The sequence below is a fragment of the Convolutriloba macropyga genome, chromosome 2, assembly GCF_964194025.1.
Source record: "Convolutriloba macropyga chromosome 2, txConMacr16.3, whole genome shotgun sequence".
NCBI classification, from domain to species: domain Eukaryota; kingdom Metazoa; phylum Xenacoelomorpha; order Acoela; family Convolutidae; genus Convolutriloba; species Convolutriloba macropyga.
In genome coordinates this window covers 70035417-70105502 of record NC_134469.1, presented here as the reverse complement: position 1 = coordinate 70105502, position 70086 = coordinate 70035417, and the positions used below count along the sequence as shown (strand labels likewise).

The following is a 70086-nucleotide window of genomic DNA, read 5'->3' as shown; positions in this document are numbered from 1 at the left end:
AATGCAATCTCTTGGTAAAAAACAATTCTTAATATATTAATTATTATTTTTACAGATAAGTGCACTTGTCTGTTTACAAAATTAATTTTAAGAAAAAACTACAAAGGTCGACAAATATGATTGCTGTGAAACAGATGATTTTTTTCAGAAAATGATATAGAAAATTATTCTACTGAAAATAAGTGCTAAAACTTTGAGTGCTGGCAAGGTACTTGATGTTGTGGAAAAATATGCTTGAAATTCTGACTAAAACACATATAACAAAAATGAACATATTGGGCTCAAGTTCTTAGTTAGGAGCATGGGGTCCACAAGAACAGCTAAAAAATATATTTATACGGAAGGCTCAAAATATGCGGGAAATTAAGAGCATATGGTGAACGTTCTGAAAATTTAAGCAGAAGCCACGGTCTCTCATTCAAATTTCTCAACAAAACAAGCTTAAAAATTGAATTTTATATTATTTTGGTTGTGGTTGACTTCTGTACAGGTTTTTCAAAGCATAATAAAAAAAACTGAACAAAATTTTTGATCAAGAGCTGTCTCGAAGATTTTGTGAATCAATGCACTACATACTTTACAGAGGACGACTTGCCACTGAAACTTTGGCCCTTAAATGTTCCTATATCTCATTTTTTATAGATTCAAAGATTTTTTATACTGTTTTTTTGTATTTCAACTTTGTGCGTAATTAGAAAACTTTGTAAAATTCAATCTTAGAAAAGTTTTAAACAGGAGCTGACTATAATTCATAAAGGGACAAAATCTACAAAGCAGTTAAAATTAAGACAAAATGTCTGATCGTTAAAAAAATGGATGCAATTAGAATTGAAAACGAGTTAATATCATTCCGCAGTAACCATTGTTGACAAGTTAAACTATTCTCAATCATTATTTTTACTTTGGACATCTAAGGCCCCCTGATTTGACAAATAATATTATGATTAGGATCAGTTTTCAAATTGCGTTCAATTTTAGATAGTTAATTGAGCCTGGCAGCAACTAACTCAGGAAATCCTGCAAACTCCCATTGCTTAGTTTGCAAAACCAGCCAGCCATATCATGAAATCCTTCATAGTTGATATTCAGTCTCGCCGTTAATTAAGCGCACTTTTCACAATTTCTGAGAGCACTGAATGCGATGCCTGAAATATGAATGAAAATCTGATTAAACCGCAATCACTATAAAATAAATCCTCGTTTCGAACTAACCGTGATGAAATCGTAATTACCACGCTACTTTCGATTTCTCCAATCCCCTTATTTTAGTGATTTTATGGTCGAAATGCTGAAATTATGAAAATTTTAAGAAATATATAAGGATGTCGGTAATCAAGTGAAGTCATTAGATTTTGGGAACATTTTAATCAACTTTTTTAAGAATAGGACTTATATAATTTGGCGTAGCAAAAACTCAGGATTGAAATCTATCTCTTGGGAAAAGATAAGCAGCTGATGGGCTGCGCGAAATTGAGCTGAAAATGAATACAGGAAAGCGATGAAAATTAGTATAAAACTCGGCAAAAAGCGGCTTATAGAAACTCAACCCAAATTACAATAAGCGAATGGCAGGGGAAGATAAGAGTAGGTGGGTGGGATATAAAAATGGCACAATTGAAGCTTCATGTATCTCTAATAGCCTCTCCAACCTCACGTCACTCATTATACTAACAAGGGCTGCTAATTAGAGCACTTAAAATGTCTCGCATTTCTCCTCTACCCGGGGACGTGCAAGTGACGTAACAGTTTAGCTTGGAAAAAGCTTAAGCACAGTAAGTCAAGCTTGAAATTGGAACGCTCGAAAAATTGGGAATCGAATTAATGAGATCAACTTGCTAATTTTGGGACCGAAAAAAATTAATAGGTAAACGCTATATTTGCAAAGAATGCACGTGATCTAAGCTTGTGTTTAAAATTTCAGGGAGTAATTTTGTGCTCCTCTCAGTGAAGAAGTATGGCCAGATACAAAAAAAAACTGACGGAAGAAGAAACTGAAAATCTTATCAACAGATTATCAAAAGTAATAGAGAACAGTACAGAGTCTACTAGCACACTAAAATAGGTGCTAAGTTTTCTTAAAAGATTTTGTGGTTGTGGTGCGAAAAATTGGGGTAAAAGATCTAGAGAAATTTCCCGAAAAACTCCTTAACTTTACCGGCCGCCCAATCAAAGCTCTAAAAAAATAGTATTACTAATTCATACAGTTAAAACATTTTGATCAACCACAATTATCAGGTCTTATATAATTTAGATGATGTTGGGTTATGGGTTCTCGCAAGCGGAATAAAAAGTGTTTTCAAATAAGTAGAAAAATTAATTTCTCAAAATGAGAGAATAACAAGAATGGTATTTTACAGTAGAAATTAGATTTACAGGAGAGATCTTATTATTAGATCAAGATGATGATTTGATTTTGGGGATTGAAAAAAGCTCAAAATCAGTTGTATATATACCCATTATCAGTGCGCGAAAGTCATGATACAAAACTAATCGTAGCACTATGATTTACAGTGGGGGTCGCAAGGGTTACCCAATATTGTTTGCTTCTGCAAGTTTCCCAGAAATCAGTCGCAGGGGGTACCATAGAAGGTATGCATTTACACTTTTCTAAGAATTCGTTCAAATTTCCGGTGGTACCATAATCATTCAATAATACATGCAGGGAATATTTTACATTAGATAATCCTAATCTAATTTTGGTTATCTAGATTCACCAATTTCAACCGAATATAGATTCTAAGCAGCATTTCTTGACGATTCATTTATATAAATTCTAAGATTAAACTCTATTTGCTCTTGTCTTTGTAATCTGGTAAGTTAAACTTTCTTTCCAACTCTTACTAAGTTCAAGACTATAGTTTGATGGATATTCTAACAACCCCACTCAGACTTGAGCCGATTTTGTAGAGTCTGTTCCCATCAAAACACTTCTGAATGTTTCTCCCTTCGATACGGGTAAGGATTTTGTGAAGATGTCGGCTGTCATTTTGTCAGTAGGAACGTAATGAATTGAAATAGTCCCATCTTCCGCCTTATCCTGAATGAAGTGAAATTTTGTCTCAATGTATTTGCTTCTCATGTGCATGACTGGATTTTGGCACAATTTGATGCAACACTTGTTGTCCTCTCCAATTGCTATTGGATGTTTTTTTTGGATGGCGAAATCCTCCAGAAGTTGTTACAGATACAATGCTTCTTGAACTGCTGCTGCCATGCCCTGATATTCTACTTCTGGTGAAGAAAGAGCAAATGTGGCTTGCTTCTTGACACCCCAGCTGAAAACTGCGCCACGTACGTTGAGCTTGAAGTAGTAGCCCATCGTTGATTTTCTGTCGTTCACGTCAGCATACCAGTCTGCATCACTTTCCAAGACTAAATCATAAATAGCTTCTTTTGTGTAAGTAAGTTTTAAATATTTTGAACCTTGAAGATATCGCAGAAGTCTTTTTCCGCACATCCAGAGTTGATTGGTATGTGCATTCATGTATCTGGACAGGATGTTGACAATGAACATGATATCTGGCCTCGTCTGTTTGGCCAGGTACAGAAGTGATCCAATCAAGCTTCTGTAGATCCTCTGGATCACTTCTTCATCTCCGCTCTGTGCTGTCTGAAGTCTTAATTTCAAATCAACTGGAGTTCTTGAGGTTTTGCATTAATCCATTTGAAACCATTCAAGCACTGTTTTTATGTAGCGTTCTTAGTCAACTGTGATTTTGCCCTCTTCTCGTCTGATTCTTAGACCTAGAAACCAGTGTAATCTCCCTCTGTCTTCCATGTGAAATGTTGCCTCGAGTGCTTTTTTGACATCGGAAATCACTGTCATGCTTTTTGATGCTATTATGATGTCGTCAACCCGGTCGAGTTGAAGGTGTGACCCTCTGTCTCTGCTCTCGCGAATAATCAATGATCATTCCTGTTGGTGAACCCTTGTCGCAGTAGAAAATTTGTCAGTTTGTTATACCAGTTGTTAGCTGCCTGTTTCAAGCCATAAATTGATTTATTGAGTCGAAAAACCAACTGCTCTTCATCTGATTCTTGTTTTACAAACTCCTGAGGCTGTTCCAGATACACTTCTTCCTCTATTGTTGAGTGCATCAAACTGGTGCATCAAATGGCCCTGCTTCGCTGATAGTTGAAGTAGAATCCTGAATGTCTCTGACTTACAGGTAGGCGCAAAATTCCCAAAGTAGTCCAGTCCTTCCACCTGTTTGAAGCCTTTTGCCCAAGAGCGTGCTTTTTATTTGTCGACTTGACCACCGGGTCCCATATTCATTTTGTAGACCCATTTGCCCTGTATGACGTCCCTGTCTGTGCGTGGTCTCTCTATGTTTCAAGTCTCGTTGTCTTGGAGTGCCTTGAACTCGTACTTCATTGCGCGGTGGCACTGGTCCCAATCGTCACCTTGGTTGGCTTTGTAGACTGTTTTGGTTTCCGCATAGTCACCCTCAGTCAAGATGGGTCCTGACTTCTTCAAAAAATTGCGGAACATTGCTTGCTCGTGTCCTTCGTCTGAGATCTGCTATGTCTGCTTGCTCCAGTGCCTCTTCAAAGAAGCCAACTGTCTCTGACTGTGAGAAGTCCTCTATGTCACTGTCTTCTAGCGACACCGAGTCTCTGAGACTCCCTCTTGTTGCAGTAGATTCTTCGTCTAGTATTGCTTCCTCAACATCCGAGGTATCTTTTCTCAGTGTCGTTTCTCGAGTGTTCACGCTGTCTGCTTCATGCTACTCCTCCTTTATTGCAATAGATGTGCCCTGCTCCTCTTTGTTGCCATCGTCTTGATGACCATCATCTGGCTGCCAGATCCCCAGTTGCTGTGACCCCTCATCAAGTAGGTCGGGCGTCTCTGTGTTGACAGAGATTGAGCCCAATTCGGACTCCTTGATGATCACATCTCGAACTGCCACCACCTTGAGTGGGTTGGGTACGTACACCATGTATCCGTTGTCTCCTTCAGTGTATCCCAAAAACTTTCCTTCCAGTGCCTTAGGTTCAAGTTTGCTGACATCTCTGTTCCGCTTCCTTATGGAGAATGTGCAGCCCAAAATAGATAATTTACTAAATGAAAGTTTAAGTTTTATACCTCGCATCAACTCTGATGGGCACTTTTCTTCTCTTCGTCTCACAACCAAGTTCCTGGTCAAGTTGGGAAGACTGGAGTCAATGAGCAAGCATCTTGTCATCTCCAGCAGTGTCTTGTTGCACCTCTCAGCTAACCCAATCTGTTGTGGCGTCTCTGGAATGGTCTACTCCTGTAGAATGCCTGCATCTAAAAAGTACATCTTTAGTGCTCTGAGATAAACTGTCTTGTATCGGCTTCTTGGGGGACCCCACACTGAGAACAACTTCTTCAGGTTGACCAGTGCTTTACTCTTTGCCTTAAGCAAGTCCACAAACACAAACTTCGTGTACTGGTCTGCAAACACAATATAGAACCGGAACTCTGACATTGACTCTAGTCTGAAAGGTCCCATCACGTCTGTGAACTCCCTCTCCAGCTTCTCTTCTGCTTGGGTCTCTGCCACTCATGGTATTGGAGTCTTTGTGATCTTTGCGAATGCGCATACATTGCATACATCATCGAGTTCCCCCACTGTCTCTGGTGCATTCCTGACCACATCCGCTTGATTCAAATGACCCAATCGTCCATGCCACTTCCTTGCACTGTCAAATTTAGCGCTGTTGGAACTCAGCTTGAACTCTAGAACGCTGCAAGGCAAATAAAACAAATTATTTTCTTGTGTTAGTTTTACCCAAGATCCCTTCTGGAGTTTCATGCAGCTATTTCCTTTCTCGAAAGTGAAGCTTTGCCCCCACTGCGTGCATCTTGAGATTGCTTAGAGGTTTGAAGAATAGTCAGGCACACAAAAAAAAACATTTTTGAGTTCGCTTTGTTTGAGGGTATGCTGATCCTCACACACCCTCTGCGCACCACTCTCGAAGCTTCTCCATTGGGATTTCTGACGACTGATTGAATGGGCACAAAGTCCAGGAACGCATCGATGTTCGTCACTTTGTGATCTGTACAAGCAGTTTCTACTAGCATGCCTGCTGTCTTCCACTGGCTAAGAGCTGCCCAGTATTCCTTGTCTGGTGAAGCCAATGTTGGACCAATTGCCATTGACTCATGTTTGCCTCTATCTGTTTGTCTCCTGTATGCCCTGTCTAGGTGACCTTTCTCAACACACTTGCTGCATTGTACTGTCTCCTTCCTCCTGCAGTCCTTGGCAAAGTGTGCAGGGATCCCACGCCCAAAGCAGTTTCCTTGGTCCTTTCTTGAGGTCACGCTTCACTACCAGTGACACTGAACCACTTTTTCCCTTTTGCCTCTGTGCTGTGCTCTCATGGAAGTTCTGCAGCCTTTTCCTCAACTCTGTGAAATTCGTTGCCGGGTTAAAGCTTTCCTGTATAACAAAACTTTCATACCTCATGGGCAGACCATTGAGGACCAAGGTGTTGAAGAGGGTCTTGACCTCGTCCTTCATTGCGCGGTGCCCCTAATCCCAATCGTCATCTTGCTTGGCTTCGTAGACTGTTTTGGTTTCCACATATTCACCCTCAGTCAAGATGGGTCCTGACTTCTTCACAAAATTGCGGAACATTGCTTGCTCGTGTCCCTCGTCTGGGATCTGCTATGTCTGCTTGCTCCAGTGCCTCTTCAAAGAAGCCAACTGTCTCTGACTGTGAGAAGTCCTCTATGTCACTGTCTTCTAGAAACTCTGAGTCTCTGAGACTCCCTCTTGTTGCAGTAGATTCTTCGTCTAGTATTGCTTCCTCAACATCCAAGGTATCTCGTCTCATTGTCGTTTCTTGAGGCCATTCCTCCTTTTTTGCAATGGATGTGCCCTGCTCCTCTTTGATGCCATCGTCTTGATGACCACATCTGCCTCCAGATCCCCAGTTCCTGTGAACCCTCATCAAGTAGGTCGGGCGTCCGTCTCTGTGTTGACAGGGATTGAGCCCACTTTGGACTCCTTGATGATCACATCTCGAACTGCCACCACCTTGCGTGGTTGGGTACGCACACCATTTATCCGTTGTCTAATTCAGTGTATCAAAAAACCTTTTCTTCCAGTGCCTTGGGTTCAAGTTTGCTGACATCTCTGTTCCGCTTCCTTATGGAGAATGTGCAACCAAAAAATAGATTATTTACTAAATGAAAGCTTAGGTTTTATACCTCGCATCACTTCTGATGGGCATTTTTCTTCTCCTTGTCTCACAACCAAGTTCCTGATCAAGTTGGGAAGACTGGAGTCAATGAGCAAGCATCTTGTAATCTCCAGCAGTGTCCTGTTGCACCTCTCAGCTAACCCAATCTGTTGTGGCGTCTCTGGAATGGTCTACTCCTGTAGAATGCCTGCATCTAAAAATTACATCTTGAACTGCTCTGAGAGAAACTGTCTTGTATCAGCTTCTTGGGGGACCTCACACTGAGAACAAACTTCTTCAGGCTGGCCAGTGCTTCACTCTTTGCCTTAAGCAAGTCCACAAACACAAACTTCGTGTACTGGTCAACAAACACAATATAGAATCGAAACTCTGACATTGACTCTACTCTGAAAGGTCCCATCACGTCTGTGAACACCCTCTCCAGCTTCCCTTCTGCTTGGGTCTCTGCCACTCTTGGTACTGGAGTCTTTGTGATCTTTGCCAATGCGCATACATTGCATACATCATCGATTTCCCCCACCGTCTCTGGTGCATTCCTGACCACATGCGCTTGATTCAAATGATCCAATCGTCTATGGCGCTCCCTTGCACTGTCAAATTTAGCGCTGTTGGAACTCATCTTGAATTCTAGAACACTGCAGGGCAAATAAAACAAATTTTTTTCTTGTGTTAGTTTTACCCAAGTTCCCTCTGGAGTTTCATACAGCTATTTCTTTTCTCGAAAGTGAAGCTTTGCCCGCAGTCCGTGCATCTGGAGACTGAAAAGAGGTTTGAAGAATAGTCAGGCACACATAAAACATTTTTGAGTTCGCTTTGTTTTAGGGTATGCTAATCCTCACACACCCTCTGCGCACCACTCTCGAAGCTTCTCCATTGGGATTTCTGACGACTGATTGAATGGGCAAAAGTCCAGGAACGCATCGATGTTCGTCACTTTGTGATCTGTACAAGCAGTTTCCACTACCATGCCTGCTGTCTTCCACTGGCTAAGAACTGCCCAGTATTCCTTGTCTGGTGAAGCTAATGTTGGACCTATTGCCACTGACTCATGTTTGCCTCTATCTGTTTGACTCCTTCATGCTCTGTCTAGGTGACATTTCTCACCACACCTGCTGCATTGTACTGTCTCCTTCCTCCTGCAGTCCTTGGCAAAGTGTCCAGGGATCCCACGCCCAAAGCAGTTTCCTTCCTTGAGTCCCTTCTTGAAGTCACGCTTCACTACCAGTGACACTGAACCACTTTGTCCATTTTGCTTCTGTGCTGTGCTCTCATGGAAGTTCTGCAGCCTTTTCCTCAACTCTGTGAAATTCGTTGCCGGTTTAAATCTCTCCTGTATATCAAAATTTTCATACCTCATGGGCAGACCCTTGAGGACCAAGGCGTTGAAGAGGGTCTCTCTGACTCCTTGCCCTGCTTTTTGTAGCCTTGTGAGCAATTCTTGTCCTCTGATGAAGAAGCTATCCAAATCCTCATCATCCTCGAGCTGCAGTCGAGCAAGCTGTGCCACCAAAGTCAACATTGTCGATGTCTAAACACTCTGAAATTTCTCTTGCAAAAGCTTCCAAGCCTTTGCTTCATCTCCAATGCCGTCATCTTCCACACAGTCATGTCTCATCAGCATGAGAGTTGTTGCATCTAGAATCATTGCCAGATGGTACCACACATTGTTTCGTTTCTCCTTGATGTCTGCATATTCCTTCTCATATGCATCCTTCAGCACCTTGTTGACCTTCTTCTCATCATTGCTTGCCCCATTGGCTAGTGGTGCAGGCTCATTGGGTTGCCCCTCTGTCCCAAGTAGTGGTTTGTAGAATCCCTTCGTCTGCATCACTGCCAAAAATCTTGTGTTCGAGATTGGAAAGTCTTCTGCCTTTCCTGTGTAGGTCAGCAGCTTCACTGTCTGTTGATCCATCGTAGTTTGAGCAGGCAAAACAGGTGTGAAAAGAAAAGGTACAAAGCAGAAAAGGGTTACGACTGTCAACAAAAAATAAATTTTGCTTTGGAAATTAGTTTTAGGAAATAGAAAATTGCTGAGCCCATAACCTGTTGGGTTATGGGTTTTCGCAAGTGGAATAAAAACCGTTTTCAACTAAGTAAGAAAACTAATTTCTCAAAATGAGAGAATAACAAGAATGGTATTTTACAGTAGAATTTAGAGATCTATAGGAGAGATCTCATTACTAGAGCAAGATGATGATTTGATTTAGGGGATGAAAAAAGTCACAAAAATCAGCTCTATATATATACCCATTATCAATGCGCGAAAGTCAAGATACAAAACTAATATTAGCACCGTGATTTTAGTGGGGGTCGCAAGGGTAACGCAATATGGTTTGCTTCTGCAAATTTCCCAGAAATCAGTGGCAGGGGGTACCATAGATGGTGTGCATTTACACATTTCTAAGAATTCGTTCACATTTCCGGTGGTATTATAATCATTCAATACATGCTGAGAAGATTTTACATCAAACAATCTTACTCTAATATTAGTTATCTAGATTTACCATTTTGAGCCGAATATTGATTTCTAAACACCATTTGTTGACAATTCATTTATATAAATTCTGTGATTGAAATCAGTTTGCTCTTGTCTTTGTATTATGGTAAGTTAAATTTTCTCTCTAATTCTCACTAAGTTCAAGACTATAGCTTGATCGATATTTTAACAGATGACATTTTCATGTTGCCAAAAACCTTCAAACTTCAAGTCCTCAAGGCTTGAAGTTTTTTACTCTTTCACAGAATTGCTGATCGTTATTAGTAAACAAGTTTTACGATTTTAATCAAAATATGCAAAAATAAATGCCTAGGTAGGTAAATAATCCAAACTGGAAATAGTAAGCTTCACTCCATATTATTGCGTTTTTTTGTTCCTAACCCAATAACATTCAAACAGGCATTTTTAAGCTTCCAATTCTGGTCGATTGATACAATTCTATCTATGCGTAGTATTTTAATAAACATCATAAGTGGTGAATTCTTGTATTGATTTGCTTTTTGAGAAGGTAGTTGGGCTTGTTTTCAGCCGCTTTCGAAAGTTAAAGCAGAATCTCATTTCTCAAGTTTTTCAAATTTTGACAACTTTTGAATTGCCATAAAATGTGCGCCAATTAATTTCAAAAACCGACTGTGGAGCACCAAATCAACCAATTGCTGCTCAAAATTTTTCGTTCTGTCTAGATGTAAAAATTTTTATGCATAAAACACCTTGTTTAGAAATCGCAGTTTTTCCGATTTCACGTTTTGTCTGAATGCTTTGTATTCAAACTGGTGCAGATCAATTTTATGTTTTATCGATTTTCACTGGTTTCAGAGCTTCAGAGTTTACGTTTATTTCCGGTCAATGATATCCTTCAGATGTTGTTTCCTGTAGCGCCATACTTCGACTCCACAATTTTCTTCTATAAGTAGTTAAGGCCTTCAAAGAATTCAGGCAACACAATTACTATAAATTTGAATGAAAACCTGGTTAAACCTCAATCACTACAAAAAAACTTTTTATTCGAACTGATTTTCACGCTACTTTCAATTTAACCAATCCCTTATTTTAATGGTCTAATTGATAAAATTAAGAATTTTTTAAAGTATAAAGATGTTGGTAATCAAGTTGCAGCAAAATAAGCAGACCGTTTATGTATCAATGAGCTGTTTGAGAAACTAGTTGGGCTTGTTTTAAGATGCGTTCAAAAGACAAAACAGAATCTCAAAAATTTTCATTTTTTCTTGACTTTTGCATTGCTTTATGTATGAGTTTATGTAAAGAGCTTTTGTTTGTTTCCATTCAATTTTTTTTCAAATATCAAATTTTTCCTTCAGTAAATTTCTCAGCTTCCAGGCAGAAAACTAAACGACTTTTACTAATTTTATAATGTTAAGGCATTTTGATCCATCACAGATCCAAAATCATTTAACTGTTATTTTCATGTTGCCCATAAATTCTCAGAGCTTGATTTTTTTTACCTTTTTGCAGAAGTATTGAGCATTATTTGCAATAGAGCTCTATAATTTTAAATAAATGATGCAAAATGGAAGTCATTAAATTTTGGAAAGGATAAACATCAATCCATATTTTTTTCATTTTAATGTTCCGAAACCAATTAAGATAAAGAGGAACAATAGATAAATGCATTTTTAAAACATTCAGTTCTTTTAGCTGCAACTTTTCTGCCTATGCGTAGTTAAATAATAAGGAAAGTCATAAGAAGAAAACTTCGGTATTAATGAGCTGCTTAATTTCAACTGCTTTTGAATTTTAAAAGAAAACCACTACTTTTTCATGTTTTGACAGCTTTAAATTGCTCTAGGTAAAATTCGAGCTAAATAACTTCAACTTTGGACTGTGGAGCAACATTTTAGCCTGTTTGAGCTGAAAATTGTTCGGTTTGCTTAGATAAAAACAAAAAATTTTTTGAATAACTGGAAGGTTTGCCGAGCTCACTTTTTGACTTAGTGCTTTAGATTCTAACTCAGGCACTTTTATCTCATGTTTCATCTATTGCTACGAAGTTAAGAGATTCCGAGTTTACGTTTATTTCCTGTCAGAATTTTTCAAATATCAATCAAGCATGTCTTGGCAAAGACTTCGTTCTCATAAAAACTCTTTTAGCTTTACTTAACTGAAGAGTTTGAACTGGATTTAAAGTTTAGCTTTTTCACGTGTTGAATTACGAACATTTGTGACTTCAAATATGGTTTCATTAGCCTTAATTTGAGACGGCCACAATTTGATTCATTTTTCGGCCATGTTTTGACTCATTTTGAATATTTCAATCGCAGCTAAAAAAATTCCTGCATAATTAAATCTATGTCGATGCATAAACTTTTAAAATGATCAACCAGCACAGTTATCTGAATAAATGTTGCGGGAACATTGCATCTTGAGATAATCTGTTTCCATCTGTGGGAAGGCTTGGATGATGTAAGAGCTCAGACAACAATTAGTAAATAGCGTTATAGCTTCTAATAGGATATTCTGAAGTTTGAAAATGGAGAAATACTATAATTAGCGAGGAGCAATCAAACCGCTGCTAAAAATCACCAGCATTCTTCTGATTAAATTTCCTTCAAAAGGCTGTTGCATTCTCTTCTTCCGACAGAATCTCATTTATGCCCTTTTTGAATTTTTTAGACAAGCTTTTTACTCAGCTTCCCAAACTATTTTTTTCGGATTGAAAAAACACTGAGAAGCCTGTGCCGGTTTATGAAAAAAAAATTCCGAAAAATTCAACCGCCTTTTCATTTTAGATTTTACAAGATCAATATGAAACAAAAGAACAAATTTTATCTGATGCAGGAGAAATTAATTAGCACTTTTGAATACACTTCTTATAAAGGTATTAGATATTTGAATTGAAAGGATCTCTTATCCTGCTTTTGAAGCCATACACATTTTCAAGGAAAGAAAATTACAGGGAACGCTCTGATATAAAGTTTTTTGCATCTATTTTGTGTCAGTTTTGGTAACTTTTGTCAATCTACGATAATAGCACAGCTTCTATCAAAATTATTCTCCCAAACCAAAAATCAGTCTGGCCAAAACTCGTCAAAAATGCGGAAAAAGAGATTAGTTAAGGGGAAATAACATATTACTTTTTATGAAATCAATATGAAAAACAATTAAATTTTAATTCAGCCAAACAAAATTTCAAAACTCTTTTAAAAAGAACACAATGATTTCAACTCTGTTTGACGATAAATTTAATATTTATCGAGGAATTGTTAATACAATTGCTTGATCAATACCTTACAAAACAATCTAATACCAAAAGCCTGAAAGAAATCGGATCGAAAATCGCATTAAAGAATATGCTGCAAAAAATAAATAAAAGCTTTTTAAATCAAATCATGCTGCTGAGCAGTAATATTATTAAAAAAGGTTGAAAAAATTGTTAAAGATGAAAATTCGTTTCATCTATCAGAAGCAAAATGATATGAACGCATCGAAGTCAAACCTTCATTTCCTAAACAAAGTTAGAAATTTATTACGCAATTATGACGAAAGAAAACCGTCAATTCAAAAATGTGAGGTTAAATTGAGAGGTTTTACTGGCAGATTAGCCGTAGCTTTTATATACAAACCGAAGGTTTCTTAAAGTTACTTTGAAAATTTTTTTCTCTGTATTCTTGTAGTTTATTGTAAAGCATTCGAAGCGTTCATCTCAATTACACACGGGAACATCGCTTTTTGACCAATAAAACATTCTAGATGCATTTTTGTTGCCTGTGACTATATAGCCTAATACAAGAAAATTATGGTTTAAGATTATATATGAGCGTTTTTTCCAAAATCTCTGTTGAGGTTGCGGGGTTTTAATGTCTGTGTGGTTGAGTGGGTAATATTAGCTGGGTCCTGAGGGGATGGTGTTTGGGTATAAATAAGGAAAGGAACCAATGAATCTTGAACGTACACTTAAATTTTCCATAAATGTTTTTCAATTTTCCATGCAATTGACTCAAGTTACTTTGAGAAACTGTCTTTACACTAGTCAGAAGCTCGAGACTTTTTAAGTTTTTAGATGAAAGTGGGTCGTAGTAATCACTTCCTGTGTGTACAAGATGAACAAAAATGTATGAGTTTTTTGAAAAAACGAAGAAGTAATTATATACGCTTCTAACATATTTGACCACCTGGGATACCCTAGTTGATTGAGGACGGTTATCTTGTAAGAATCTTGCAACACTATGCATCATCTTCCAAGACTCTTGCAAGATTCTTGCAAGATCTTGCAAGATAACCGTCCGAAATGCAAGAGTCTTGTAAGATAACCGACCATCTTATAAGACTCTTGCAAGATAACGGTTTTGCAAGAACCGCCGGAAACATGCCTTTAGCTGCTGCATGGGCCTCTTTAGCTTCTTTGAATTAATTGGGGTTTAGAATTGTTCTTTTTTTCTTTAAAATTTTGGGACGTCTATGTTGGGAGATTCTTGTGAGATTCTTGTAAGGTCCAAGGTAAGCGTCCGGATCTTGCATCTTCCAAGATAAGCGTTATTTGCAAGAATCTTGCAAGATCTTGTAAGATAACCATCCCTGCTCGTCTAGGGTATTAGGTTGTGTTTACTGTAAAAGTCTCGAGTGAGTCGAAAAACGTGGAAGAAAAAACTCTCCGGGCAATGCCTTTTTAAAAATGTATACAAGGAGTATTGAACATTGTCAGTGAGGGAAGTTGTGGAATGAAGAATTTCCATTAAATATGTGTCACCAGCAAAAGTGGCGTAGTGTGTAACTCTTTATCGTTGAAAAATATTTCGTTGAAAAGTCCATAAGTACTGTTTTGTGAGAGAAAGTACTGTGACTATTAGTTGCTTGTACAGCAGGATCTGCAAATTTAACGGTTGGTCCTTAGTCATCTAGTAATGGGTTTTTTGTCGCTTTATCTATCAACAGTTTCCCACTCTTGCGGCTAATTGTGCCTATATAGCCTAGAAGGGTGAAATTTTGATTTAGGAGCATATACGTGGTTTTAAGGTTGCAGGGTATTTATATGAAAACCACCACTTTGATTTATTTGTGAAAAGACAAAACTACTTTCGCAGCCTAGTTTTGGGTTATTTGTTTATTAGGATGTACTGCTGAAAACTATTGTGTTTTCGCAAATGTTTGGACTTCTGAGAATTTCACTAAGCTATTGCTTCCTTTGGTATAAAGTAATAAAGTATTCAATTCTAAGATAACCGAAGTGCCAACGGAAGTGCCATACAAAAAACGTTTAAAGATGTCTTGTTTTACTGCTATTATTACAATTGGTTCACCTGTGGGAGAGATTGATTAGCCCATCACTTGCTTGTTCAATCCTGGTGTTTAATTTGCTATCCTTCCGGACAATTTTGAGGGAGCCTCTTTTTTGCAATACTATAATCGAATCAACAAAGGAGTTACCTGGCAAAAGTGAGTCTTTATTTCAACTGTGCTACTAAATCAAAATAAAATTAATTTCAGCTATGATAAACCAAAGGTAATCCACCTAATCTTGTAATTGCATTGATTGCAGTCTGGGCAGTTTTTAATTGCGCCCAAAATGTGATGTTGTGGAAATACTATTCCTCAGCGTATTCGTAAGTTTTTTTTCATCCTGGTTGACCTGAGACCTCAACTTATTTCGTTTCCAATCAATTTATGACACCAAAGACAGTAATGGAAATCTTTTCCCTCCTATAGACAAAGCTGGTGGCAAAAATACGTTCTCAAAATTTAATCTTATTTCATTTAGTGAATTACGCGTTTCTTCTTTCATTTGCTGGACAATTTTTTGTCTGATTCCGTTTGTTCTTCGAAAAAAGCCAGCGTGTGGTGTGGAGATTAAAAGTGATGCACTTGTATTCTTTCGATCCCGATTAATTGCATAGAAGTGATGTACTCTGGCAATGTGTCACGGAATAATTTATGTTTGCTGATTTTTCACCAGTTTTAACACAACGTTAACATTGTGTGGTTTATGATACATATCTGCGAACTGGATTTGGAAGGGAGAACCTTCTCTCTTCAGTCCAAACCACATGAAGATAAGAAAACTTCAAGAGAATTAGTTAGTTTGCGATTTGTTTTTAATTTCTTCGTGAAAAAAAAAAACAATTTTGTTTTTTGTCATCAGTTTAGAGATGAATCATTTGTACCGATCTCTGTTTAAGGAAGTCTTTTCCCTGGAGAACTGATATTATTGCTCAATATCTCGAAAGATAGTTGACAGACACAGTTGAGCTGCAGTGAACAAACGAAAGAGAACAGAGTTCGGTTTAACCAAATTTATATATTTTTAAAAAAATTTCAGCCCCAATACAGCAATTGGATTCACCACAAAGAATAAAACGCAGTTTATTTTTGTCCAGAATAACCAAAAGGATTTTTCCGTCTGTATGCTCCTTTTTGGGTTACATCAAAATTGTGTTTTAATCCTGGTGTCAGTTTTAATCCTACTACATCTCATTTTTATAAATAAAAGAGACATAAGAGTTCATCTTAATTGATTATCTTTTTTCAGATAAAACGAACAATCCGCCATAGTTCTTTTTCTTTTTTTTCTGATGAGTGGAGACTTGAAAACAACTTGTGACGTTAGAAAGTGGTTATACTCATCTTTAAAACGATGACCGCGGAATTCAACCAAATTCATGTAAGGGAGGTAACTGTCTGGTACGGCCGCGAGATTTCATCTGTTGAGTTTTTGATGATATCAGGTTAGAGTATTAAACATTAGTCCGATTATTGCATTTTCTAATCATGCATCATCAACTAAAAGTGCATCATGAAAAAAGGAAGGGACGGGGCCAACAAAAGTGCCATGAACAAGACGTTTAAAGCAGTCTTGTTGTACTGCTATTACTGCTATTATTAAAATTAGTTATCTGGTGAGGAGGATTGATTGGCCCACCACATCTTGTTTATTCAATTCTGGTGTTTATTTTGCGATCCTTCAGGACAATTTTTAGGGGGACTCTTTTTTGTAAAACTATGACCGGATTAACCATGGTGTTTCTGGCAAAAAGTGAGTCTCTATTCCTTGTTCTACAAACTCAAAACAATATCAATTTCATCTAGGATATACCAAAGGTGTTCTACCTAATCTTGTAACTGCATTGATTGCAGTCTTGGCAATCTTGAGTTTTTAATTGCGTTCAAGTTTTGATGTTGTGGAAACAGTATTCCACGGCGTATTCGTAAAAGTTTTTTAGTCCTGGTTGATCTAAGACCTCAATTGATTTTGTTTCCAATCAAGTCATGACACTAACGACAGCAATGCCAATCTTTTCACTCCTATAGACAAAGTTCTCAAATTTTTATTTTGTTTCATTTAGTGAATTATTACGCGGTTCTTTCATTTGCAGGAGAATTTTTCGTCTGAATCTGTTTGTTTTTCGAAATAAACAAGTGTTTGGTGTGGAGATTAAAAGTAATGCACTTGTATTCTTTCGATCCAGATTGATTGCATTGAAGCGATTTACTGAATAATAATTTTTGCTGATTTTTCAACAGTTTTAACACAACGTTGACTTTGTGTGGTTTATGATACAGATCCGCGAAAAAGAATGGGGAAGGGAGTGGCTTCCCTCTTCAGTTCAAACCACATAAAGTTAGAAAACTTCAAAACAATTAGTTGAAATTTGCTATCTTTTTTAGTTTCTTACGTAAAAACAATTTGGCTTCTTGTCATCCATTTAGAGATTAATCCTTTGTACTCATCTTTGTATACAAAATACTTTTTCCTGGAGAGTTGATTTTATTGCTGAACATCTCGAAAAATATTTGACGGACAAAGTTGAGCTGTAGCCTGAATCATATAATTTCTGTTCTTGCATTTTTTTCTTTGCGATTTTTTCCGTGATGTTTACTTCAGTCGTTTTCTCTGTATCACTATAGTGCTCCATCAATGTTTTTATGTGGATTAACCAGATGGGCAAAGGATACCAATTTAGCCTGATCCTGATGTCTCTTGCACATTTTTAGAACTAAGGGTATTCCTTTGAACGTATTTGCACCATGAGCACAGCTGTGTTTTATTATCTAAATATCTTCTGCACTGAGAACCGACGTGTCTGAAATCAATTTACTGACAGAAGTGCTAGGAGCTGGCTAGGATTGTATCTTGTGAGGATCTATTTATCAACTGTAATTCACTTTCTTGATGAATTTACAAAATTGATTGAGCAAAAGGTGCTGTGGTTTTAACGCTCTTGATTTCTGATGTGTTACCGTTTTCAGCGCTTTGACCAATAAATTTGGATTCACAATTTCTATGAATAAATGCTTTTTTCATTCTTTCTCGTGTCTTGAGTTTTGTTAACATTAGTTGTCGAGCCATTTATTCACTTTTGAGTGCTAGTGTTCTATTTGTTCTTGTGGCGCTTGTAGTTTCTTCAAGGAGTAAATTTGTTTGCATTTAATATTGATGGTTATCCAACTCCTTTTTAGCTATTCGGCATATAGCAAGGCCGTGCTGTAAGATCTGTACAATTCAGTATTGAAAATGTCATTTGGGTTTCTAATCATTGATTGAATGTGTACTTCTACGTGTAATATCATTTGTACCCCAAAGCCATTCGCTTTCTTGATGAATTTACAACTGATTGAGCAAAAGGTATTCCAACGCTCTTGATTTCAGATGTGTTACCGTCTTCAGTGCTTTGCCCTCTATTTCTGGATTTATAATCCTATGAAAACATGCTTCTTTTCATTCTTCATTGTCTTGAGTTTTTGAGCCGTTTCTTTAATCTCAAGTGCTAGTGTTCTGTTTTTTCTTCTGTAGTTCATGTGATTTTTCAAGCAGTAAAATAGTTTGCATTTGAGATGGCTGGTAATCAAACATCTTTTTGGTTACTCGGCATATTGCATCGCCGTCTTGTAAGTTCTGTAGAAATCAGTATTGAAAATGTCAATTGGGTTTGTTTTCAATGGTTGAATGTGTACTTCTGCGTGTAAAATCATTTTTTGCTCTAAAGGAGATGTTTAATGTAATGAATTTCTACCTTTTACCTTTGGTGTTTTTCGTCGTTAATGGATGAATTTTAGGGCAATTTTTTGTTTAAAAAATTTTGTGTCTTTTCTAAGCATTTGAATGTAATCTGAGGGGAGGGAACACTTTATAGATAATATATTCTGAGAGCCATTCTGGCTCGTTTATGTTTAAATATGACAAAAATTGTTTGGGACACTCGAATGAGCATTTTTTTGACGACTAAGTTCGTTAATGGAATACGATTCAATTTTTTTATTACTAAAGCAAATCATAAAGACCATCTGACAACAGGAGAAAGAGCATATCATATTTGATTGGTGCATACAAGCGAGCCAGAGGAAAATGATGTTCTTTGTTAAAGTTTTGCATAATATTATAATACTGTAGGTAAATTTTTGTCATTTGGTTGTCCATGAAGAACAATATTGTTGATTTTGTAGGATGAGTCCTTTTTCAGGGTGGCTTTTGCCTTTCGCTAAGAGATATTTTGATTACCGTGACTGGTAAAAACTTTAATCAGTCTTCAAAGAGAGTAGAGTTCAAATCGGTATTGAAAGTGTCAATTAGATCTGTATCATTTAGTTGAGTATCTAATGTTGTCTCTAAATTTAGTTTTTCTCTTAGGTAAATTTCTCTAGAGGTTTATTTTGTACTGTTGTGTTGTCCGTTGTGAATGGATGGTTCTCAGCGAAATTAATTGTATAAATATCAGCCTTTGTGTCTATTCTTAGCGTCTGAATGTTTCGAAGCAAACTTTGATGATTTGATGTCTGGATTTGGTTAAAATTTATATATGTATATATATATATATTATAAATATTTATATATATATATGTATATATATATAAAATTTATATATACATATATATATATATATATATATATATATATATATATATATATATATATATATACATATATAAATATTTATATATATATATGTATATATATATATATATATATATATATATATATATATATATTTATATATCTATTTATATATAGATATATATATATATATATATATATATATATATATATATATATATATATTATATATATATATATATATATATAAATATATATATATATATATATATATTTATAAATATTTATATATATATATATATATATATATATATATATATATATAAATAAACTTCTTTATATATATATATATATATATATATATGTGTATATAAAATTTCAGAAAAAATCAAATTCTAAAGAAGTTGAATTTTGTGTTTTAATTTTGTTATCTTGTAATTATGTCTTGTGGAGCTTCACTAAGAACGATTAAAGCACCAGATTAAGTGTTTGAGAACTTCTATCGTATCGTCTCAAAAAGTTCAGTTATGTGACTCTTAAAATAAATTACCCCATTAAATGCGTGAAACATTTGATCTCTCGTCGCGTCATTTTATGAGCAATTTCAGCAAAATAATTCCAATTTAGCAAAAAAAACTCTTTGTTTAAGAATCGCAAGGGAGGATTGTTTTAAAGGTCCATTTGTGTTTTTTGTATGGTTGTCAGACTTTTGCATGATCATTTCATCTGACAACTGTTTTTCAACTAATTTTTCAACTACATAGGATGTCGAAGCTCTATGCATTTCTAGCAACAGAAGACGCTTTTTCTGCAATGAGACAAAAAAAATTTCTTCTCTCAAGTAGAAGTCTTTTTTAAGGTTGTGCCTTCTAAAAGACAATACTCATCTGTTGATGCAATTTACTATTAAAATTGGCCAATAAATCATCATTGGATGTTCTCCTTGTTGTAAGCGAAACAAGTGCATTATTGCTGTAAAAATTCACTGCCGGAAAACAGATGTGGCATTGCGATTATATGGCTAGTGAAGAGGAGGCGTACACGTGATTGGAATAATTTAGTTTTCTGTGAAACTTAAAATTTTAAGAGACAAGCGGAATGAGGGAATACTCAACTTGAAATTAAACTTCAGTTTTAATTACAATATAATCATATGCTTCCGGAATCAGTGTTATAGATATGGTATAAATCATAAAGAAGTTTTTCGAGAAATATTTTTTCATTTTGTCGTGCACTGCTAAATATAGACTGTTGTATCCAATTTAGATTACATAAAATACTGTTTCATTATGAGAGTCGGAAAATATTTTTACTACTAAAAGTTTGGCTGTATCTTGACTGAAAAGTTAGGATAGATTATTGCTATAGGACCATTCGAAAGCCTGAATGATCCGCTGTCGCATTAGCAAAAAATGATAATGAAAAATGTCGACTGCCAAGCGTTTTTGTCCTGTCTTTTGGGTTTCCATTCTTCCATATCTCAACAACATTGGAAGTGGTATGCGGAACAAACGCCTGGAAATTATTTCTTTTAGGAAAAACTAATGGACTGCGGTTTTCTCAATTGGAAAAAAGTTATATGATTATTAAAGATTTCAGTCATAAGGTAAAAAGCAATACTCTTCCGGATAGCCCTCAAAAGTTTTCGTTGCACAGAATGGGTAAAGATTTTTCAAGACAGCTTAAAACTTGTTAAAACAAAAAAAACTTACCAATTTCATTACCCGAAAATTGAAGAAAATTTTGAGAATTTTTGGATGAGAGTAGCATTAACCTTGTTCTCAACGCCCTCTTTTGAATTTCACCACGTAAGTTTTTCAGATCCCCTGGAAAAATTCAAGGTACAGGTAGATAATAGTCGAATTTGTCGACTGAGGACATTGTGCATAACTAAGGCTGCTCTAACCACCTAAATTTATGGTACTAAAAAGGCACGTGCAGATTGATTACTGCTTTTAAAGCATCATTCGCGGTTCAAAATCCCGAGTTGTGCTAATACCTGACAAAAAAATGTGAATTATAGAAGTTCTAAATGACAATTCATTCTCACGCTTAAACAGAAAAGGTGGTTCAACCGCTTTATTCCTTCACTCGTTGCAAAGTTGTTACGCGATGAGATGTCGAATTTTCATCAACCGACACACAAATTCATATCTACTGGGAACCAAGATTCACACTACATTAAAGTACAAATGGTAATTGAAAAGTAATTGAATCGAGGCTAAAAAATCCAAAAAAAAATCGGAAGACCACCAAAATTGTCAAAAAATTGGGAAAATTCATTTAGCAGTGTTCTAATAGATCTCAAAAACGTCACTGGATTTTATCAGATGACTCATTGGAATTTTTTGCTGAGATAACATTTCGAGAGGTACAGTAAGACAAACTGTCAAAAAATGTGAAGTTTATTCGGGAAATGCTGCAAAAAAGTCAGTTTGCAGAAAAAAGCAGGAGTTTTTGTTGAAGATGATGTATCATTATGTTTAAAAAAGCCTTTGTGTGGCAGAGTGTTGTTATTACTAGTGAAAATAGAAACTAGAGTTTGCATCGCCAGTGACGAAATTGTTCAAGTTTTCGACGAAATGATACAAGATCTCTAGAAAAATACATAAAATTTGAGTTCGGACCAGTGATCACTTTTGTTCTGGGGTGCAATACAATCATATTGACGAAAAAATGCTTGGGTGCCCAAAAAATTCAGGTGCTGTCGGTTGTCAAGAACTTTTGAACAATGATGTAGAAAATGAATGCAATTTTAGGAGTTTATTATCCATCATGATAATGCTCCTGTGCATGGATCAAAGATTATTGTCAATTTCTTCCAAGAAAAAAGTGAAAGGTACTGGAATGGCCAAATACAGTCATAATCGGAATTCTAATCGTTATTTAGGGGCAATTGTGAAGCAGCAATTACGAAAACAGGAGTTTTTTTAAGAAAATATATAAAGTGGATTTTGGAACTACATTGACGCAAATAATCTAGAAAAAACCTGCTTGAAAATTATACAAACCATCTGCTGGACATTAAAAAGCTAACGGTTTAATGACGAGTTATTAGAGAACAGATCTGAACTCAAAATGATGTATTATTTGGTCATTGTAATGTTTTTAAAAATCTTAAGATGTACGTAGCTTTGGTACCATATTGTATTCCCAAATGCTATTCAAACTTTTCCTCATGTGCTTTATCGCAAAAAAACCGTGTACAATTTTTAGAGTACTGCGAAAAAACTAATCACAAAATTTTCTCTAAACGTGATTCAAAATTTTCGGATGCTTCGATGCGCTTTCTAGAGTGGATATAACTATGCATCAACGTTTATAACCTCAAATGGCCATTTTTCATGATGGTAGAATTTACAAAAAAAACTCTATAGCTAACATTCAGATGCTTTACCTGCGTTAGTGAATTATACACTTAATTCGCAAACAGTGCTGTGCATCAAACCATACTTAAAAAGACACGGTATTGGTATACACTTGCACTTTAAAATGAACAAAAACGCACCATCAATTTTACGGCAAGCTGTTCGTATATGTATATGTATATATGTTAATTCAGTTTCAATCAAAACCATACAATTCATTTTGAGGCGATTCTGTTGATAAAAAAGACAAACGTATATTTACAAAAACGGTTTTATAAAAGTCTTTTGTTTAACAAAATCGCATTATGCTTATACATACTGACACTAAAGCGTTGCTTTAAAATTAATTAATTTTTGATTTAAGGTCATGCTTTAAAATTAAACTCGTGGAAACACTATTGCAGGTTATTATTAATTTTCAAAAATCGGGTGTTAAACTTGTGTCATTTTGTTGACAAATATTTGTGAAATCATGTCTGGTGATGGAAATAATTCCGATTGGGAAGATTTGGAGAATAGGAAGAAGGTTGACAACGATGACGCATCAGATGTTAAGTACCAAGTTTCAAATACAATAAATATTTCTTATGATCTCAATGGATCTGCAGACCATGATGACGCAGAAAATGAGGACGAGGAAAACTACGAGTATCAATACGAGATAGAGGAAGAATTTGAGGACGAAACGACAGAAGAACAGGATTCCGAAGATCCAGGGTATCAAAACGTGGAATCTTCCGATGCATATGGATCCGTCAGTGACCATAACAGACAAATGGACCAAAGCCAAAACCAGAGCAACAATGACACTCAGGAAAATTTCCAAGACGGCGGCGAAAGCCGGATGCCGATTGTGTACGACGAGGTCGAAGTGGAGTATGACGTAATTGGAGACGAAGATGACGTAATCTACGAGGATGATGGTGGTGGCAAGAATCCTGGTGACGTCATTGAAGATGAGGTGGAAGACGACGAAGTCGAGATAGTGATGGAAAAACGAAGTAAGACAAAGTTGTATGCCGAAATGAGCGACGAGGAATTGGACATCGCTTTGCAAAGAGAAGTAGCTCCTCCTACGAGACAGTTTTCGAAATCCAAAAAACACGTCACTCTAATAGATGTAGAGGAACCTAACCAATCAAGTACTAAACAGGTCAGTTTTAATTGAAACAGCTCCAATGATGACGTACGCTTTTGTTTGCGATCGTTTAGGCAACTGTACATCCAAAAAACAAAGAAATCAGGAAGTTTTAAAGTTTTAAAAGTTTCTGGTGCGGGAGTAAAACAAGTTTAAAATCGAAAGGATGCTATACAATAAAGAGAGACCAGATTTCGAGGTTTAATCGGAAGCTGGTCTCACATTGACGGGTTCTCCTTTCGAGGCTATGTATTTATTCAAGACTATGTACTTTTAATGCTTTACTATTGTTCAAACTTCCTATGTAATAACAAAGTAGATCGCTTAGACAGAATCCAGAACCTATGTGCAAATTAGCAGATGGGTCCTCTTTGATAAGAAAAAAATATAAATAACCTAACTGAGCAAAGTGCATTACCAGTTGGATATAAGCTGATTCTTTTAGATCTCATTCGATTCACAAAAATATAGATAAAAAACTGCTGCATCCAAAGATTGGTATTAGTTATTCAAAGACATACCCCATCGTCAAACTCTTGATGTGTGCTAGGGAGATAACACAAAGGTACTGTGAGAAAATTTTTTTAATATAACCGAACTCAACAAAACATTTTCATTTTGCTACAGTTTCGCGTGGTATAACCACTGTTCAATAAGTAGCAAATTAAAAAAAATTTTAATGTGTTATTGCAGTCAAGAGCGCTTTTGCTGCTATCCTTCGAGTTGTGATCCATCATAAGATTTGAACAGAAACTGAATCAAACAATATTGGGGCAACCCACGATCTTGAAAATCATTTTTTGGTTGAATTCGCTGTTGTTTCTTATATTAACATTGTTTTGTTTGATTATTATTTTCATTAGAATTATTATTATTAATTTTGTTTTATCATTATTTTTATTTTATTATTTTTCGTGTAATGATTGCAATTTTTATTAATATTATTAACATCATTATTTCTGTTTCTAATTTTGTAACTTTTTATTTTTTAATCGTTTAATTATTATATTAGTATTATCGTTATTAAATTTCTTTGTAATGTTATTTAAATATAGTTATACCTAAAACAGATATATAAGAAACTTTTTATGGCAAACATACGCACCAAAATAGCTCAAAGTTGAATTCTCAAACGCTGTATCAATTCAATAGCAAAATTTGTAGATTGGTACATACAACACTTTAACTGCATTCAGTAAGGCCAAAAATGGTCACGGATGTAGAGTAGTACAGTAGTTGTAGAGCTGAAAACATTTCTATCTAAACGAATCATCACAAAACTTGAAAAGAAAAACAAATTTTTCCAGCGAAAACCGTCAAAACCCCACTTAATTATCAAATTTTTTACAATCTCGCGATATTGACAATTAATATTTCTAGTTAGGTATTTCTAGTTAGATATTGGCCAGTTTTTGAAGGGTTTTTGACTGGTTTTCACTGAAGAACTCAGAAATTCAGAACAAGTGCTGTATCATGCTCAAGGGTGGCCACTCAAATTCTAAAATCAGTTTCGAAATTTTAAAATTTGTTTCTGAATTTTTCATAAACAGTGTGAAAACAAAACTCAGACTAAGCAAACAGAATTCGTTAAAAAAATGGATTATGCCTGAACATTTCTGCCTGAACATAATGCGAGTTTAATTTACCCTTAGGATACTATGATTCAGTCCTGAATTAACGTTTTACTATTGGAATATCATGAATCAGTTCTGATTTACTATGGCACTCGGGTCCGGGTACTCCAGTGACATAAGAGTCGATACCCTTATTGTCTCATCTATTTGAAAAAGTTTGACAAATGCGCTCTGTTAGCGATGTCCAAATCAAGCTCAAACAATGTCTCAAAAATCCTGCAAACACAAATAATTAAGGAACTTCTATTTTATTTCTGCAAATGTTTCTTAAAAACATAAGAAGCGAGTTCATTAACGTGAGAACTTTCTGTGACAAAATGTCAAAACATCAAACAAACTTGGAATTTTTCCTACTTTTCCAACTGTTTGACCAGGAAAAGAGCTCTTGGCTTTTCAACCAGATTGAACTAACAATCACCTGCAATTTTGCATTATTTCACATTCCTGCTCTGATGTCAAGTACACAGTAATGCTTCAAAAAGGCAACGAATAGTTTGGAGTGCAATATTTGACAAGCTCTAAATGACAGCAAATTTCTCAAAGGAAAACAGGGAAAGTTCTCATTCAAGTATTTTCAGCATTTTTTTGTCTAGTGCTTGATTCATTGCTTCAGCTTAAATGAAAATGGATAAAATTTAATGTTCGTCCGGCTTCAATTAATTTAATTCTGATACACGTAGTTTTTAAGTCTCTTCCCTTATACCCCCCATTATTGCATGTTTACCATGATTGAGGATGGGAGTATACGTTATATGATGACTAAGGTAGGGGAAAGACGCCGTTTTTCAATATTTTCTGTTTTTGGTTTTTGTGAAGTGTTTTATAGCTAGGTTATCTGAAAATAATACGCTCACTTCCTCAAACATTTCTTAAAAAACTAAACGTGTTATTTTAAAAAATGATTCAGTAATAAATACTTATGCAGTATGATGAAATTTTTAAATCATCCTGACACTACAATCTGGGCGTATGGGTATAGAACGGTGAGATAGCAACCGGAAGCTGCAAAATTTATGAGAAATTGTCGTTTTTGCCATTTTTTGTCAATTTGTCAAAATCAAACTTAAGAATTGCCGAAAATCATAATAAAGTTTTTCTGATGGGTTCTTGTGAAACGAAACCGACGAAAACCGAATAAAACTGTTTAGCCTGAAGACCGGAAACAACCTGTGAGCAAAAAATTGTCCACAACTCTGAAAGAGGGGGAAGAGAAAATTGATCACGTGGGTGTCGAGAAACGAAGGTCTAGTGAGCCCGCTTGGGACCCAGCAAGTGATGATGATCTGGCCTTTGAGTCCCCACGTGAAGAGGACACGGAAGAGGAACCGGATCAAATGGAAAATCTTGAAACCAAGAAAGAGGAGCAGCACAAGGAGAGGCAAAAGAACTCAGCAAGGAAAAAAGAGGTCAGTAATCACCCAGTAAAACGAAACTTGATCCAACTTGATAAGAATTAATGCATGATCTTGAAATCTCTTGCAAAACTTAAAATATCTTGCCAAAAACTTGAAAAAAACAATATTTCATGGTAAATTTATTTCATGGTATATTTCATGGTACCAAGATCTTATCAAGATAAACCAAGGAAATTTCTTGATTGCTCTTGACAAAATCTTGTCAAATCTTGATAACACTTTTTATCGCCCTTCTGATCGCTGTTTGTTCTATCTTGTGCCATGAAACGAAAACAAAAACCTCCCGTGAACTCAAGGAACAAAATTAGGGTAAAATTGATTAGGGGCCATTTTCAGACTTAAAGCCATTTTTATATTTAAATATGTAACCCAAAAACAGAGGGCAGGGGATGTCTTAAAGTGCTGCAAAAATATTAGATTCTTTTTCGTTTCAGCTTCATATCATATGGTTTCCAGTCAGTCTCAACTTCTTTTAATAACTAATAATTTATTTAATCTTTTGTTTTCCTGCTATATCTTGTTTTTGGGTGCAATTGAATTGTTAATAGTTAATATTTTTTGCCTTATCATGGTTAATAGTTCATGAAAATCGTGCCAAGGTGTTGTTTCTTAACCTCCATGCAAAGATATAGCAAGTCCTACATATTTTGATATTATCTTTCCTTGTAAAATAGCAAGATTTTGGCAAGATTGTCCAAGATTAAGTATATTTATTATCCAGGCTATCAAGTTTCATTTCACTGGGAATTTTAAGTATACGACATTTATGTTCCCATTATTGATTTTGCACTAAACAAATTATGTTAATTTATCCCAGCACTACAATCTAGGAGCTAATTTTAGACGTTGTTGAATATACGGGAAAATTGGAATCACAAATTATAAAAGTTGGGCTCAGAAGCGGGTTTAAATGCATGTCACGCGTTTAATATATCTATCCTGCTTTGACTGATAACTAAAAACATTAGAAAATCTGGAAAAAAAAGCAAAATTTATTAAAATCTTATGCGCAAAAATGTCAACTTACAAGCAAAATTATACATACAGATAATGTTCAAAACAATCTATTATTATAACCGTCGAATAAATAATTGATTGAAAACCATTACTTGAAAACGCAGGAGACTCTAGTCACAACTTCCTGAGTTTGAAACCACTACTGGTCTGACTTTCCAGCAATCGCCTTCCATAACTCTGTGAGCTCTTAATCAGCTCTGGCTAGACTTTCGTGCGTTTGGAATTACAATTTTCTAGTTAAATGCGTCGAATACTGTCTGAACTGGGTTTTAAAAAGTTTGAGCATATCGAAAATAGACATAAAGGCACATAAAAAGATAAGTTCAAAATTCGTTTTTATTTATAGCACGTCCAACGCATCCCTTGCTAATTTTATATTTCCATCAATTTTAAATCAATCAAAACATAATAACCCTTATAAACTCATATATTCGTAAAATGAGTCGGAATAAGCGTCTCATCTCATTCAAATTTTCCTACAGATCAAAAAGATCGAAACTTCATAAAACCAAGGAATCGAAGGACCAACCGTAAACATGTTGTCATGCAAAATACAGCATATGTAAAAGTACTCGACATGCGCCCAATATATTATACCTTATCGTGCAATATAACAGAAAAATAATTGAGAAAAATATAAATAGGTGAGAAAATAACTCACGTTTAAGATGAAGATGAAAGTTTTCTTCATCTTTACCGCGAGGTATTTTCTCACTCAAATATATTTTTCTCAAATTGTTTTTTTTGTTATATTGAACGATAGGGTATAATATAATGGGCGCACGTTGAGTACTTTTCCATGTGGGATATTTTGCATGTCATCATATTTACGGTTGGTCCTTCGATGCCTCGGCGTTATGAAGTGTTAATGTTCTCAAGGAAATGATCAGTAGGAAATTTTGAATGAGACTAGACGCTTATTCCGACGCATTTTACGCGTCTATGGGTTAATGCACATTGGGTAAATTGACATTGCGTCAAATAACAAATTGCCCAGAACACAATACGTTTCATTTCAGCTGGTTTGGTTCTGCGATATACTTAACTCATTGAAAACTATCATAAGTTATGCTTACAAGGTGACTCCGAAAAAAAACAAGTCTTCTGATGTTTTGCACCAACCACCGAACTTAAAAGTTTGATTAGCCATGCTATTTTGCTAATATAATTGCTGATTTAAAAATCTTAATCAGAATGTTTTACGATGATACTGAAACCTTCTTAAGATTGGTTCTCATGAAGGCAGAGTGTTTCAATGTGAAAGAGCACACCAACTCGAATATTTTTTCAGACACATGTAATTTTTAACTGCTCACGGTCCTAGCAGTTATATACAGGCTTTAAAATCCTCCAGTAGTAGTTACAAACCGAAAGCTTAGATTATGTACGCATAACGAATAATCTAAAAAACTTATGCCTTAAGAACCTTAACGTAAGTTTGCAAGCAACTAATATAATAAAAAGGACTGATACAAGAGCCCAAGAAACCATCAAAACGAATATATTTTGATTTGTTATGGTTTGTAGGATGTCTATTTGTTTAATGAATTTTGCTTAAAGTTCCAGACAGACAGCTTTATGGATTCTAATTGAACGAATAAAACCTTCCCAGATAAAAACTGTCCGAAAAAAAGATGAAACATTCCCATAGAAAACATTACAAAAGAAAACCCGGCTTTAACCAACGAACAAGGAACGAACAAATGCTTTGAGTTTGGAAGAACACAATCATCTTAGATTATTGCTTAATCTCTTGGAGTCCCACTTGAAGTTGCCAGCTCAGAGTTTGATGCCGAATTTCTACCGAACTCCCTTTTGAGTCCGATTAGAGAAAGAGGTTTGGATAATTGACAAAATGAGGGCTAATCTGATCAATGGATAGGATAATAGGGCTGCTTTCATTTTTGGTCTCTAAATGTGCTGACCAGCTCTTATATTTTGTCCCGTTAATTCTGCATTATTTCTTCTTCTAAGTATCATATTCTTCATCTAAACAATCACGGAGTTTAATGACTGGCAATGTGGCAAAAATGGATTATTTCATTATTCTTTTCACATATAAAATTGATTTTTCTCTTTTGGTGGTCCGGGATATTTCATTTTCAATATTTCGCTCCACTACATGCTATTTATTAACTGTCACAAATCCCAAATCTTTTAAGTGACAGAGTGAATTCATTTGTACACCTCTTTAGAGGCCCGCTCCTCTACTTTCCTTTGCGTAAAAAAATAGTCTAGAACAAGAACCGCGAATTCCCTTTTGGTTTGCTTTTGAGCAGAAAACATTTTCTGGCGTGATGTGTTTGTTGTTGGCCATAGCTGCTCAATGCATAAACGTCTTCTCAATGTCTGCCGAACCTGACGAACGACTTTGAACTTTATTATGTTAAATTTCTTTTTGCCTAGCTTGACTCAAACGTTGCATTTTCTAAAATAACAGCCCCATATAGCCATATATCTAGTCCGTATATATAGTCCGTGCCCAATAAACCCTAGCCAAGAAACCTTTTATAATTTACATTGTATATTTTATGTAGATGATACTTTTTATTGCAATTCAAAGAATTTGTATTGGGGTGCTGTCGTCTTTTTGGGGTGCTGTCTTTGAAGATCTGTACACACAATTTCAGGATTTTTGAAGTCCAATTGTAGTAGTGATTTTGGTCTCGCCGAAACACGAAGTGGAGCAAAAAAGCGAGTAGTTTTGCGGCGTCAAATTTTTTCGCTCTAATTTTAGAGTAGTGTGGAAATACGGTGTTTAAAATGAAACAAAAATTTGCATACTCGGCAGTGTTTTTTTGTTCACATGCGGCAATTTAATTTTTTTACTGTTTTTTCAATTTTTTGGATAGGATTTTTTTCTAAATGGTTTTCCCAATCCATTCATAGTTCGTTCTAGACCTAATTTTTTTTTGTTTGAACCAAATTTCCATCTTTCGCTTTTGTTTTCATGCGGCATTTTTACAATGATTTTCTGGTTTCCGAATTTACTCATAGTACGTTCTAGGTCTAGCTTTTTGTTTAGTTAACGCAAATTCTATCAATTGTACGTCAAGACTTGTCCTGCTATGTTTTCTTTTTTAACCTTAACGATGTCCACAGCAACAATTTGTGCTCATAATGTGAGACCAAACATCAAGGGGTTCTGCTTTATGCTACACAGTAAGAACAAAACCAGTCCTTTCTTTAAGCAACCAATTTAATACTTTGATAAATTGTGTCCACTTTTAATATTTCGATAAATTGAAACTGAATGGCCTTATTGGGAGCATATTTTCCGCCAATTAATTCGCTGGGTCACTCTAATAAACGTTCAGGACTATTTTGTCATAGACTTTTTTTTGTTTTCTGGAAAATTTTTGCCTGGAACTGTTTCATTGGGAACTATTTAGAAATTCAGTCCAAGTTTTTCTGATGCGGTCTTTTTACTTCGGACACTAGACTATAAATTAGGTTTCCTTATCTTCTGAAAAAATGTTCGTCAACAATTATAATCTCTTTTAACTTTTCACAATAGCTTGCGTTTGAAGCTTTCTGATTAGAACCCTCTAAACATCAAAGTAAAACCTTTGAGATACCAAAATGACATACTGACAATAACATACTGAAAACGTAAACAAAACAGACAAAAGTAGCTGAGAATTGTCTTCTCATAATTTTCTAGCTGATAACCTGAGAATTGTTTTCTTACATTTTTCGAAAATTTAAACTTTGAAGTGAGATCGCTAAACAACAAACAACCAAATAAAATCTTTCCATGTTTTGCCATTTTAGTGGTATCAATTTTTAGCTCAAATTGAGCACAATAGCTAAGTTGAATACCTCATACGTTAGAGTGTTATTTATATTAGTTCCCAAAACCTGAATTGTTCCCGAACATTTGTCGATCTGATTTTTTGAGTGACATTTTTTGCGTTGGTTTCCAGAAATATAAGTTTCATTTTTTTGAGTTAAAAGTTGCTGAAATTAAATTCGTGTTTTCTCTTTTCTTTCATTAAATATTTGGATTTTTCCGTTTGTGCCCCCCCCCCCCCCCGCCCCGTTATAGACAATGTACCAGTACTTTGTCAATCCTTATGTAAAAATATTAAACGTTCTATTGGGGGATGCAAATAATGCCCCCATTAAGCTTTGGTCCCAAACGGAAAAGATACAACTTTTAGGTCATACTTTTAGTAGATTATCAGGGAAACGAGCCAGTTCGTTAAACCAAGAAACAAAGTTGGACTCAAGGTCTTGAATTGGGTGTTAAGATTAGCGAGAAAGATAAAAAAAAGAATTAAAAACACTGTGAAGAAATCGAAAGCCTTTTTTCCACTTACCATTCTACACTTGGTTTGAATAAGTAAACTCAATGGGTAAAAATAAAGCAATTAAATGCAAACACGAACGGACATCAAAAGGTACTTTTTAGACGCCATATAGGAGGACACTTAGACAGATTGTTGAATAGAGGATTGACTTTAAAGGAGAACTTTTTGCAATCTCCTTTTAATTTGTGCCTTTGTGGACCCCATAAGAGGGAAAGAATGAACGCGCGCGTTGAATTAAAAATGGTTCTAATTAAAATGGAACTTGGTTTTTATTTCGCATATCAAAAATATTGAGATTAAAAATTCTCAAATGCGTGATCATAAATTGAGAAGGAGTAAGTTAAACACCATTTGGTTCGCAGATTAAAATGGCCCGTCTAGGATTGTAAATGGAACTCAGTTCTGGTGCTATAAATTGCGAAAAAGGGGAGATATCCTTGAATACACAGCATATGTTGAGACGTTAGATAAATATATTTTGTATATCAGTTATAACAGCAGCACACTGTCAACTAAAATTGATTTTGTTCGCAAACAAATGTAATGCTGGCAAAAAATCGATCACTTGGATTGTGTTTGTTCGTTCAGCTATTTCTAGCCACGAGCCATGATTACTTTTCCTTTTCCACAGGACAGCCTTGTCTGTGATAATGAAGTTATTGAGATTCTCTCCGCAATGAATAGAAATTTTTCACTCAACGATTTTTCACAGGCCGCATAATTTTGAACTCAATTTGATGACCTTGAAAAATAAGCCAGACGCGATCGATCAAGCAAAGCTACAGTTGGTTTGTCTTGCATAAAATACTAAAATGAAATTGAGGCTTGATTCTGTTGTCGGAAAATTGTAAATTAATTCTATTCGATGAAAATTGTAAATTAAATTTGAGGAGCAAATTTTTTCATGATGAAAATTTTTCTGCACCCGTTTCGTCCCCCGCATTAGGGGCAAAAAGTTTGAAAAATTGTGACCAATTGTGTCATCGGAGAGTTGAGAAGAGTACCTCTTTAAAGCAGATTAAGAGAGTAACAGTTAAATGGAGCTGATGGAAAAACTACTCATGCTCAATTGAAAATCAGCAAGAAGAATCAGCAAGAAGAAGAAATTCATGTACAACCATTAACAATCAAGTTTATTAAAACAGCAGTCTCAAGAGTTTGTGAGTTTGAGATTGAATTTTGGACGTTGACTCTAAACTGTACAATGTTACTGGGGTACAAAACCATTATAAACACCGTGGAGGGTTTTTACTGGCTTTTCCTGATTGCTTTTACTTGTTTTGAGTACTTCTGGCTAACAGCGTTTGTAGTTGTTATTGACATTGTTAGGCATGAAGGTAAGTTTTGTCAGAGAGGGGGAAGAAAAAAAGAATAGGTAAACAAAAGAGAAAGAAAAAGAAAAAAGAGATTGAATTGGAAGAAGGGCTGAGCATCAATTGGTTCGGGTGATTCCTCTCGAAAACTTCAGCGACCGAGACAGGGATCCCCGGAAGAAGCTTCCTCTGTTTGAGGGTTTGTTATGGGATGGATTGTCGGAGGTTTATAGAGCTTAGAAGCGTCACAAGCTTTTAAAGCCCAGGAAACGGCAGGCGACTTCTCATTCGAAAGGATCGAAGAAACTTCCTGACCCTAGGTTTGATCTTGACTTTGATCCAAAGGATCTTTTGGGTTTAAGTCGGTGATCTCTGATTTTTAAATCAGTAAATCACATGACCAGGTTTGATTTTCAGGTAGCTTAACCAATCAGAAGGTCCAATGTGCTTTTACAGTTGTTCTTTGGACATTGCCTTTTCTTTTCTATAAGGCGTAAAATTGCTTCAATTTTATTTTTTTGTGCGCGCTTGATGTATTTTTTTGCCAGTCTTATCTGAATGTTTCTTAAAATTGAAAAAGTAATGATCAAAATTTCCAATAAAAATGAGTGAACCATTATTGCGTAAATTTGTATAAAATATCGCAAATAGATGCATCTTTATTTCATTTGATATTTTTTGGAAGACCATTGCAACATTCGAATCTGTTTTGCGAAATTTATTCACGTCTTGCAAGTCATTTTATGTGTAGGTTATTTGAAAAACAAATTAAAAAAACAGGTTTATTTACAGCAGTTTAATTTGTTGAACTTTAAGAAGAACATTTTTTGCATCTTTGTACCGAAACATTGTTTACATATTTTTTCCCTATTAGTTTGAGGTGCTTAAAGTTCTAGTAGATATGTTTCGTTCTCATTGCCAGAGGACTTAAGGTTACTCAATTCAAATGCCATTTATAAATGTGAATTTAATTTTATTTTTAACTAAATTTTTAATTTTTTAATTTACTTTAATGTATTATGTAAGAAGTACAGTGAAAAATAAAGCACATCGAAGGAGGATAATTATGCAGGATTTTACGGCTAAAAATATTATTTTTCAGCTATATTTTTCAACTATGTGACGAACTTTCTTACAAATCTGAAAACTTGCCAAGGGTAGGATTTTTTTTCAGGGAGCAAAATTTTTGGCTGATTTCTTTAATAGTTTGATTTGATACTTTTTGTTTTTCAAGACGAAATAAACTTATTCTCCTTTGTTCCTCTTCCAAATGAGTTGGCTTTCATTTGACGTGATATTTATTAAAAATACTGTTTATTGTAACTGATAGTTTTCAGACGATACGTTACTGTTGATCTACTTCGATTATCGAGAAATTCAATTTAATTCTTTGTTTCAAACACTTTTAAAAAATTTAGTTTGAATAGATAATGGTGTCTAGCATATTTTAATTCCATTTTTTATGGAACCAAACTTGAGCGCAGTCAGGGGTAATTTTAAAGCAAATTTGCAGACTTCTTGCACTACTCATAAAGTAGGTTTGGATTTGTTACTTCAAAAGATAATTTACAAACTGTTTATAAAATTGGATGAAAATTGTCAACCATTTTATAAACTAGAGGGAACAATTTGCAAATTTTTATAAAATAATGCAAAAATTTTGCAATACTTTAAAAATTTTTGTAAAAATAACGCGAATTTTTTTAATTCAGTTTATAAATTTTAATAAAATTTACATTAATTTTTTTACTGGGGTACTGTTAACTCTTTCTTACGTTAATATTCAAAACAAATCCTGAACTAGCAATTACACTAAAGTTTGTAAGTTTTGGTCAACTTTAAACAGTTAGTTTAAAGTGCTAGAAATTAAAAAGTGAGTTATGGTACTAACTTTATATCTGGACTTCTCAATTTGCAGAGCTGGACAATTGGTTATACTAATCTGTTTCAATGAACCCATACTTGGATCGTAAAACGGATGCAATAGTCCTAGCATAAGTCACAAATTAAAATTGAGAAATGAATGTAAATAGATGGAAAACAAGGAAAATTCAACAAACTCTGAGTTCTAGCTCGCGGCCAATTTTCATAATGATTTCTTCAAACACGCCGGCTAATAAATGCCCCTGCTTGATAAGCCAAGCGCGAAGAACCATTTTTTGCTCTCGACTTTCTACGCCCGGGGCGACTTTTTGTGGCGGGCTCAAGAACAGATTTAAAGATAGGAGAAATTTAAGAGCGGAGCATATTGTTGAACACTAATTGAATTTCCTTTCACTGCAGACTACCTCTTATGAAGAGAAGAAAGAAGAAAGAGAAGAGAATGTAGGCATTAGAGGCAATCAGAGAGAGAACGTTTTCTTAAGAGAACATCAATTAGGCAATAATTGTGACAAATAAAACGCTCTTCCTAAAAGATCTCTTCTCGTTTTCCTCTTTTTTAAATTCAGGAAATAATGTCAAAAAAGGCGAAAGCCATCGTGGCGCCGCTAAAAGTGACGGTTTCTATCAAATTACATTAATTTTTCAGCATTAATTGGAGAATAGCTGAGTGGTTTTTGAGATTTTTTAATGTTTTTATGCAATTTCTTAATGAAATTGATTTTAAATTGCATTTGAAGAATGAATACACGCAATACTAAACGAATTAAAAAGGCATAATTCTAAATGTCAATTAACAGCAACTGAGAGTTTAAAAATTTTATGTTGTTGAAAAACCAATTGTTAATTTGGCATCAAAATACCGCATGAAATATGAAATTATATTAGCGTTCCACGTTAAAATTTACTTTATCAAAAACTCAATAGCTAGCAACCGCGCAAAAACTCGATAGCTAGCAACCGAACAGCGCAGCTGACAAAATTGACAATATTATAGCCCAAGAAAATCAGATCAAAAACAAAAGAATGCACGCAACTGTATCAGACATGAAAAAAATGAAGCATGGCAATTTTTAGAGACAGAGTAAAATAAATCTTGCACGATCTCATGAGATTCTTTAGTTTTATCGGCAGATTTACAAGACTACAGAAACTCTTATAGGTGATATTTTGCGAAATTCTGTTTTAAAAGTCTTGATATATTTTTTTTCAAAAACTGAAAAGTTTTTCTTTTCAATTGCAAATTGCCCAAATTTCATGTATTATAATGCAATGCGTATTTGCTTCACATACAAGACGGGACATCAAATTCCAATTTTTTTAGTTAAGGTTTTCTATTCATTTCCCTTAATGGTGTCTCCAGAGAAATTGAAGAAATTCTGTGTAAAATTAATCAGCAAATATCATGATTATTTCTTCATTACGGAGCACTCGCTGAATAGAAAATTGGCACAGAGAAGAGACAAGTTATTTTACAGGTATTAGTGAGCTAAATCTGTTTTGTAATTTTAAAGCATTGGCCAGAATTTTTCAAACTGAATTTTACTTACATTTTACATTGGACAATTTTGAGCAAATGTTTTTATAAATAAGGCACAGATGGTCTTGTCTGGATATTTTGCGAGACGAATATGCGATCAAAAAGGGTCATTAAGCAATTAAATTGTTATTAATGCATTAATTTAGCATATTAAATTTTAAAGCAATAATTCTATATCTTTAACTGCACTAATTTGTACTTAGCAAGGATCCATCATGGTCACAAGGACTTTAAACCGAGCTAACGGTGCCCGGAAAACTAATATTAGCCAAAAATATTAAAATTTGGCATAGTATAGCAGAAATAATTTCTGTAAGCAAATATAAGTGGGAAAACACAATTATCTATCTCGCCTACACATCAAAATAACGCATTTGGCCATGCCTCGCGGGCCACGGCCATGCCTCAGTGGCCTATGGGACCTGACATGAATCTATCACAACCGAACAAAATATCGCGACCGTTCTCAAATCTGAATGGTTAAAACCTCCTTTTCGGCTAATGTTCCATTCGGCTGATTTTTCTTTCGGCTCAATTTCCTAGCTCCCTGAGCTACCAGTTCTTACAAGTAAAACATTAGTTATCAGAAGTATATTTTATTAGAACATAAGTGTTTCATGAAGTTGTTGAATGGAAAGCCATCTTGCCATATCCCTATAGAGCCTCGCCTAGTCAACACGAATAAATGTGTTTAGGTCTCATTCATTAAAAATTGTCAGTTTTTATCTGTTCTGAATTAGAATCAGCTACAACAACTGAAATACTATTTTGAACAATCATTCTTACGTTTACTTGTTGTTCACATTGCTTCTATATTTTACAGGTAAATTGCACAACAAAAATTAGTTGCCATATTTTTCGGACCATTCACAATATTCGCAAATACTGAGTGAGCCTGAATAATATACAATTGAAAACAACGCTCAATTTGTAAGAATTGGATACGTTTTGCAAATTTCACAAAATTTAAAGGTAAACTTTAAAGATGCTTAATCACTAATTACAAATCTGAGAGAGAGAGAGAGAGAGCAGTGTAAAAACAGTTTGCTCTATTTCATTGAGCAGAAAATTTTACAAGAACTTTTCAGACCAAATTTCTGAGACACTGATTCAAAACTGTAGATAGAAAGCAGAACTTTAAACTTTTTTACTTTTAGTCAGCTATAAACTACAGCTGGCAAAGATTATGTGAATTTCCATGCTCGTAGTTTGATCAAACTTTTTGTTCGTAGCTGTCCTATCGGTATTTGGAGGCACAGAATAAGGTAATAAAAAGTACGAGAAACACACCATGATAAAAAGAATATATTTTCTCATATTATGAAAACCATTATAGATGAAAAACATGTAAAATGTTATGCAATTAATACTCCGCGTAAGTTCAATAACTAGGATACGGCGAAATGAATAAAAAAATTTAAATGTACATAACATCTTTTCTGAATCACAGTTCTCGATTTTAATAATAATTATACAAGACAGTTAAGAAAACAAATTTTGTTAATTTTTATATAGTGAGTACTTTCAAACCAGCGGTTTGCGTTTTTGTCCGCATTTTGAAAGAATAAAGAACTTTTGTCGAACTAAATATTGGTTACGTTTTCCTTGATTTCTGCTGAATTGTTTGCCTTTTTTGTTGGACGATAGCTCAAAAACACAAATCGCGAAAAAAGGTAACGGATAAGTCCATTTATTTTTCAAATTTGAACTAAATGTGCCTTACACTCACTGTTTTCCACGATCGCTTACAACTCTAGTCTTAAAACATCGGCCGCGACACCGGCAATTTTGCTTGTTTTCACGTACGTTTTGTGGCGTAATGAAGAGCACCTTTTAGACCACTTCATAGAGTAGTTTTTATAGCGGTGGATAATTTTCTTGAACGCTGGTGACAATGAGAAGCAGCAAGAAGTTGTCTATTTCCTGACAACTAAAAAAGCAGGTTTTATACATCTGATCTTTTTTGATAACCAACATGCAAGTTTGGCCCTTGAGCCTCTTATCTCTCTTACCAGCAAAATGTAAGAGTAGGTTTAAACCTACACTGTTAAATCTGTACGTACAAACACGTACCAATGCAGTTTTGAACTGTGATATATCGAGAAGTAGCGAACTTAGCAACTTAAGTTAAAACTTCGATATAAAGAAAACTTTCTTACCTGATGTTTGGTGAAGTGAAATTGAATAATGGCTTCTAATTTGAACCGAATCGTCCATTCAAATTTGTTCTTACCACAAGTTTATCAATGTACATAAAACATAAATTTGTGAGATAGATTCGACCTTCCCACCACCAAACTCGATCAGTAACCAACTCTCCGACCCTCCCAGTAGATAGCAATGACATGTTCTCAGGTAGGGAGAACAATGTGTTAAGTGCAAAAAACTGCACTAGTACTTGCCATATACGGCAAGGGGAAAAACTTGTTCACAACTAAGGTGTAAATTAACACATATCAGTTTATCTATATCTAGACGGATCGTTAAATTTTCATACTGATACGGATTATAAATACCCGTGAAATTTTGTACATTTAGGCCATTTCGAACTCAATTATTAAAATAATAAAATTCTTGTTATTCGTGCTAGAGACCACGACATGAACTCAATTCTGTGGCCAATAAGTTCTCTGAACTGCAATGCAGCATGTTGTTTGGATCGTTTCAGAAATATCAAAACAATCTATTTTTCAAGGATTAACACTGTACAAAAAAATGTCATGGTCGCTCATTGCCCTAAAAAATTGTTAGACACTCCTTTTAAAGAGATCAGACTAGCCATTCAAAACTATATTTCACCTGAGGAGAGAGTAGTAATGGCAGAAAGGGCTAAATTTCTGTCCGTTATCCAAGGTGTTGGAGAATCTGAGGACGATTTTCTAGCGCGCCTCAGAGAAGAAGCACGTTATTGTGACTTCGAAAAACTTAAAACAGTAACCAACCCTGAGGAAGAGTTGGTGAAAATAAAATTATCTCAGGTTTCAGAGACCCTAAGGCCAAATTAAGACTATTAGACGGCATTAAAACTAAGCCAACGATGTCTCTGTCTGAAATGACAGAAAGCTTACAGTTCAGAAGTCAAGCAATGGCTTTTGCGAGTTCCTCAACAGGTAATAGACCATTTGTAATAAAAGAAGAAGTGGGATACAACTTCAAAAAGACCTTCAGAAAACCTAGTGAAAAGTTCACTGGTAATAAAGGCAATGGTAACTTGTGTAATAGATGTGGAGGTAAACCACACAGCAGCAAGCCGTGTCAGGCCTTGAACAAGAAATGTAACACCTGTGAAAAGGTGGGGCACTTTTCAAAAATGTGCAGAAGTAAAACCCAGCCTAAGTCAGGTAAGTCTGACCAGCACAACAATTTCTGCGAGGAAGAGGGTAAGTTGACTGGTCAATCATCATCCGAAATGGAGATGGGAATGTACTATACACGGAAAAACGTGTTTAACATGATGGTGACATGGGAGTACATTACAGTAAAAGACCATAAAATAAAAATGCAAGTTGATACCGGTGCTGATAGCACCGTGATATCATCCTTAATCTGGACTGAGCTTGGTAAACCTCAGTTAAATGGGAAAGTCAGACGTCTTGAGGCCTATGATGGTCATCAATTGACGCTTCTGGGATCACTAACATGTGATGTTGAGTGGAACGGAAGCAAGTATAGGCAACAACAACTAGCAGTTGTGCAATCAGACAAAAAATTTGGTCTACTTGGGAGAGACATACTACCCCAAGAATTCGTCAATGCAGCGAGTGATGAAAGACTACCTGCAGTCAAAAGATACACAGCGCATGTGAAACTCATACCGGGATCACAGCCAATGTTCTGCAAAGCCAGAAAAATACCTCTACCTCTCCAAGACAGGGTCAAAGAGAAGCTTGAGACAATGGTACGACAATGGGCATCCTGGAGCCAGTACAACCTGGTGGGGTCACAAATGCATCACCAATAGTGTGGCAGCGGAAGAAAAATGGAGCTCTGAGACTATGCGTGGACCTCAAAGTTCACATCAATGGCAAAGTTATGGACGAGGACTATCCAATCCCAGACATGGAGACCGTTTTCCATAATCTCCATGGGGCCTCTTATTTTGGAAAAATTGACTTATAGATGCGTATTATCAAATTGAGCTGGACGAGGATGCAAAAGAAATATGCACAATCAACACATCGCAAGGATTGTTCAAGATGTGCAGGCTTCCTCAGGGCCTAAAGAACTCATCAATCTTCCAGAATTGCACTGAGTCAACTCTCAAAGGAATCAAGGATGTGGTCATATTCCAAGACGACGTTCTGGTATAAGGAACAACAAAAGATCAATACGAGAAACGAATGCTTGCAGTCAAGAGTCGGCTACGTGAAAAAATTTCACCATCAATGAGAAGAAATCCAACTCAAAACCAGTTTCAAGCGTAAGTTTTCTTGGTTACTCTGTTTCCAAAGAAGGAATAGCACCCGATCTTAAACATGTTGAGAAAATCAAAATGCAAAACCGCCATCAAATATGAAACAACTCGAGTCCTTTGTCGGCTTAGCAATTTTTTTGGTCGAATGATACCGGATTTTGCGACCAAAATGCTACCCCTAAACGAAATTCGAAAAGAAGAATTCAGATGGGACAAGGAAGAGCAAAATGCTTTTGAAAACATCAAAAACGAGTTATGTGCTAACCCTCTTGTACAGCCCTACAGCTTGACGAAGGAAGCAACCGTGACAACAGACGCCTCAGCGAAAGCTATAGGCGGGGTACTCTCACAAGAAGGACATCCTGTGATCTACGTATCGAGGAAGTTGTCACAAGCCGAACAAAATTACTCCAATATTGAGCGAGAGGCACTTGCAATCGTCTTTGTGGTCACAAGATTGAAACAATTCCTACTCGGAAGAAGGTTCACTCTACAGACTGACCACAAACCTCTCAAATATCTCTTCGCCCCAGACGAAGAAATTCCGAAAACAGCATCAGCAAGAATTACAAGATGGGCGATAGCGCTGATGGGATTTGACTTCGAATTGAAGTATACACCCGGAGAACAGATCCCCCACGCTGATGCTCTGAGCAGACTAGACTTTGATGATGACGATGACAATGATCGAGTCTGCTTTGCTCTTGAAAATATATACTTCGTCCAATCCGGCCTGGTGACAGAGTCAGACATCAAAACTGAGCTGGGATCGAATCAACTCTTTCAAGATGTCATCAAACGAATAAAAAGCGGCATCTGGAAACAGTGCTCAGAAGCAGAGAAAGGATTTGGACAACAGAAAGACGCCTTGACCATTCACAATGGAATCATCTTTCGAGGAGTTGTGCCTTTCATTCCACCCAAACTAAGACCCATGGTGATAGCCAAAGCTCATGAGACTCACCCAGGCAAAAATGCAACTGAAACAGCAGTTCGAATGATGGCTTGGTGGCCCGGCATCAGTCAAGATGTTCTTTGATATGCTAGTAAATGTAAGGAATGCCAAGAAAACAGGCCTAGCCTGGGGAAAACAGTACCTACTTGGCCGGAAGCTGAAGTTTGGGAAAGACTCCACATGGACTGAGGCTACGTTAAGGATGAAGGTAATATCTTAGTGATAGTAGACGCGGGATCAGGTTGGATAGAAGCCTTCCCTGCGGGAAATTGAACCTCACAAACAGTGAAGGTGTACTTGAGTCAAATCTTTGCAAGATTTGGGATACCAAGAACATTAGTATCAGACAATGGTCCTGAGTTTGTGAGCAGTGACCTAAAGCAATGGTGTGAATCACTTGGGATTAGAAAGATGGAATCTCCCATCTACCATCCAAGAGCAAATGGGATTGCTGAACGAGCGGTCCAAACAGTGAAACGGGCTATTCAAGCCTGGAGTCCAAATCTGAATGTGTCATTTGGCGCTTTCTTACAGCGGGCTTTAATGACACATCGGAACACTTCCAAGTTGCGGGGAAAAACTCCTGTAGAACTGCTACTGTGACGCAAAAAAAAGACTTCCAGCAGTCACTGATTTTGATCTGTGTGAACGAGTCCTCTTCAAACCGACGAACAGTTCACCAACGGTCCAGCTACTTTCATTATCCGTAAAGGAATGAACACTTCGTTCATCCAGCCGGAGAATTCAAACAAGACAGTTCTTGTTAGTGACAACCAAATTGCACGGTTGGAACCTGACGACATCAAGACTGAATCTACTGACTCACAGTCTGAGAGCAGTAGGGACGACATAGACGTGGCATCACCCAACTCTACTGAAGAACCCTCAGTAGTTGAAGGGGAACAACCTTCAGTGGCCACGAGAACTTCAAGCAGAAATAAAAAACAGCCAGAAAGATTTGGAGAAGCTATTCCTACAAACTTGCTTAAAAAAGGAGGGAGGATGTGATATATCGAGAAGTAGCGAACTTAGCAACTTAAGTTAAAACTTCGATATAAAGAAAACTTTCTTACCTGATGTTTGGTGAAGTGAAATTGAATAATGGCTTCTAATTTGAACCGAATCGTCCATTCAAATTTGTTCTTACCACAAGTTTATCAATGTACATAAAACATAAATTTGTGAGATAGATTCGACCTTCCCACCACCAAACTCGATCAGTAACCAACTCTCCGACCCTCCCAGTAGATAGCAATGACATGTTCTCAGGTAGGGAGAACAATGTGTTAAGTGCAAAAAACTGCACTAGTACTTGCCATATACGGCAAGGGGAAAAACTTGTTCACAACTAAGGTGTAAATTAACACATATCAGTTTATCTATATCTAGACGGATCGTTAAATTTTCATACTGATACGGATTATAAATACCCGTGAAATTTTGTACATTTAGGCCATTTCGAACTCAATTATTAAAATAATAAAATTCTTGTTATTCGTGCTAGAGACCACGACATGAACTCAATTCTGTGGCCAATAAGTTCTCTGAACTGCAATGCAGCATGTTGTTTGGATCGTTTCAGAAATATCAAAACAATCTATTTTTCAAGGATTAACACTGTACAAAAAAATGTCATGGTCGCTCAGAATTCAAAAAATTTGAGTTCAAAATTCAAAAAAAATTTGAGCGACCATTGGCAGGGTCGCTCGAAAATTAAGAGTGCTTCAAGCACGAATTACAACTCGAAGAACAAAACTGTTTTCTTTGTATCTAACATTTGTCCAATAACTTTAGGTTGATCAGAAGAATACATCGGGGATTAAAGGCAGAAACAAAGACAAAAACTTGAAGGGAAAAAAGGACAAAGGCAAACGACAAGTAGCTAGAAGCAAAACTGAACCCATTATCAACGTGTCAGGAGATGAAAACAATGACAAAGCGAAAAAACAGAAGAAGAAAAGGGAGGACGATGAAATGGGTCAAAACGAGGAGAAAAATAAATGTAAGGACAAAAAAGAGATAGCAAATGATGCATCCTCATCACCCTATAAATCGTTGTTGCTCAACTCAGAAGACAATCAAAGAAAACCGAAAAGTGCTCAGCAGCCATACAAAGACTCTTCGCTTCATTACGACACACAGCTGTTCATCAATAAACACGTCATTAGTCTCTCATCGCCTATAACCACAGAAAGTTTAGAACGAGAAGAACTTTTGTACGGATACAAAGTTGACAAATCTAAGTTGAATACGTTAGATACTAAAACGGAGCCGCAAGTCCAAAGTTGTAGACATCGTCAACCGTTCAAATCAAAGAGCGTCATTACGAAACCCGAACTTGAGAGACTCACAAGAGATCCCGAGGAAATTGATACTCCACGACCTGTATCACCCCCTCGGATTCCCTACATTCCCAGACGCTCTTACCTTTATTACCCCAGACGGTACTATTACCCATTTGAACGGTACCTGGACAACATAGACTCAGAGATCAGAGCATTCGAGCGAGAACTTGATCTGGCCAAATTCAGGCGCCCTCGTTATTACGTTAGTCCATTTCGATTAGCAAGGTTCTATGATTCTATCATGAACATAGAGGATGTGTACAGGAAGCTTGAATTGAACAGACCAGTGGCATTACCACCATCACCACCACCACCCCTACCTCCACCCAAGCCCACCACACTAAGGACGCCTCCCAGACCCTATACAACCAAGTCCTACACTGTCCCAAGTCCTTCAATTCCCAGGTAACTCACAAATATTTTATAAACCTACAATTTCAGTGGCGTTTATGACTCCAACTTATATTGAAATGCTCTCAGTCGAATTCTGTAGCAATTATTGAAATGCGTTTCTTTTTCTTCTGAATATTTCGCTTGACTAATTTGACTTTTTGCCATTGATTTTTTACTTTAACGTGAAATTTTTCACCTGATGTTACTTTTAACTGTGATCACTTATTCGCAACAATTTTCACTCCATTTCTCCTACAGGATTTTTCTGAACTTCCTATATAAAAATGAAATAAAATGCATTCGTAACAAGATAAACCAATATAAAGCTTAGCTGTGCGTCTATCCAAAACAAATAACCTCCACTAATTCAGCTAATTGATATGTTTCAAGGAACTTTAATTCTGGAAAAAAAATGTTTAACCTGTGAAAAGAAATCAGCTCGATCAAGGTTTGGCTCGACTAGCTGCAAAATTCAAACGTTAAACAAAAACAACAGTACTTCATAGAAATTAGATGAATTTGTCTGAAGGACTTAAAAAATTTATAGAAGTTCCTCACAAAAAAATCCTCCATTTGACTAGTTTCCTAAAGATGACAATAATCTCTTTCAAGGTGAAATATGTCTACTGGCAAGAGTTGACCAATTCAATTCAAAGAAATAACCCCGGAAATAAAATCAGAAAATCATTCAAAAACTTTCTTCGACCATAGCCATATTTTTGTTCAGAAAGGTCACAAAACAGGCTTTCGTTTCAATTTTATCGTTGAATGCGGTAAATACGGGAAAAAAGAATTCACCGCAAATAAATCGCAAATCTTACAAAGAATCTTACACCAATAAATTTATCAAATATCTTCACAGCAGAAAATATTGCAAAAAAGATGTAAGAAGAGCGTTGAACGCGTTGAGAGCGGTGAAAAAACATAATTCAGCGCTAAGAATCGCAAATCTAACAAAAATTCACCGCTAAATTAATCAAAATTGTCACCGCAGATAAAATTGCAAACATGATGTAAGAATAGCGGTAAATGCGTTGAGAGCGGTAAAAAAATTCGCTGCTAAAAACCAGAAACCGCACAAACTTTCACCGCTAAGTTAGCGCAGTCTTCTATCGACTCAAATTTTTCAATAAAACGTTGTTGAATGCGTTGAAAACGTTATAAAAAAGCACCACTCTTAGAGCTAAAATCACTGTATAAATCCGCCGTAGCAGCAGTAGTGGAAGCAAAGGTCGATTTTTTTTTCAAAAAAATATGATTTTCTGTTTTTTTCACTATTCTTAACTTGATATTTTTAATGAATATTTTCATAGCAACCAGCACACCGGTTGAAGACTTCTAACTTATAAAAAAATTGTAAAAGAACATACATCAGCAAAATGTATTAATGCGTAATAATGCATAATAATGAATGAATGCGTATTTTTTGGGGTGAGTTTTCGTAAGATTCGAGGTTTTTAGAAACGACATTCTTATTTTCACCGCAACCTTTGGACAGCGGTGAATTATTATTTCTTTATCACTGAAGCGGTGGATTTAACAAATCCACCGCTAAAAACCATAATCTTACAAAATTTCAACGCAATTTGTTTTTCCTAAAGTTTATTGAATCTGATTTAAATTCAAAAGGAATATCATTGAATTAAGTCAACGACGGCACAGTGGAAAAAAAGTTGAAGACCTGCTAGAATTGGAATTGAGAGCTTCAAACCCATCTACGTCAGTTTTTGTTCTGTAACATTTCCGTTAGATGCGGTGAAAATACAAATTTCACCGCAAAAATCCGCAAATCATACAAAAACTTACCGCTAAAAACCGCGAATCTTACAAAAATTCGCCACTTTCATTCTTTGCGATGTAAAATATTCGTTTTCACCGCTATTCACCACAAATCTTAAATCATTTTTGACAAAACTCTAACCCGGAGATTTATTTGTCCAAATTTACTCTTTGTCTCCCTTCCTGGTTTTAGTTGTTTACACAAACCCAACCGCGATACCAAAACTTTAAACTGATCTCCTTTATTTTTATTTTGAAAAAAACCTGATCATTCTGGTTTTTTGTTTTAAGAGTCTATCCTTTGTCTTTTACCGCTAAGTTAGCGCAATCTTCTATCGACTCAAATTTTCATTGAAACGTTGTAAGACTTGAGTTCAATGCGTTGAAAGCGTTTTAAAAAAGCACCGCTTTCAGAGCTAAATTCACAATTGCGCACAAAGCTGCAATAGTGGAAGCATAGGTCGCTTTTTTTAAAAAACAAAAGTTTTCTGTTTAAGATCTTTCAACTACTCTCCAATTGCCATTTTTAATAAATACTTTTGTAGCAACCAGCACAGAGATGGAAGACTTCTCATTTTAGAAAAAAACAACTTATATAATTCACCAACTTCAATTAATGCGTAATAATGCATAATATTGTATGAATGAGTATTTTTTGCAAAGAAGTTTCTTAAGATTTGCGGTCTTTAGCGGTAAATTTTTTTTCAGCGCTGAAGCAGTGAAATTAAAAATTTTGCCGCTAAAAACCGCAAATCTTAGAAAATTCCAACGCATTTGTGTTCCATAAAGTTTTTTGAATCCAAATTAATTTCAGTAGAGATACCATTGAATTAAGTGATAGATGTCGCAGTGGAATAATAAGTTGAAGACATGCTGCAGGTGAGAAGTTCGACCCCCCATGTACGGCAGTTTTTTGTAAGAATTCCGTCGGATGCGGAGAAAACAAAATTTTCACCGTTAAAAACCAGGAATCTTACAAAATTTTACGTTTTTCACTGCGTTCCTTGCTAAAAAATGTGGGAGCTTTTCGGTGAACAATATTTGTGTTCAGCGCGATTCATAACAATTCTTATATCTTTTTTTCGACAAAATCTTGATCCGGAAAAACGCTGCGTCCAAATTTACTCTTTGTCTCTCCTCCTCGTTTTAGTAGTTTACACAAACTCAAACTCGATAAAGATACATTAAATTGAACTTCACCTAAATGTATTTCTTTCAGGATTTTGTGTTAAAAGTTTATCCTTTGTCTTCCATAACAAACGAAAAACGGATCAGCCTATTTATATCTACGTCATTGAATAGCTTCGTAATTGCTTTTTGTATTTTGCCTTATTCGGTTGTTTTGCAGTTTTGATGCCTTTGAGACTGACGTTTGCCTACATTCGAATTTTCGACAATGCATGTAAAATGATCGATGCAACTTAAATGCTATTTTGAAGGTTTGATTACATTTAGACTCGACGCCTCTTTCCAAAAGTTGAGTTTTGACCTTATAAAGATGAAAAATAAGAAAAAATGGCAAAACAGCAATGTTTGAGCAATGTTTTTTTGTAGTTTGAGAACTGAACAGAATTTTGAGAATGCTAGTAATTTATTACACGTTTTCGACATTTACAGATCAGCAAAACTTTTAAATATTTTGTTTTTTTTACCTAAGAAATCAAGGCACTGGACACTTTGCAGTCTGGCCTTAAGTTTTGCGGACAACAAAAAAGCATTTTCTCTGGTCCTATAAAATAAATATAAATATGGCGCAAAACTTTTTCCATAAAAGCTATTTACATAATTTGGGTTTCTGTCGTCTTCTGAATTTCTGCTAGGCTCAACAGTGAGGGGACTCTTTCGCCCAGAAGATCGATCAAATAAAATAACCAAAGGTTTTGAATTGCTGAAGCAAGCGTTTATTTTTTACTCTAATATTTCCCTTCTTCCTCTCTTGTATGCTGTTGCAAATTAGATTGCCTTTTCATTTACTTTAAGTCACCAAAACTCTACTTAACTAACTCAGAGCGAAAAGCCGAAACCGCCCGCGCATCACTATAATATATGGACAATCATTAGGTGAACATCCCACAAAATTGCAGGGTCCAATGACGAATATAACCTAAAGAGTCGAGTGAACCAGGTTTTGGAGGCGCCCATAATTTTGCGAATTCAAAACTGTACTTTGATTATTTCAAATTGAAATTCCAATTCTGTTCAAAGTATCTAGTTCACTTCAAATGTTCGCTCTCTAGTTTTCTTCTAAATTTAATTCACGCATTTGGATTTTGGCCTGGTGCACAAATACAACTTTGCTAACTAAACTAAATATATCGACAGCTCAATATGCTTTTGTTCATCAATTTGTTTGTTTAAGATATATCACTCAACTCTCCTCTCTGGCGCCTTCGAAACAATAACCCCTTAAGTAGGAATGCTTATTTCAAACAACTAATTAATTTCTCTAACGACCTAAATTATCTAACTTACAATATCTGGTTATAACAATTCCCTGCATACTACACTCCTGCCTCCTAGATTATTATTCTCCCGAAAAATTGCAAAACCTTATCCTGTGACCCAATTAACTTACTCCTACGTACTTTAATAATTGTTGACCTACGGAAGTGAACCACTTATATTTAGCTCCGGTTTAATATAAACTAACTGCTCCAAATTTTCAATAGCGGTTGATTAAATTAGATTTGAAAACATTTTCGCATTTTCACATTTTAACATTCAACCTAATTCATCAATGTTGATTTTTGATCAAACTCTATTGCCTCTGACATACATGCTTCCCAGGAACCCCAAAATCACTAAGTAAAAAAGACAAATCCTAAATATAGATTTACTAAATTTACACCTTTCCCTAAATCATCTTCTTTTCAAAAAAAAATTTTTACGGCTATAGCGCTTGATTAACTTGTTTCGATAATATAGATTAATACAATATGAGCAACAATTGGGTAAAAAAAGCTTGAATAATTTAGCTGTCAATGGGCTTCTCATCATACACTCGTGCACCTGTACATGAAAACTTTCTTCCTCTGACGCTTGAATGGATGTCCACCTCTTCTTCCACTGTAGCTGCCATTTCTCCTGTAATCCAGCCATGACTGCTGTCCTGATGCTTCCAAACGGCTCCACCTTTCTTTCTGGCTCAACTATCGGTTTTCCAGCAACAGCTTTGCAATCTCCGGAAACCGCGATGCAATCCTTCTCTCCACTTTCTGCTCAACTTCCATCGAAAACCCGCTAGGGTCCAACCTTCTAGGCTGTTGATCATCATGAACCCAACTGTGCAACACTGTAGTCATTGACTTCTGATCGTATTTCCCTGTTCTGTCAATTCCAGCGATTTCCTCTTGATGCTCATCCGTTGGTTCGACCAAAACACTACCATTAAGCTGACTTTCATTCAATTGCGATTGCACCCAGTCCTCCAACTCCTTTCCCAACTGTGCAAAATTACTCCGGTCAACTGCTGCCTCATCGTTTTGACCCTTCTGAGTTTCAGATACCAACTGCCGATCAATTCCTCCTGAACTTGTCCAATTGTCCAAAATGTCCACAGTGTAAACAGCTGTACACATTTGTGTCCCATCAGCCACCTTTGTTGAGTTGCAGAACTTCTGGTCCACACCTCCTGTCTTCAACTGCATCAAGCCCCAGGCTCCCAACATATCGTTTCTGTTAGCTTTGACACCACCACCACCAAAATCGCTCGCTATTGCAGTTACGTTGTCGCATGCTACTGTGTTCAAACTCGCAGCAAAACTTGTCTCGCTTCTCGCTTCGTTGACATCATCCTCTACATTCGAAAAATCTGTATCCGAAATATCTTCAAAGAAATAGTCATCATCCGACTGTTCATCACTTAGCTCCTCACACTCTGGTGACAGTACATAATCGTTTTTCATAGGGTGATGCTCATCTGGTTCATAAGACTCAACACTCCGCTCAATGACTTTTTCTTCTGTCGGAATTTTTCTGAAGCCACTGTTTTCATATTCGCTTAGTGCTGCTCTATAATTTTTCAGATTTACTTGACCACTAACTTCCTCCGTAAACTCGACCTCAGTTCCAGTTCGCACTTCATCATCTCAACCTGGAGTTTTGATTCCACTACCACTCTCAGCAACTCTCGAACCTTCCACTTCTCGAAACAGATCTTTACTGAAAGTTCCTTTTCCTGATGCACCACAGCAGGACCAAATACCAAACCTTTCAGAATTTTTGCCGCGTTACCGAAATGCATCCAATAAAGAAGTTTCAACGCTTCTACTTGTATCAATCACGTGTTTTTGAGAACACTGCGGTCGGTTTTTCGAATCCACAGTATCACTGGTTTGGATGAATTCCACCCTACTTCCCGCTTTCCCTCTAACAAACATATTGTAGCTTTGCTCATAAAAAAGTGGATTGTCAGACAATCGTATGTCAAACTGATACAGCGTCTCTGTCAGTATCCATGCTTGCTCCCCTGGAGTTGACAGCCAATAACCTCTTGGTAAATCACTTACTGCATTCAAGGCCCACCCACACAATTTTGTAGGCAACCACTTCATCATTTCTTCTTTCGTCCATCCCAGCTTCATGCCAGGGCGCAAATAATGTTCACGCCGAACTTCCCAAACATCGTAGCCTGGTGAAGGAAAACGCTTCATCAATTGATAACCAATCATAATCAAACTATTGGTGACCCAAATCGCAATTTAAGGTCGAATTTCGGTGTGCTCTCAGCAGTTTGTCCGACGAAAAATATCGCCGCAGTTAGGAGACTCTGTCGCCCAGAAGATCGATCAAATAAAATAACCAGAGGTTTTGAATTGGTGAAGCAAGCGTTAATTTGTTACTCTAATATTTCCCCTCTTCCACTCTTGTATGCTGTTGCAAATTAGATTGCATTTTTATTTACTTTAAGTCAACAAAACTCTACTTAACTAACTCAGAGCAAAAAACAGTAACCGCCCGCGCATCACTATATATGGACAATCATTAGGTAAACATCCCATAAATTCTCAGGGTCCAATGACGAATATAACTTAAAGAGTTGAGTGAACCAGGTTTTGGGGGTGCCCATAATTTTGCAAATTCAAAACTGCACTTTGATTATTTCAAATTGAAATTCCAATTCTGTTCAAAGTATCTAGTTTATTTCAAATGTTCGCTCTCTTGTTTTCTTCTAAATTTACTTCACTCATTTGGACTTTGGCTTGGTGCACAAATACAACTTTGCTAGCTAAACGAAATATATCGACAGCTCAATATGCTTTTGTTCATCAATTTGTTTGTTTAAGATATCTCACTCAAATCTCCTCTCTGGCGCCTTCGAAACAAGAACCCCTTAAGAAAGAATGCTTACTTCAAACACCTGATTAACTTGTCTAACTTGACCTAAATTATCTAACTTACAATATCTGGTTATAACAATTCCCTGCATCCTACAGTTTCTTTTGTTTGATTAGATATAAAAAAGCCGAATGCCTTGTATCTTTTTACACAGTTTGAAACACAAATCTTCAAAAGAAATATCAAATATTAGAAATGAGATTGCTGTAAAAATTTTGTAAATTCAATCATTAAGATTAAGCCACTCTCGAGGTTTTGCTAAAATTGTCTTAAGATTGTACCCGACGTGCTACGTGCAGTTGTGAGATATTTGGTAATTTTAAACACAATTTGCATTCTTTTGGATGACATAGCCATAATTTTGTTATGCAAGTTTAGAAAGATACATCAGTTTGAGAAAAGAATCCTCAATTTTGTGATTGTATGTCTGCTACCTTGAATAAAGCAGTTTAGAAAAACTCATCAACATTAAAAAAAATTGGCGACTAAATTAGCTGAACTTAGACATGTCTGAGGTAATTGTTCTTTATGTACAGATCCGACGATGTCCCCTCTTTGTACGCGGTGGAAAAAAGGATTGACAAACTGAATGAAAGGGCACACAGTCTCAACTCCACCATCCAGCATCTCAGATCTGTCTGGGTTGGTACATCAATGATTCAGGGTAAAAAAGCACTGAATCATTCATGATTCGGTGCTGTAATAAAAAAATCTTTGAAGTGAAAAAGGTTGCATCAACAGATATACAATCTTAACAGTAACAGGCTTCTTCAAATTAGTTAACACTGAAAAGACGCTGTTAAGCCGAAATAATATCCGGGCGCTTTTCGGAATATTTTAGCGATGTTTGATTATTCTCAGTCTGTTCAACTATGCTCCGACGCTCTTTAGTCGTCACTTTTTGCCATAAAATTATTCAATTCGGACAAAAACACGTGTCGAAAAACTCAAATCCCTAGCGCAGAACTGCACGCAATGCTGCGATAGAACAGGGTTTTTGAAGATTTTTGCAGAACTTTGGAAGCCCCTTAAGAAAAATAATTGCAGATAAAAAATTGACTGCGACAAAATGGTACAGAAACAAGGAATGATTCACAGCTCAACAAGATTCAAATTTTTTGAAAAACTGACTTGAAAATTTGCGTTTGATCTGGCCAATTTGATCTGAACGTGAGCTTACTGGCCCTTTGTGTACGGCTGCGATTGCCAAAAATGAAAATTGTTCCCTTTTCCTTAACAGGGACGCTCGGTAATAAGTGTTGGCGCATAATGTTTCAACCCCACTCATCCACATTCCTGACTTAATTGTCTGCAAATGAAGTATAGGTGCGAAAACCTTTCATAAAACAGAGTAATGGATTCTCAAGGATACTTGAGGGATTCTCAATTATGGACAAACGTGCATGCCAATGAGGTTAATTATTTAATCACTATCATGGAAGAAAATTGATTTGGGCAAAAGATTTGGAAAGGCAAAAGAGATCGAGCAAATTTCTCTAGGCATAAAACGCAACTTTATCAAGTAAACACCAAATTTTGCAAGATTCCAATTCTATACAATTCAAGCCACAAAAAAAAACAGATAGATCAGAGATTTGAATACTAAAACTTTCATGGTAAGAGCACCGTTGAATTGCGCCAACTAAGCAAACGAACCTAAATACGCGGAAAAAGCTAGGAAAGCAGAAAACAATGAGAAAAGTTTCAGCTTATGCAAAAGTTGGTTTTTCCCGTTTCTTCAAAAGTTGGTTTTTCTGTAAGAAAAAACAAATATCAATCACAACATGATGCTGAAATGTACAAAACGCTTTCTTTGAAATGAACACCGCAACATTGCAAAAAATGAAAAGAAAAGAGAAATAAAAATGTGCAGAAAGGGACACTGCTGAAACATTTTTACAAAAATTAGTCGCGACAAAGTTGTACGTAAACATATAAAAATTCTGAAGTACCCCAAACCATAAATTATCAAAAAGCATCTAATAGCGTCTTTTTGCATCCAATAAACAACCATCCAACGACGAAAAATCAATGATTTTCAAAAAAGCAAGGTTCACAAAAAAAGAAACTTCGAAAATAGAGTGTCCCGTAGTAAATGGAATCAGCAATTATCTGAAAACAATAATCAAAATTAAAAATGACGAATAAGAGCCTTAATGACGCTTGCAACTTCTCAAACGGAAACTTGTTTCACAAAGAAAACAAAAAATAAACAATTGTTTAAAAACTCAAAAGTGGAACTTAACTTAATCCACTTGATAAATTTAACTCTATTTTGTCAGAACGCAGTATAGAATTTTCATGCTTTTTTAAATTTCAACAAAAAAGATAAAAACAACAAAAAGTGAAGTACTCAAAAAACTTATTGCAAAATTTACCAAAAGATCTATTTAGAAAAAAAACAAATGACATAACACAAACAAATTTAGATGTTTTGCGGTATCGCAGAATATAAAGAATTTTGATTTGTGGTCAGATGGTTGAAACATGGTTGTGGTTACGATTACGACGTATTCATAGAAAAACTAAAATAGTTTGACAGGACTTCAGTTCAAACCCCAAAAAACTGTGATAATTAGTGACTGGACTACCAACTTCTTCCGGTAACAATAACCTCTGATCGTCAACAAGTCATACTATTCCAGCTCAGTTGCATAATATTTGGAAACAAAGCAATAAAACTACAAAAAATAGATATTTGTAAGGACCCAATGATTTTTAATGTCATCAAAATTAACAGGGAACGTAAACACTCATCCAAAATATATTCATTTCCTAATTACATTAAAGAAGAAAATGGCAAAAAAACAATAAGGTATACGAATGTACGCAAAGTTCAAAAAATCGCTAAAAATGTAGCCAATCAGTTGCCCATTCAGTAATTAATATTAAATAAATCATGATTCCACAAATCATTTTATGGTTCTACACCAAACTCAGATCAGATCTATTTTTATGCTAGTACTGAGGGTCAAATCTGTTTCCTGAGACAACAAAAAAAAAAAAAACCAAAAATTACGCACGAAAATCAAAATTTACGAGTTTTGAATAACCAACAGAATAAAAGCTGAAAAACTGTTATGAGGACACAAAAACATCTAACATTTACAGGTTATTTCGGAATAAGCAAGGTTGGAAATATCATTCTGAGATAATGTTAGAATTCCTTAAAAAAAGCGACAGACAGACTACAAAATGAACTATTTTTGTGTCTGAACTCAAAGAGTTTGAAAAATTTTAGCCCTAGAAGGAAAGTCTTTGCCTCTGCACTTTTGGTACCAGCGTTTTTAAATCCCTATCAAAACTTCATTTCTAACATTAAAGCCGAAAAAAAATTAACAGTTCATAAAAGCTCCCAACACATAATTCACTTTTTTAGAATTATACAGAGCCATTATGATATCAAAATACCCCCCAATGACTTCCCAGCTTTTGCAATCACCTAATGGTTCCAGAGAACAGAACTCTAATAGAGGTCGAAAATGACCCTGAAGATAAACAAAAATTGCCTTAAACCGAAGGTATCAAAATTGATGTTTCAAAATGTTTTGCTAGAAAGCATAGATTCAACTAGTCCTCGCATCAATTTCTGAAGATTGTTTTAGGGCTGCACTTTTGAGAATTACTTGAAACTTTAGCTAAAAAATCTGATTTTTACCAGTTTTTTCAAGAAAAATAGAAATTTACTGAAAAATCAACCAAAATTTTGGAAAAAATTTAAACCAAAGGAGACATCTGTTTCAACGAAAAGGAAAGGAGATTGTGATTAAGCACATATTAACATATTTTAACGAAATAAAAGAAAGTTTGAGCACAAAATTTCAAAAAATGAAGAAATATAGTGAAAATCAACAAAAATGAAACTAAAAAATTTAAACATTTAACTCCTCTAAAACGGCAAAATTAAAAGAAAAATTATTTGATGTTTTCCACCCTTTTCGGGCTTCCTAATGATATCACTCACAACTCTCTACAGTAAATATATCACTCGGCCAAAATAGAGTGAGCAACCGAAACCCAGTTGAGCATATAGTTCCTGGTCCCCACTAATTGGGGACGGAACAAAATTGCTAATTGCTGCAGGTGGTCCAAAAATGACATAGAACTTGCGCTAAAAATGTTTGCCTCAAAGATATATCAGCAAGTGGTAAGTGATTCCGAAAAATCTCGTAGATTTTTTGATTTGTAAGCTTATTTTGGAAGATATTTTGATTCCAAAATTTTCTAGGGTTGTCGAAATGATAAAATTACCTCATTTTTAAAAATTCATTCCCCGCTTCAAGATAATAATTTTTATTATTTTTCGTTTGAATTGTCAAAATTACAACCTGGCCTTTTCGTAAAAACCAATTCTATCATTTAACAAACATTTTCCAGGCCTAGAAAACATTCACCCTGAAGAAAACAAAAAAGTATACATACAGTCATAAAATGGGAATTTTGATTTGCATTAATGCATTTCTTAAAATAATTGTGCTGTCGTTCATTCCTATCCGATTCCAGCACTTGTGAATATAAAGGACCAGACAAAGACAAATATTGATTGTGCGTATTGGTTCGAAATTATTTTGGAGCTCAAAAATTCTTGCAGAATTTTGAATCTCGGATATTTTGCTCATTGTTAAGGTAAGTGTAAATTCTACCTTGTGGGATGTAGAACGTTAGCGATAGCTATTTAAAGCTTCAAAAAGTGTATACTTCTGTTAAAGTGCGTGACTTTTTTTCTTGTGCGGCGCATAATTGAATCACTGAATGTAGATACTTTACAACACGTGCGGCGCAAATTATCCTTACCTCAACCTGCAATTGATCTGAACACTTCTTTTAAATCTCAAAACTATTATTGTTCCCACCAATCTTGAGGGGGAGGAACTATAAACTCAAATGGTTTTTTTTGTTCAAACAATTTTGAGCGATCGATACTTTCATCGTTGAGAGTTGCGAGTGATTTCATTAAAAAGCCCCTCCAGCGTAGAATATGGAATTAAATAGAATTTTTTTAATTTTGTATTTTACAGGGAGTTATCGAGGTTTGACATTTTTTGAATAATAGACGGATTTCCGTTGTTTGTATTCACATTTTCCGGAATTTCCCCAAAAAACTCGCTAATGTTGCTAAAATTTTTAAAAATTGTTATCAATTGTACTGTTGATTTTATTTTTAGAGACAAAAAACTATTGTTGACCATATTGAATTAATTTTTTTGGCTGAAACTTTGGCTAAATATTTCAAAATTCAGCCTTTTTCATCAAAAATTGCTCGAAATAGGCTTTTTCAGTCCACTTTGAATAAATTTGCCGGAAATACACACCCCAAAAACAACAAAAATAATCTTTGTAGCCGAAAAAGAGAGCTAGTTGTACTTCCACTTCCATTAAGAGTAGTCTAGAATCAAAATTTTGCCGTTTTTTGCTAACTTTACTCTATGATTTTCAAAACCCAGCATCTATTTTTGATCTTTTAACTAACAAACTATCGAAATCCAAAGCATTCGAAAATATTGGGTGTTCTAAATGGACAAACAAAAACTGCAGGCAAAGCTGGTTTTGGTCCAATCTTGGACTGTTACAATTCAAAAATAATTCGGATTGTAATCAGTCAATCTTTAAAAAAAAATTCGATCTTTTTGATGTTAAATAAAGAACAGAACAATTCAAGTCAAAACTCACTGTTGATAGCTCCAAATGGCTTCCAAGACAGTTCCAAATTATTGGATCTAGTTCATTTAATCGAAAAATTATGTTTGTTTTTAATTTCAAAAATGTTTGCATTTTTAGTAAACGATGCATTATTGAATTTTGCCACAATTTTTCTCTTAATTTGGTCAACTGGTAGTTTGGTGTCAGCAAAGAAAGAATGCTTCTCCTTCCTCTTCTCTCTACTGAATTCATTTTTATCTTTTTAGCGGTTTTAAGCTATAAGTTATAGTTTTCTGGCTTCGATACTACGAGACTTCATAATTTTTTTTTATTATTTGGTTTTTGCATATTTTCACGTTTTTTTCTCGTTTTGTCACAATATCACATTTTTTGCAGTTGACATATTAAATTACTGGTGTTCAAACTAAGTCACAATTGAACAAATAAAAATCTTGAAAAGCAAAGATTATATTTTTAACGGCTTCGATACCCCTTTCTCGAAGAATTTAATTGATTTTTTTACAATTGTCTTTAACTGTCGTTTTTACTTTGTCTTTGAAGTCGTATGAAATTACCTGGATAATGACAATGGAGCAATAAAAAAGCTTTTATTCTTATCTGAGTAGATAGCTGATGGCTTTCGTGACTTTGAAAACAATTGTTTTCAAAAACAAAAAACTTAACTTTGTTTAACTTCGCTTTTTTTGTTCTTATTTGTCTATTTGTTACCTAGCCCGTTTATTAAAGGTCACATATGACATTATTTTTGTCGAGAGAAGGTGCAAGTTTTCAAAACAATGTTTTCTTAACGAATAAGTTATGACTTTACTGTCTTCGGCACGGCTTTTTCGCACAAAAAGTGAACTAATTTTTTATTTTTGTCTATATTTAACGTTCTTTTTGTAGACGGAATACATATTCTGAACAATTTCAGTTTTAACGCGCTTCGTTTGTACGGATAGACGAAGCTATTTAATTACCTCATTTTGTAGCTGAAGGCCTTCATGACTGTTAAACTGGTTTCGAAAAAAAAACAAAAGAATTACATATTTTTGCTCTATCTTTTTTTGGTCTACTTGTTACCAATTCTCATGAGAGATCCTATACTCATGAGAAGTTCTATATCAAACTTTCGGCAACGAGGAAGGCTCAGCTGAACTTATTTTGAGGCAACAAATACGGCTTTACGGCTTCAACAGCGTTTTCTCGCAAGTTTCAATTGATTTTTTTCTTGTCTCTTTTTGCTGTTTTTTTTTCTAATCGCATAAAAAATGATTATTGACAAGTCTTAACGCCCTCCTTTAGGGGCGTATCTGATAATAAAAATAATGGATGTTTTCAGTTGCTATCAAATGGTTTTCATTACTTTGAAATTAATTGTTTTTTAAAAAAACTAGCCCCTTTTTTTCTCTTTGCTGTTTTTTGTTCTTCTGGTCTAATTGTTGCCAAACCTTATGTTTTGAAGAGGTCTCAAATGTTTTCAAGTGAAGTACAAGTTATTTTGTTTAGTTTCAGTTTTATTCGACCCCATTTTGAACTTGTTAGTAAGTTTTTTTAAAAATGGCCGTAAAATTTTGAATGTAAATAATGTTTATTGTTATTGTTGTTTGATTTTGTTGTTCGCCTTGACTTGCTTTCTTAATAATGACTAATCTCATCAATCTAATGTGGCATTTTTGACTCCACTGAGTTATTTGCGTTGGAGGCGATCGTTTTGTTCATACACATTTTAAAAAAACTATCTATCTGCTCCTTATTTGGTAGACATTTATGCCAAAAATGTGGATGAACGGGGTCAGAACTTTATGTGCGAACGCGCATTACCGAGCCTCCTTGTTGACTTCAGGTATAAGGGTCGTACTAAATATAGCAGAACAAACGCCAACAATCAAAACAGGTTAGAGTTGTTCAAAGTCGCATTTACAAAGATATGGGTGTCCCTCGTTTTCGTCCTAATATTGACAACAATTGCTATTTACTGCAAAAATTAGCCAACTTATATCTGTTGTTCGCATAGAAGTGTAAATGATATTCAGACACTATTCCATATATATGGTAATAATTGGATTTGCAACATCCTCCAAAAATGACAAGATTTATATAAATCAACTCAAGGTAAACTTTCTCCGCTTCAGGACTACTGATAGAATCAAAGCAACCAAATGACAGGACGGGTGTTCGCAGAAAACTTCTCATTAAAGGAAATTTAAATGAGATGGAACAATCAACATCAATGATAATTAAATCTTACCGACTGACCAGATTGTGTTGTACTTTCTCTCAATTTTATTAAATTCTATTTCAATTCAATCAATTTAAATTACTGAAATTAATTTTTAGAGCTGATTTTTATTAGCGATGAAATAGGTGACATTCCAAATATATCGCCAATCGCATTCAAGCAAGGATATTTGGAACACTTGTATTTATTGTACAACATATATATGAATATGAAAAACTTAAAATTTGATCCGATTCTGCGCCAGCTCTGTTGAAACTAAAATACAGGTGTTTGATCAAATCTTGAAATCTAAGATAGTTACTCTGGTGAACGCAAAGTAAGCCGAAGTAAAATAAAGCAGACATAAAAGCAAGCCGAAAGTTAAGTAATAGTTCAACAAAGAACCAAAAAGACGTCAATTTTTAGGCATTTACACGGGCCTAGCGCTGTCCAGTTCCATGCCTCTCATCCGTTGTGGGATGCAATCTGAAACCGCTCAAAGCGTGCTCACTGGCCGGCCAGGCCAATTTAAAATACGGGTATCCCAAAACTTTTCGGCTTACTTGGCCGCATTTTCGAAATTTGGCTTGCATGCCTATCGGCTTGCTTGACCACCACCAGTTACTCTATACAAAATGGTCATAATTCAGTTGGAAAAGTCTGTTCAAGTTAGTGGGAGATATACAAGGGGAACCGGCAATGATAGTGAGCAAATTAAGTCAAACGTATCTCATTTCGTGGCGACCTAAAGATCTCAAACAAAGTAAACATTTTCAGAACTACAAATAAATGAAAGTAGTAATTTAAAATTTTTCTCATTTACTCATAAAAATAGCGACTTGACTGTTAACAGACTATCAAATAGTCAAAATCAAAAACCCCGGCGCAATCGCTTGCAAAAAAAGCACGTAAAATGGAGAGGCGACAAATTAGCAGTTAAAGACAATGGGTGAGGAAACAGTTTTGCCCTAACTAATTGATTTGTAGGAAGAATGGACAAAACCTATTGTGAGGTTCTCGCTTAACTCATAGTTAGAAAAATGGTTGTTACTTAATTTATACTGAAAGCTGTTATCGCCTGAAATGTTATCGCCTGAAAAAAAACTTAAACATGACTCACAGTTAACATTTTGTCGTATTGTTCTTTAATATTCATTTCCGACCTTCAGCGGTGAAACTAGGAATTTTAAGAGTATAAAGTTTCAAATAAGAAGAAACGACATTATGCTGCAGAATTGACGCGTATCAGACTAATCGAGAACGCGTCACATTACTCGCTCAAAATATACGCGCGAGCGAAATTTCAACATTCCTATCATCGATCAGATTTACAAAGTTTTACTGCAACGCAGAGTCACTGCTTAGAACTTCTTAATTTCTACCACCTGTCCTGCTTTTCCTTTTTAAAAAGTCAATGTTTTCCTTCAACAGAAAAATTCAAATTTTTATTTCTCTCGAACGAAGTTCGAAGCAATTATTGTGAACGTGTTGGTCATTTTTTATGCTTGACTGCTTGTGCGCTTTTGTTCTAAAACATTGCGTGACTTCTCAAGTGAAATTTGCACGCTTCAGTGCCTCGCTTTCAGTGATTTCAATAGCTCTCACTCCGAATTGAAGTTTGTTGTTATTACAAAAGTGACTGTTAGCGTTTGATTCCCAAAGACTTGTTGATTAGTGCTTATACGTGCCTGCATGTTGGAGATCTCGGGTTCGAACCTCTATGAGTTCTGCGTTTTTGCATGCTTAAAAATTCTGAGCTATACCTAAATTAAATCCCCCCTCCCCCCCCCCCCCCCCCGACCTTGCTTGACGTTTGAGAGCAACTCACCCACCGATAGTCGGCTTTTGTTTTTGACGAATTAACTTAAGTAATAAGATAAAAATGAACAAAAATGATGAATGCGTTATCGTTCGATACATTAACCGTTCATATTTTTTCAACATTTTGCAACCTTTCTGACTACTGCAGTTTATTGTCTTCTAACAAGTTTATGATCAATTAGTAGCATAGTTAGTATACTACGATTTCTTTTGTAAGGAACGCAAAAATTGGATTATCAGTTTTGATATCGTCGTTCTCATCTTATGAGAAAAGCTTCAAATGAAAATTCAGACAAAGAAATTTTTTTCGAGAACATTTAAAAGTCAACACACTATTTAGAGATATTCTTTTCAGGAAAATCTTTAGCAATTTTTGCCAATTTTTTTTTTCAAATCATTATTGGAAATCAATGAAATTATTGTTCCAACCCATTTTATTGGGCAAGTAAAATAAAATTGAATGGTTTTTTCGAAAGTAGGTGTTGCTAATGGTTGAATAGCAACATCAAGGCTTGTGTTGGTCTCATCACTGATCATTTACACTCCAAATAATTTGGATTGTAAACAGTTGCTGTTTTTTAAAAAAAATTCTGTAGCTTTCGCATTTTCCAAGAAAAGTTCAGAACAGAACAAATCAAGGTTTGCAAATGACAAGTCCAGTTGGCTTCCTAAGGAGTTTCAAGGAAACCTTTCTCGAATTTTTATCGAAAGCTTTTTGTCGTTTCGACCTCTGAAACACTTTTCAAAATAAACGATGGTTTATTGAGCTTTGCTACTTCTCTTTTTTTGGTTAAAAAGTTACTTGAAGTCAGCAGAGACAGGCCGCATCGTCTTTCTGTTGGATAAAAATTTAGCATTTATTGCAGTTTTAGGTTTTAATCATTAGTTTTTCGGCTTTGATACTAGTTTTCACAAACATTTTGGACGTTTTCCCATCTTTTTTTTATTTTTTTTATTCTTGTCATATTAATTACAAGTCATATATCACATTTACAGTGTTTCAAAAGACGGCAAATTTGATCAGATCAGTTTTTTCTATGAATTGATTATGGTTTTCAATGGTTTCGACACCGTCTTCCAGCACCAATTTTTGTTGTAGAACTTTTGTTGTAGTTCTTGTTGCAGTAGTAAAAAAACTTTTGTAGTCACATGGATGCTTTCAGGTGTTATCAGATTCTATGAACGACTAAAGGAACCTGTTTACTTATTTCAGTTGATAGCTAAACTTCTGTGACTTTGAAATCGAAGGTTTTAAAAAAAATTAGACGAATTTTCTAACTTTGCAACTTGCTGTTTTCTGACCATTTGTTACCTAGTCCCGTTAATTACAGGTAGCATATTATAGTTTTGGTGTCAGAGAAAGGCACAATTGAACATATCGAATGATTTTAGTGAATTTCCTTGTTTTTAACACAGATTCGGTTTTGGCACAGATTCTTCTAAAAAACAATGTTTTTGATTTTTCTCTTTATTTCTCGTTCCTTTGTAGACGTATAAAATATTATAGATGATGACGGATCTCAGTGGTTTTCCTCGAAAAAAAAACGTATTTAATGTTTTCAGTTGATAGATAGCTAACGTTTTTTCTGACTTTCAATTTAATTGTTTTCGAAAACATTTATTTTTTAACTACTTACTTTTCGTTGTTTTCGTCTACTCGTTACCTACTCTCATTATTCAGAGATATCATATCACATAAATGGTGTTCAAAGGAGGTGAAATTGATTATAGCCCATGTTTTACGGATTATATTTTGGCCTCAACACACTTCCAGCGAAAACTAATTGTACTTTTGTTTCTTGATCTGTATGTCGTTAGCATTTGTTGACGTGCAGACTACTCTAAATACTCTGGATAATTACGTGTCTCAATGTTTTTATTTGGCGGATTGAACATAAACCTGTTTAAGGACTTCAGTTGATAACGAAAACCTCGGAATTATTTCACTTCAAAATATACAAATTATTATAGCTTTACCGTGTTCTTTATTGTGTACTTGTTACTAAATCTCATTAATGACTGGTGTGTTCTCTCTAGGGTGGTACAATTTAATTTGTTCAGTTCAAGTTTGATTTGACGTTATTCTGCCTTTGCTATAACGTATCTTTTTTGCACTAAAAATAGTTTTGGATGTAAATAATGTTTGTTGTTACCTGATTTTAATGTTCGGCTTGTCTCGTAATCTGAATAAAAGCAAATATCATCGACCCTCTAAGGTTACTTTATTGTACTTTAGTAATTGATTTGAGTTGGACGCAAATTTTTTGCATACACCGATTAGTTTTGAGTATTTGAATTCTTGAAAGTATTCTATCCCTTCCTCAATTGGTAGACAATTAAACCAAAAATGCCGATCAGCGGGTTCGGAACATTGTGCGAACGCACATTGCTGATCCTCCCTAGTGATCCTTTATTGTTTTGTGACGATTAACTATGATATGCAGTAACTTCTGAATTTATTCTATTCTAGGTGATTCCCCTGACATAGCTTTGATCTATCAGAGCTCTTACATACTTATGACATATATACTTTAGTTGACTCGTGAAAAAGTTTAGAAAATGAATATTAAAATTCGTATCCTCAGGTATTTCGTTGATAAATTTATTTATTTCTGATAACAAACGCTGAGATTTAAATCTATCGTTCTATGGGCTCTCAATGGGAGCGCCATTTTAAGTTCTTCACAACTATTGGCTAAAAAAAAGCCGGGCCGTTTCATTTATGCTTGAAGCAAACAATTGAATGACAGCAAAATTTACCACACAAAACGGATGTCCAAAACTACCTTGTTCCACCATAATTAAATTGAAGTCATCAGAAGGCTATTTCCTCTGCTTTTATACAGTATTTCAGTAAATGAAAAGTGAATAAATTTTTGCTTCTTTTTCTCTTGGTTGGCAAAAGTTCAAAGATTTTTAAAGGACATCGCTATTTTCCGTTTCTCCTTTCGCAGCATCTCAAATGCTTCATTCTAGCAAACTTCTAGCTTAACATTTGGCTTAAAAACACAAGCATATATTTCCCCAGTAATATAGGAAAACTTTTTTCCTTATAGCAGGAAATTACTTAACTTTCATTAGCTAGTTTTCATTTATTGGTACACTTCCACTCGTTTTAGGCGAAATTTCCTCTTTCCCTCGAGAAATTTTCCATTGAATCGCTAACTTCAGCTGATCTTAACACCTTGTAAAAATACCAAAAATCTGAAAAAATGCTTTACCAGTGCTTTTGTAGCGCTGTACTTTTCTTGAAGATTTGTCGAACAATTTAGCGTTAGAAAAATCCGAAAAAATTTCAGTCGTGAAGTAGCAGAAAAATATGGTAACACTTTATTAATTTACAATATTTGAAATTTTAAATATTTTGAATATTTTGGAAAAATATGAGCTTTAAATTATTTTCAAAAACGTTTGTTACGTTTAGTCTTGCGTATTTAAACTGATGTCTCCAAAACTTACCCAGCCTTTCAAATTTGGAATGATCGCTTTGATGTTAAGAATAACCTTTCCTTTAAAACAATCATATTTGCTTTTCTTTGTAGTTAGTTCGATGACGCTTTATTTTAATAAATATCCCTCACAGTTCTTTATCATTGGGATGTTACGAAGTTTTAAAACTAAATCTGTCGTAAAATCTGTTTTCCCAATGATCTATTTAGTAAATTTAGCATGTTTTGTGGATAAGAGATTGGGAAACCATATGCGAACGCTGATTTTATAAGCCTCAATGTTAGTATTGTTACGATGCGCATACTCCTACGTTTGCTCAAAATACGCGACTAAAAATAATTTGGCTTTTCTGCTACAAACTACTTACTTCTACCCATAATTATTAAACATAACCGACTAACGTCGGGCTAACTGCTCTCAAACGACCGGCGAGCGGTTGGCTTCGTCAGTAGCTAACCACCGTTTAGTTAGGATAGCTTTAGCTTAATTGAAGGGGCGTAAGTGAGCGCAGCGGGCTGCACCGGGGGCTGATGGATTGGTAACTGTGGGGGGGGGGGGGGGGGGGGGCAACAGCGGGGGGGGGGGGGTCAATCTCTAAGAACCGCCCTTCGCGCCATAAGTATAAGTCTCCAAAACAGATTCTGCCAATCGCATACTTGAAGACTAGTGAGCTGAAAGGCTCTAAGAGCACTTAATGCCCACTGGCAGCTACTGTTTATCCCGTTTTTGAGGGCGAAAAGTCAAATGCGTCAGACGAAAAATTGGTCAAGCGAAAAATTGCATGAAAAAGACCGGACAGGACTAATATAATTGCTACAAACTTTGTTTGAGAGCAATTAATAATACAAAATTGTCTTGCTTAACCAACAATCATCGCGGCCATGAATCTTGTTTTCGCAATAACCCAACTACGAAACAAAGCAACCATACTTTGATGACAGTATACAGTACCGGATTACAAGAAACTATGCCTTTACCTATGATAACAGTTGACAGTAAAAAAGATGAAAAGTAAAAATCTATTGAGAAAATATGGAGCAAGTAATCTACATACAGAAATATTTTACAGTGGAAGAAGATAAGAGCAGCAGCGGTATCGTCGGAATATGAGAGAAATACAAACCGATAAAATCAAGGTTGATGAAAATTTTCCTTCCGAAAGCCTCAAAATTAATAAAAAACATTATTGAAAGTAAATAAAGACAACATCAATTTCATTTGAGAATGAAGCGTGTAATTTGAATAAAGTGAGAACAGAGACAAAATAGCCAAAGTAATATTAAATATATGAAATTTATAAGGTGAAAATTACATAATTTCTATTGTCGAGTTTGTTTGGAATTGATCATAATGACAGCCATCAGTTCACGTGGTGGAAGAATTGAAAACTTCCATGTTTTGCACATGCACTTGGCATCCATGTTTCAAATGGATCACCATCTTCTGTTTCAAGTGAGCAATTTGCTCTCTCAACTGATCTTTCCGCTTACTCAGGTCAAAGTTACTCTTCTTCAACTCTTTCACTTGATCCTCAAGAGTTGAAATTTTCTCTAGCTTTCTTTTTCGGCATTTGGTAGCGGCAATTCGGTTGCGAAGGCGTTTGCGTTCCTGTTTGATTTGGTCCTGCATGGACGGATTGCTCAAGGTCAGAGGCACTGGTGATTGCTCGGCTGTGGATGGCACCGATTCTGAAGATGACAAGTTGCCTGGCTCAGTCTTCACACTCACTGGAGAGTTCGAATTAGAATATTGGTCCACGCTGCTTAAGTAGGAGGTCGAAGCGCTCAAATTGTTATTGTTAATCGGTTGGACTGTTATTTGATTTGGTAAGCTTCTCTGATGCATTTGATTAATGGCAAGACCTGGTGGTGCAGAAGTCAGCACCATACGAGACTCAGCAGATGAAGTCACCTTTGGAACGGAGCTCACATTGGCCAGTAGAAAATTTGACGCCGACGATACTGGTTGCTGCTGATGATGGCTGGGATTTATGACAACAGGTGCACTGGTAATGTATTGCGGGATGCCTTGACTGATTATGATATTGCGCTGGTTCGGAATAGATGCAGACATTTGCTGCAAATCGTTTACAGAGTGAGTAGAAGATATGTCGACGTATAGATTTTCCGGAACAGTTTGCTGACCATACACACCATGCTCCATTCGAGTAACAGCTTTCGGGTTCACAAACTGTGTAGGAGTAGGAGTCGCTGAGCCAGTGTTTATTGTGTAGTTATCAAGAATCATTTTCTCCAATTCTGGAGAAGCAACTTTTAGCATCTGCATATCAGGCGAATCAAGGAAACATGGATTATTCTGATTTTCAGTCTTCTTCGGTGTCTGTGTAAAATCAAGCGATAATTTGGAACGATCATTTCGAGACACAGCAGTCTGGTAATTTTCACTTGGTTCCTGGCGAGCACCCTCAGCCATGGCGAGGTTCCGGTACATAGTCACAAGGAACTGGCCACAATGCTCAATCAATGAGCTTTTCAAAAAATCTGAAATTGGTCAGGGTCAAGGCTGAATTTCATTTTGCATATTTTGGATCTATTCTGTTCCAGGCCCCTCAATGCCGTTTATGACTGATTACAGATTATATGATGTTATATAGCACGTTACCATATAAAAGGCATCACTTGCTCCTGGGTGCGTTAAATTATGCACCAAGCTGCAGGAACCAACGCAGAAAAAATCACAAACTTTCATCAAGTTTATCATGATCTTTTTGCTCTTAATTAATCTAAATTTAAAGTCATATCCAAGGATAAAAATGATCTTCCCTCTCCTAAAGAGCTCCATCCTTTGCATTCGAGGCTCTAGGACACGTAGGGGGCGCGAAATAGTAATAGTAGTAGTGTAGGATCTAGAGCTCACTCGAAGGTTTGCAAGCATTTTCAATTTAATTTTAAGTTCGTATTAATTGATGTAGTAGTAGTAGATCAGGCGTCTGGGTACACTTCCACGGGTTATTCACCCTTCAAGTTTAAATTTAGCACGAGTTTTAATAATAATAATAATATAATAATTGATTTTTTTCCCTTGGGGTTACAGTTGCCGCATCTGCAGAACAGTCTCCAGGTGCAGGGGTTGCTTCCATCATATTTGTCGATAAAGAAGCTCCAGAATACTTTCATAAGGGCTCGTTTGTTCACTTGTTGTTTGTGTTCGACAAGGTGTCTTGACAGAATATTGAGGAGGAAACTTGATCTGGCAAAAACTCCATGCTTCAATGGGAGCTGTTGTTGAAAAACAGGAGACTGTTAATTTGACTTATTTACCGAACCTATTATTTTATTGATGGATTTGAAAAATAGGAAATGCTTAATGAAGACGTAGTGCTGGGAGGGCCCGGAACAGTCAATATTCTCCCAGTGTTGGGAAGGGTCATTTCTTAATGTAGTTTCTCTTTAGGGTTATTAGATCGTACAACGCATTCAAATGGTAGAAATATTTAACAGACCGCTGGAGGCAAGTAAAAAGTCAGCGACCTTCTTCCTATTCAAGGGTTGTTCATCGACCGATGAGTTTTCCCACCAGTTCAAGTTAAGAAACGCATGAATTCTCAAACAATTGCTCGGAAACCGCTATTTATTAGTGAGAAAACACTTAATTCCATTTGAGGTGAAAAAAAACAAAAATTATTTAAATTGACAGTGTAATGGTGGATCTTATTGGTGCATTCATTGGTGCCTAATCCTTACGGAATGTTCTCGACCCGAGAAACAGTGACCACGAAAGATTTCCCGAACAGAAAGAGATTGCAAGGCACGCTTTTACACTCGTTTGCCTAAACCTGAGCTCCAGAGCAAAAAACAGGAAGATTCTTCAGAACTTTATCGACCAGGGCTGTTTGAAAGACATCTCCTTGAGGCACGATGTAATTAGCAACACTGTTTCGTACGAACGCATTAAGAACCCAAAGCCCTGACCCACGTGGAATCTGCTCATAAATCTCAAGAGAATCCAGCACAGATTAACTGTTATCCTGTACGTGAGACAACTTGGGTCGGCAGACATCTTTGATCAGCTGAGAGGACTTGGCATCACCATCATTGACGCCCGAAAAAGCTGATTTCCAGAGAAAACAGTAAGAAGACCCCCAATAAAGTCAATAACCACCGTCAGGTTCACCAAACCGTAATCTCAGAAGAGCGAATTGCCAAAACCCTTTGGACGAATCGACATCATGCAAGCTTTTGAACAAGAAACTCCCCGGAACCGAAAATAAAAGCGAACAAGCAAACGAAAATCACCAGAAGCAAAGGTAAAAAGCAGAAGTGCCCACCCCCCCCCCCCCCCCCACCCCCAGTGATCTGTAAATAAGTTCATTCGAGCCTTGAGTGTTCTTGAGATTTCGTTATATTAGAGCTCTCGGCCGGATTGAACTTAATACCTAAAGATGGGGAACTCTAAAAATCTGAGAGAGAAAGGGAAAAACTCTAAATTGGTCAGCGATGAAGATTGGCCCTGCAACCAGTGCAAAAGGTCATTCGCTCATCCCCATGACCAAGTGATGGAATGTGACAGGAGTTGAAAACACCTGTGTGCTCAATTTCTAGGAAGAAACGATGCAATCTGTCAGTACTAGACACGTGTTTTTGAGCCGCGATTGCTGTACCAAGACAGTAAAAGAACTGATCGATGCAGAGAAGGCAAAC

At 35.7% G+C, this 70086-nt stretch overlaps 2 protein-coding genes across 2 annotated transcripts; one reads left to right on the top strand and one right to left on the bottom strand.

The window, feature by feature from the left end:
- Positions 1 to 23023: 23023 nt before the first annotated feature.
- Positions 23024 to 60279, top strand: LOC142334662 (uncharacterized). The gene is made up of 5 exons (XM_075382874.1): positions 23024 to 23972; positions 26740 to 26997; positions 44234 to 45189; positions 52830 to 52935; positions 60069 to 60279. The coding sequence occupies exons 1-5, from the start codon at positions 23292 to 23294 to the stop codon at positions 60075 to 60077; spliced, it is 2010 nt and encodes a 669-aa protein (XP_075238989.1). The 5' UTR covers positions 23024 to 23291; the 3' UTR covers positions 60078 to 60279.
- Positions 60280 to 66430: 6151 nt separating this feature from the next.
- On the bottom strand, positions 66431 to 67952 carry LOC142335426 (transcription factor Jun-like). Its single transcript, XM_075383907.1, has one exon. It carries the CDS (start codon positions 67874 to 67876, stop codon positions 66791 to 66793), a length of 1086 nt encoding a protein of 361 aa, XP_075240022.1. The 5' UTR covers positions 67877 to 67952; the 3' UTR covers positions 66431 to 66790.
- Positions 67953 to 70086: the final 2134 nt, after the last annotated feature.

Coding starts and splice junctions, on each gene's coding strand:
- LOC142334662 (XM_075382874.1), top strand. CDS start 23,292: ATGTCTGGTGATGGAAATAATTCCGATTGGGAAGATTTGGAGAATAGG. Junction 23,973..26,739: donor ACCAATCAAGTACTAAACAG/GTCAGTTTTAAT, acceptor AAAACTGTTTAG/CCTGAAGACCGGAAACAACC. Junction 26,998..44,233: donor ACTCAGCAAGGAAAAAAGAG/GTCAGTAATCAC, acceptor CAATAACTTTAG/GTTGATCAGAAGAATACATC.
- LOC142335426 (XM_075383907.1), bottom strand. CDS start 67,876: ATGTACCGGAACCTCGCCATGGCTGAGGGTGCTCGCCAGGAACCAAGT.